General features: G+C 36.8%; 6 protein-coding genes across 7 annotated transcripts; all 6 read right to left on the minus strand.

The window, feature by feature from the left end:
- Positions 1–14,648: 14,648 nt before the first annotated feature.
- Positions 14,649–15,470, minus strand: LOC128128628 (mannose/glucose-specific lectin-like). 2 transcript variants are annotated; one of them, XM_052767508.1, is made up of 3 exons: positions 15,324–15,470; positions 14,998–15,198; positions 14,649–14,897 (listed from the first exon to the last, which is right to left on the minus strand). In XM_052767508.1, exons 1-3 carry the CDS (start codon positions 15,387–15,389, stop codon positions 14,664–14,666), a joined length of 501 nt encoding a protein of 166 aa, XP_052623468.1. In that variant the 5' UTR covers positions 15,390–15,470; the 3' UTR covers positions 14,649–14,663. The 2 variants fall into 2 exon arrangements, with proteins under 2 accessions (XP_052623468.1, XP_052623469.1); XM_052767509.1 differs by lacking the exon at positions 15,324–15,470 and having other exon boundaries at positions 14,998–15,204.
- An 11,404-nt stretch (positions 15,471–26,874) lies between these two features.
- Positions 26,875–27,922, minus strand: LOC128125907 (protein GOS9-like). Its single transcript, XM_052767327.1, has 3 exons — positions 27,792–27,922; positions 27,466–27,666; positions 26,875–27,365 (listed from the first exon to the last, which is right to left on the minus strand). Exons 1-3 carry the CDS (start codon positions 27,855–27,857, stop codon positions 27,129–27,131), a joined length of 504 nt encoding a protein of 167 aa, XP_052623287.1. The 5' UTR covers positions 27,858–27,922; the 3' UTR covers positions 26,875–27,128.
- Positions 27,923–35,809: 7,887 nt separating this feature from the next.
- LOC111882839 (protein GOS9) lies at positions 35,810–36,873 on the minus strand. Its single transcript, XM_023879214.2, has 3 exons — positions 36,727–36,873; positions 36,401–36,601; positions 35,810–36,300 (listed from the first exon to the last, which is right to left on the minus strand). The coding sequence occupies exons 1-3, from the start codon at positions 36,790–36,792 to the stop codon at positions 36,064–36,066; spliced, it is 504 nt and encodes a 167-aa protein (XP_023734982.1). The 5' UTR covers positions 36,793–36,873; the 3' UTR covers positions 35,810–36,063.
- Positions 36,874–44,742: 7,869 nt separating this feature from the next.
- LOC128128822 (protein GOS9-like) lies at positions 44,743–45,806 on the minus strand. Its single transcript, XM_052767601.1, has 3 exons — positions 45,660–45,806; positions 45,334–45,534; positions 44,743–45,233 (listed from the first exon to the last, which is right to left on the minus strand). Exons 1-3 carry the CDS (start codon positions 45,723–45,725, stop codon positions 44,997–44,999), a joined length of 504 nt encoding a protein of 167 aa, XP_052623561.1. The 5' UTR covers positions 45,726–45,806; the 3' UTR covers positions 44,743–44,996.
- Positions 45,807–57,209: 11,403 nt separating this feature from the next.
- On the minus strand, positions 57,210–58,273 carry LOC111882840 (protein GOS9-like). Its single transcript, XM_023879215.2, has 3 exons — positions 58,127–58,273; positions 57,801–58,001; positions 57,210–57,700 (listed from the first exon to the last, which is right to left on the minus strand). The coding sequence occupies exons 1-3, from the start codon at positions 58,190–58,192 to the stop codon at positions 57,464–57,466; spliced, it is 504 nt and encodes a 167-aa protein (XP_023734983.1). The 5' UTR covers positions 58,193–58,273; the 3' UTR covers positions 57,210–57,463.
- Positions 58,274–66,140: 7,867 nt separating this feature from the next.
- Positions 66,141–67,204, minus strand: LOC128128816 (protein GOS9-like). The gene is made up of 3 exons (XM_052767595.1): positions 67,058–67,204; positions 66,732–66,932; positions 66,141–66,631 (listed from the first exon to the last, which is right to left on the minus strand). Exons 1-3 carry the CDS (start codon positions 67,121–67,123, stop codon positions 66,395–66,397), a joined length of 504 nt encoding a protein of 167 aa, XP_052623555.1. The 5' UTR covers positions 67,124–67,204; the 3' UTR covers positions 66,141–66,394.
- Between the last annotated feature and the right edge of the window lie 4,461 nt (positions 67,205–71,665).

Below are 71,665 nucleotides of genomic sequence, written 5' to 3' on the forward strand. Positions count from 1 at the left end.
AGGGGTTTAAGTGTTGAAGGTCCAACCCTTCATATTTGCACGCGGAATTAACAGTGTAACGTAGCCCCAAAACCCCAAATCCTCTTACGGGATGTTCTGGTGAGGATTGGAAGCAAGTAGGGGATCTGCTCATGGAACTCGGCGAGTTGGATCACGAGTCGGTTCCATAGTCCCGAGTAGTGAGTCAGGGGTGACTCAGTGAGTGGAAAGAGAGACTTGGCGAGTAGGACCGGGTTAGTAGGAGAAGGACTCGGCGAGTCTGTGTCACGACTCGGCGAGTCCAGTCAACTTAGAGTTGACCTTGACCAAGGAGTTGACCTTGGACCAGGGATGAGCCAGTCAATTGACCTAAGGATATTTATGAGTGGCTAATCTATGTGTATGGGTTTGTAGCCGGAGGATTACCGGTACAGTAGCCAGACGTCTAGCAGTCGGACTTTCGGTAGCTACTCTTTGAGGTGAGTTTCCTTCCAGTAGTAACGGGTCTAAGGCACCAAGGCCGGCCCGATTAGACGATATGCTAGTGTCGGAGTGTGGGTAGAGCCCGTATCTCATGGTCAAGTTTGATTATGATATATGCCAGTATGATAGATTTGTCTATACTCGTTGTCTGTGTGATTCTTGTATATGGGTTAGCAGCTGAGTGTGGGCGAGGCCCGTATCTCTCTGATAGTGGAGTGTGGGCGAAGCCCGTATCTCTCAGATAACGGAGTGTGGGCGAGGCCCGTATCTCCCAGCTAGCGGAGTGTGGGCGAGGCCCGTATCTCTTAGCTGTTCATTGAATGTTTGTATGGTATGAGGTATTATGGAGGAACTCACTAAGCTTCGTGCTTATAGTTTTCAGTTTTGGTTTCAGGTACCTCTTCTTCGAAGGGGAAGGAGCCGGCGAGGTAGCGGCCCATCACACACATGCCTCGTATTCCGCATTATGAGATCTTCCTGGGGATTTGTACTCTGACATTATTATGTTTATGAAATGTCATGATCGGTGACGCTTTTACTTCTAAATGCTTTACTAAGTATATGTTTTAAAAATGAAATTTTTGGCTCGTATTTTTGGGATGTTACACATTTCAACCTCTTCATCTTGTTGAGGTTCACTTCTACTATCCTACATGACATGATATAATAATGTTAGTGGAAAATCATATGTAAATAAACTTAAATTTGAAATGGTTTTACCTATCCTACATTCTGCTTCACACAAACTTTTTGTTTCTTTTGTTTCTTCACATTTAACTTTTAGGGTATTCTCTCTGGACAAGTGGTCTTTTTGTGACTTATCTCCTTGTATATACTACATCTGATTTTCTTTCTAGCCTTAGAAACCCTGTGTTTACCTTTATTCTCTGTAGTGGATTTCTTCCTGTTAGTAGTTGGCCTACCAGGAATACTTCTACTAATAGGAGGCAATAGTGGAGTATAATTTGTCTCTGGCCACATGTCACTGCCATTCATGGGGTCAATTATGTAACTGTATGCCTTCCTGAATGTGGTGGTGCTATACATGTTGTTTACATACGCTTCTACATCCCTATTAAGATAGGATATGCTAGTTATAAAATGAGCACATCCATATCCATTCAATTACCACAACCTACAGGAACATGTTTTCCTTTCTAAGTCTACTAGATAGTATCTGATAATACCTCTTATTTTTAAGCAAATTCACCTTATCCCTTATCTCTAGACAAATATGATTTCCCCATTGTTGTCCCTTTAATTCCATGTTGTACAATCTGTCCATCATGTACAATCTTAACTCCTCTAACACAGTGACTATGGGCTTCTTCTTGACATCTACTATTACAACATTAAAACTTTCATAGAATCTATTTTCAACTGCATCACAACACCTTCCAGGTTGAAAGAAAGCTCTTGACCAGGTATTTGGATCTTTCTCCATGAGATATTGATGGGCATTTGGGTTCAATGTCTTAATTTCCTTAATCACAACTTTAAAAGCATGCTCAGTTGTAGATTTAGATGCTCTCTAAAACAAGGTATGATATATGACACCAATGAATCTCTTCTGCAAATTTTGGCAAATATGTCTAGCATACTGCCTGTGCTCTACATATGGAAGCAACTATTTAACAGCCTCTATCAAACCCTGTATTAATAACAAGGTTTAAATCAAATTGTTTAAAATAAATATACATGAATTACTATGTAAAATACTAACCTTATGTTGGCCTTCCATTAAATTGAACCCTTTTCCTAAATTCAAGTTTAGATCATCAATGAGAATTTCCAAAAACCACTTCCAATTCTGCTTGTTCTTTACACTAACCACTGCCCAAACAATAGGATATATCTTGTCATTTGCATCCCTCCCAATTGCACAAACCAATCCCCCTTACAAATACCTTTCAAAAAACATCCATCAAGATCTATTATCCTTCTACACCCTTCCATCCAACGTTGTTTAACTCCTTGAAAACAAGCATAGAACTTGCTAAAATATTTATTTCCATTTAGACCTTTCTCCACATCTAGTTTCACAGTTGACCCAAGATTTCTCCTCAAAATCTCATCCCCATATGACCATAACTTACCATAATGTTCAACACAACTACCTTTAATAAGATTCAGTACATACTTCTTTTCTCTCCTACATTGGCCCATACTAACTTGGATACCAAACTTGGTCATTACTTTACCCTAATCTTCCTTACACTTAATTTCTGACTCTGTACAATCTCGTTGGTATAGTGAATCCCAATCCATGCATATGTCATCAGTGATCCAAACTTGAAGTTCCTAGCACAATTATGATTAGTTTTTAGTGACTTGATTTGGAAACTCTCTTCATCACTCATATAGGAAGCCCATAATCTAAATGTGCAAGCACCCTTACTACACCTCACCAAAAGTCTTTTCCTATCATTTTTTAAGAACACAGTAGATATCCATTAGCCACAACATAGTTGCACAACACTAATTTACTTGTCCTGGACCTTTAAATCTCATTCCTAGAATTGATTTTTGTTTTTTCCATTGTAATAACTCATTAGATATGGAATGATTTTGGATGTTAGGTTCAAATTCTCTCCCATGATCATCATCTAGAATATTGTTATCCTCCTCACCATCAACACATAACTTACTCAAGAAAGGATCATTTGATGTCCTATTCATATGCACTACATCCTCACTAATTCAAACTCAACATTCCTAAGTTTATCCATGTTATCCTCATTTTCACCATCAATACAAGACTCACGTCCATCATCATCAAACCATCCACCAACACCAACCCCAATATGATCCACATAAACATAAATTATATCATATGTTCCATAAGCATCAAAAATAAAAGTAGCATATTCCATATCATTTGACAAGTTGATCCAACTTGATGGCGGTAGTTATGGAGAGACAAGGGTTACCATTTGGTCTTCGAGGACGGAGTTAGGGTTGTCAGAGGAGGAGCTTGATTAGCTTTCGGGAGGCATTGAAATGAGAATGAAAGCACCAATTGATAGCACGCCAAATTGAGATGGTGAATCTCCCAAGAGAAAGTAAGAACAAGAAACTTGCATGCTTACTTTAACCAAATGTAGGGTACAATTTACAGAAACATGAAAGATATCGTTCTAGCTAAATTAAGGATATATACATGCAGGAACAATCGTTAGCTCGTAACTTAATGCAATTAGCTTCTACCGGAAAAGTGGAAGTAGGCCAAGTCTTCAATTATGTGGAGTTCCATATCAATCCCTATATACTTGTGCTTCAATCCTTGTAATGAGATGGTGTCATTATTTATCTCTTGGGCCTTTCAAACTTATTTTTTGATGGACTTCAGTTTGCTGACTCTTGTCTAGTGGATGGGCCGCATCACTTCCCCATGGTTGAGTTGACAATACCCTTGTAGCGCCCAATACCCCCATTGTTGCCATGTAAATAACAAAAAAAAAAAAATACTGATGACAACTTCTTGTTACGCCCATTATCACCATTTAATTTTCATACATGGCTACAAAAAATATGGATGAATTTAAATGTATTAGATGTCGGTAGAAGATGTTAGGGTGTAGTAGTTTAAGGATGAATAGTAGTTCACATGTCTCAATGTATGGTATCAATTTTTAGAGCACATGCTTGTTAGGTAGTAATTCAATAAGATGACAATAGACGCTTCTGTCATCAATTTTTCAAAGGTTTCCATCACAGACATTTATTCTAACAACAAAGCTTTTGAACACAAGTTTGGAGGTTTTTGAGCACATGTGTGGGAACTTTCTATTTCACTTTTGCACCAATCGTTTTTTCTGCATTTCTAGTTTGAGCAGCAAATTGTGTCCCTCTTCTTGTACTCTAAAATCTACAAGTAACTTGATCTTAAACCCACCCATTTAATTAGCATATCTTGTTGTGTACACAACATTTATTTTTGTGTCATGTTCGTGTCTGATTTACGGTTTAAGGTTTAGACCTTTAAATATGTCGATAGATTGAAAGAGTAGGAGTTAGAGATGTTGAACATTAAAATCAAAAAAATTGGAAAACTAATAGTTTGGGAGGCATTAGGATGAATATCACAATAAGTTTAGAGGAAGAAAATCACATTGAAAGGGAAATGGGTGAGTAAGATTGTGGATAATATCAATGAAAAAGTGAAAAACTAAAAATAAATATCGATGGGAACACCTAATTAGTATATGCTCTTAATTAAAAAATGAAAAACTAAAAATAAGTATCGACGGGAAAGGAGAATTAGTAGCTTCCACATTATATAGCGATCCAACCCAAATTTTCTTTTATGATTAATTTTGATTCTAGGCATGCTGAGTTTACATAAAAGATTAAAAGAAGTTGCCTATATATAAATGTGTCATTTTTGTGTTAGAAAGTTTGGACTTTAACCTTACCCGTTTAATTGTTGTGACATATCTACTCGTTTAATAAAATAAGTTTAAATCTTTTACCCATACACATTTATTTCATGTCGGGTCGATAATTTTCACCCTTAGTTTTTTATAGATTTCAGCTAAAAAAATGGTTCTAGTCTCTCCTTAGGGTGAGAAATCCAATGATTGTTGCAATGACATGATAGTTTGAAATATTATAGCTTAATTTTTTTTAATAAACTAATAGAAAACATAGTTATACTCAAAGTTTAGCACGCTTTTTATTTTGCGGAATTTGCATGAATGGTCATCTGATTTATAATTTTTTGTGTTTCAGTCCAAAAACGTATGTGCTTACACTAGTGGTCCAAAATGATATATTTTTTTGAACTTGTTTCGTTCTCAAATTAAAAAGACTATTTAACACTTATATATATATATATATATATATATATATATATATATATATGTATGTATGTATGTATGTATGTATGTATGTATGTATGTATTGGTTTTTAGATTTATTCTAATTATTCTAAATTGAAAAAATACAAAAAGCATGTAACAATAATCCCACCACTACTCCCCTCTCTTTAAAGGCGTTGACTAAAACTCCTCTCTGTCTCCCTCGCTCAACTATCTAAGACCTAGCATCCACAACCCCTTCTTGCCGGAAAGTACCTTCGTGTCATTGCCTCCATTCCTATATCCTTCTCTAACTCATGTCCCCTCTTTCATCTTTTGACACCGGTGAAACCACCACCACAACGTTTCCCCTTCCATGGTATTGGTACAACCACGATAAATTGTGTGATTTACAATTATGGATGTTACCGGTTGGCATCAAAACCATGGTTTAAACTAATTACATTGGATTATCCTTCCTAGGTTTAAACAATAAAAATACGGGTGTGTGTTCCTTGTGAAAGTGACATGATTATTTTTACACTTGTGTACCTGGTTTGGCGCAAGAGTTATGATCAGGATAATATCTCCCTATATAGATTATAGATTAGGAGGTTTTGTCATTTTTTTGTGGTAATGAGAACTTATTGGGAATTTCTATTACCATGTGGGACATAGGTAACTAGGAATTACTGAAAAAGAAAGTCACATAGTTTGTCTCTATGATAAAGTTGGAATTCGAATAAAGAAACTTTGAAACTTATGAGAGTCATGTTATTTATGTAGTAAAATTATAGGAGCGGCTCTCAAGGGTGATGCGTTTCATCAAAGGAGTCTGGAAGAATTCTTGTTGTCAAGGAAGAAAGTCGTAACGGCTTACACTTATACCGATTAATTCGCAAACTTATTGGCATTGTTCGACAGCACGTGGTTTACGGAAGAAAGGAAGGCCTAGTGTTATGAGAAAGGCCTACCCTCAGAATATTACACTACATTGGTGAAATGATATCATGTACTATATAAAGCGACAATGGTAGTATTATATATTAGAAGATTTTAAGAAGAATAAAATGGGTGTGAGGAAGAGGTCAATGGTACAACTTGTGTCGTCATAAACACTTGGCGAAAAGTTTAGTTGGAACATGACAGTGTTGCTGACGTGTCTAGAAAGGCATGAAGGTAAGAAATACGAAGAGTACATAGAAGAAAAGGTTACAAATAAGAGTGAAGTTTTAACTCCAAAGTCGAGGTGATGTGTGGAATCATAACGTCTTAATAAATCAATGGATGACTTATATCTGTGTGTGTGTGTGAAAGGTGGTTATTTCCTTTTGTGAATCAGCCGAAAAGGTTGTATTAAACCTTATGATGGTAAGGAGTCGTAAAAAGGGGATTGCAGAGTCATATAGATTTGTGAGAGTATAAAAGTCTCTTGTTGAGAGCTTAAGGCAAGTATTAAATTGAGTAAGGAACTTCATGATCAAGTGACAAATGAAATATGAGATATGAAACTTCAAGGACGCTTGACTCCTTGATGTAAGGGACTAGTATATAATTGCATCTCGTTAATGTACTAGTTATAGACAGGTGCAAGGATATGAAACTTTTAGAAGCTGACTAGGTGATCAACGAATAGATATAATGGTGCACTTCCAAATTCTCATATAGAGAAGGTAATAAGAAGAATAAGCAAATGGGTTTGGTAAAACTTGTGAATCGGGAAATATAATGGTAAAGTCAGAACTACATGATAATCATTTGCATTCAATGTTATGGCATGCGTATCACTACAACACATGTCACTCGTTGTGATCTGACAAAATCATGAGGTTGTTCTAAAATCGAGTTTGAGATAGGATATTCCAGTTGGGTATGTTGGAATACTAAGGGTGTGTGAATAAAGACCTTTAGGTAGCATGTGTTAAGTAACATTAGAACATTTAATGTGTAATGTTTGGTGTACGAACATTATGCAATTATTAGACAAATGATGTATTTGGATGTGATAGTTATGGTTAGTTGTGGAGTGATCATGTTTGATACTTCATTAAAGAAGTTAGAAGGAAGCCTGGTAAGTGGTTGCCCAATTACTGATAAAATTAGAGTACCTTAGTTGAAGCATGATGGGAAAGGGATATGGTAATGGGATGCGTAAAAGATTCCAATGGTGAATGTGATTTGGGGCACAAAAAAATCTGCTAGAATTTGGTCCAATGTTCTTAGTTTAGTTAACAGTAGTATGAATTCAACTTCTTCAACCGGTAGTGTGAAAATTGGAATTCTGAAAGGTGTTTTTGTGTCAAGTGGAACAAAAGGTCTGGGAATAGTCCATCACGTTTTCACCCATAACCATGAGTGGAAATTTCGAAATATGTTTGTGAGGTAGATTGAAGCAGTTGATGAGACAAGGTTGGATGATGTTATAAGTACTACCACAATTGACTAAAACGTTAACGGTTTAGTTTTTAGGAGAGGAAACCCAAAAAACGTTGTTGTGGAAAATGTAAGGAATTGATTTTTGGCCTAGTTGAGGTTCTTAGTAGTCGGTATAGGTTCAAGGAGATGGTCTTCGTTGAAGTGATCTGCATTGTCAATGACGAGCATGAACTATGTCAACTACGAGCATGAACTGTGGGAGGTTACACTTGTCACACAATGTTTTTTTACTGATTCAGGGGATAAGAAGGAGAATCGACGAGGATGTTTTGGTGTGGGTAAGATGGTCAGCATGGGTTGGGATGTGGTAGTTGTTGGTGGTGATGGTGTGATAGTGGTTGCTGGTAAATTCTTAGGATATGTTATAGTAGATGAAGAACATGAGTTTGGAAAGTGTGGTTTTACAAATCCGAGTTTATCTTCCAAGACTTTGACTAACCCATATGATTGATGAAGGGAAGTGGGGGTGATGAAGTGCTAACTCGTTCTGAATGTTAGCAATATAGAATTCAACACAGAGAGCTGAGAGGAAGAAATTTAGAAGGGAATTGGTATTGTGACCTGAGAGGATGGAATTGCTTACTTTTTCGAACTCTAATTGATAGGCCGAAACAACAGTCAGTTGTCGAAGTTTGAAGTGGACGGCTTGGTAGTTCTCTTATGTGGAAGATCCGAGCGGAGTTCCAAGGCTCGAGAGAACTCCGTCTACATGCACAACAGGTGGTTGTTTGCTAGATGCTTGTACCGACTCAAGGCATCTACGGCGAAGTAAAAGATAACAATGGTAACTCGTTGAGCTTGTGTGATGGTATAGTAATCAAAGTAGGTTATTAGGTTGGAAAATGCTATCTAGTTAGATGTTACCATAGAAGTTGGATAGGGAAATTTTGGTGGTCGGAGGTGGTGGTGGTGGTGGTTTTTGTTGTTGTTGTTGTTGTTGTTGTAAGGATGTTGACAAGTTGATCCAACTTGGTGGCGGTAGTAATGGAGAGACGGATAAGGGTTACCATTTGGTCTTGGAGGGCGGAGTTAGGGTTGTCAGAGGTGGAGCTCGATTAGCTTTCGTGAGGCATTGAAATGAGAATGAAAGCACCAATTGATAGCAAGCCAATTTGAGATGGCGAATCTCCCAAGAGAAAGTAAGAAGAAGAAACTTGGGGCACTTTTCTGCTTACTTTAACCAAATGTAGGTTACAATTTACAAAAACATGAAAGATATTGTTCTAGCTAAATTAAGGAAATATACATGCAGGAACAATCGTTAGCTCGTAACTTAATGCAATTAGCTTCTACCGGAAAAGTGGAAGTAGGCCAAGTCTTCAAGTATGTGGAGTTCCATACTTGTGCTTCAATCCTTGTAATGGGATGGTGTCATTATTTATCTCTCGGGCCTTTCAAACTTATTTTTTGATGGACTTCAGTTTGCTGACTCTTGACTAGTGTATGGGCCGCATCACTTCCCCATGGTTGAGTTGACAATACCCTTGTAGCGCCCAATACCCCCATTGTTGCCATGTAAATAACAAAAAAAAAAAAATACTGATGACAGCTTTCCTGTTACGCCCATTATCACCATTTAATTTCCATACATGGCTACAAAAAATATGGATGAATTTAAATGTATTAGAAGAAATTTTTCTTCGTCAAACAAAGCTCATTATATGTACAGATTCTAGAGTCATAAATGCTCTTTTTCCATAACTAGTTCATACGGCTAACTTTAAAACGACAAAAAAAAAATATTTTCGTTATTTACAATTCCATACAACTTGTTTTGAACTATATTTAATTGTCGCAAAATTTATCATTATTTACCATACAATCAATTATCTAGTATTGTGTAAGAACACCTATAAACTTAGTTCTTATTTGGTGTAATGGTTGACTAAAGAAAACATGGGTTTTCATGTCCTGATCTCTGAAGCCTCGTTTGGACAATGCAAAGTGTGACTTATGGTGTGTTGATGCGGCTGGACTATGAAGATGTTTCCTATTATTTAATTTTCTTACATATATAAACAGAAATACGGCCGGCGAGTCAAAATATATACAGTTCATTATGTGTACAAGATTGTAGAGTGATCAACCATGCACAAGAAAACAAAATCCAAATTCATAGTGGACGCGCAAATTAGCAAACAGCCAAACTGAAAATATCCCATTAGAAGTGTTTGAAAGTACATGATCAAGACACCTAGTGCACAAGGGTGCTTATTGTAATTATATTTATGAAACAAGATACGATCTTAAAACATAAAGCAATTATACGAGTTCCACATCAAAACAAGATAACACAACAATTTCACAAACACATCTCTCAGGCTTTTTATTTTGACAAGGTTATGTATGCAGGCTGCAAATACATGATATTTGTCCGCGTTACTAATAGGGATGAAGAATGTGTTGGCTTTTTACAAGCCTGGACTCTGTGATTAACAATAGAATAGTAACAGGGGCAAAGAAGGAAAAAAAAGGAAAAATCACAGCACAATGCTTTAAAGCTGGAAGCCTTTGTATTTACTGAAAATGAAAGGGAAAGGAATACATTCAACGTGCCTACTGCAGAGCTATTTAAACTGAGAATTATGCTAAAAAGACTCCAACTACCCCTACTTGCATAAGACTAGGACTCTACTGCCAACATGGCTTTGAATTATTCAAAACACAAAAAAACATGACATAAAAAGAAATAAGACTAATTCTGAATTATTCCATCATTCTCCTCCTTAATTCAGAAATCATACCTTCACTACTCCAAGGAGACTTCGCATCTCCTCAAACTTCAATCTTCCCAATGATTTGGTCAGGACATCTGCTTTCTGCTCCTTGCTGCAGATATGAGAGACCATAATGTCCCCATTCTCAACACATTCTCGGATGAAGTGGAACCGGATGTCTATGTGCTTGCTCCTCCCGTGGAAGACAGGGTTTTTCATTAAGTCTAGTGCAGATTTGTTGTCAACCTTCAATTCAACAGGTGGCAACTTCTGTCCGGTTATCTCATTGAGTAATCTCCTGAGCCAAATTCCTTGACAGGCTGCCATGGTGGCAGCCATAAATTCTGCTTCACAGGTGGAGAGTGCCACACACCTCTGCTTTTGTGAAGCCCATGTGATCAAGTTCTCATTCATGTAGAATACCATTCCTCCTGTGCTTCTACGATCATTGAGGTCATTTGCCAAATCACTATCTGTGTACCCTTTTAGTGTGACATTCTCCTTCCCTTTTGTGTACTTTAAACCAAAGTTCAGAGTGCCCTTTATGTACCTCAAAATACCCTTCACTGCTTGTAAGTGATTCACAGTTGGCTTTTCCATGAATCGACTCACAATTCCCACAGCAAAAGATCTCAGTCCACCCACTATGCTGCGATACTTTGTGGGATTCACCAATTCAGATTCGTCTTCTTTCCTGAGCCTGAGCTTGTGTTCCATGGGGGTTTTTGTGGGATTACAATCCTTCATACCTGACTTGGCAAGCAGATTATTGGCATAGGACTCCTGTTTTAGTGAAATTCCCTCGTCCTTTTGGCTTACTTCAATTCCCAGATAATGAGTTAGGAATCCCAGATCACTCATTTCGAACTTTGTGTTCATCTCCTTCTTAAACTTCTAAACACTTTTGGGGCAGCTCCCTGTGACAATTAAGTCATCTACATACACTCCTATGATCAGGACATGATTATCATACCTTTTGATGTAGATAGAGTATTCATGGGCACACCTTGTAAATCCAATGTTCTTCAGATATCGATCCAAGCAAGCATTCCAAGCCCTAGGAGCTTGTTTGAGCTCGTAAAGGGCTTTGGATAGCTTGTACACCTTGTGAACTTGTCCTTCCTTCTGATAACCATCGGGTTGGCCAACATAGACTTCTTCTTCTAGGTTTCCATTCAGGAATGCCGATTTGACATCTAGATGGTGAACCTTCCACCCGTTTGAACCTTCTAGGGCTAGAATGAGGTGTATTGTGTCAATTCTGGCTACAGGGGCAAATACCTCATCGTAATCGACCCCGTGCGTCTGGACGTACCCCTTCGCTACAATTCTGGCTTTGTGCTTGACAATTCTTCCACTTGGATCCTTTTTCAACTTGAAGACCCACTTCAAGCCAATAGCCTTACGATTCTTTGGAAGATCGACCAATTTCCAGGTATTATTTTTTTCGATTGAGGCTAATTCAGCATCCATCGCCTCTCGCCACTCCTTCTTCTTACTAGCCTCAAGGTATGATGTGGGTTCTTCACTGTTTCGAATCAGCATCAATTCTTCAGGGGGTATATGAATTTCCTGAGTGCTATCGTTCAAATCGGTAAGAAGCCTGAACCTTTTGGGAGCTCCACCGCCCGTAGAGCTAGAAGCGGTGCTCGGAATCGTTTCCTGAGATGATGATTCGATCGTAATGTGGTCACCATGTGCAACTGGAGTATATGGGGTAGTTGACGATATCGGACTATCCAGTGGGCTTGAGTGTGGGTGACCCGACATATGTGACTGCTCACTATTGGGCCAATTAGAAAATGACCCACTTCCTTGATCCGATCCAGTTGCTTGACCTGGTGTGTCCTGCGCCCATTCTTCCTCATCGTAAGGAACATCACCATCTAAATGAAATCCTTCGACTGTAAAAGATACTCCAGGTGTTGCTTTGATCCTTTGACTTTTCTCCCATACCCAATTTCGTTCTTCTTCGAATACAACATCTCGACTCACGTAGACTTTCCCTGAATCTGGGTCCAGAAGCCTATATGCTTTCGAGCCTTAAGCCTCCCAATTACTTCCTCAACGTAGACTTTCCCTGAATCTTGCTTCTAAAGTTCTTGAACACTTGTAGAGCTTCATCTTTAGACTTCAACAAGTACACCCACAACTTGAGATTCCCAATTACTCGAAAGCATGAAATATCTATTACCGGAAGGTATTGGAGGAGTAACTGGCCCACATAAATCACCATAGATCAACTCCAACTTCTTGTTTGCCCTGAATTTCGTTTGAGCTGGAAATGGATCTCTTGCTTGTTTTCCCACCAAACAGCCTTCACACGGCCGTGAGGGAATCTTTATTTGTGGCACACCTTCGATCATCTTCTTATCAATCATCAGCTTCATTGAATTAAAGTTTACATGCCCCATTCGTCTGTGCCATAACCATGACTGGTCATCAATTTCAGCAGTCAAACATATGCCTTTGGTTTCCTGCAGTTCTATCTTATAAAGGCGATTTGATGACCTTCTAACCTTCATCAACAACTTTCCCTTTGAATCTTTGACCCACAAAAATGGATCTTTGATCCTTATTTCATCTCCACCCTCAGCTAGTTGGCCCAAGCTGATTATATTACTACACAGATCAGGGATGTAGTAAACTTCATTCATCCTACGTTGACCACCATCTTTGCACCTAAATACAACTGAGCCTTTGCCTTCAATTCTTACTTTAGACTCGTTCCCGAATTTCACGAAACCATGAATTGATTCATTCAACGTTCTGAACTTGGTTTTGTCTCCAGTCATATGGTTACTTGCACCTGTGTCCAGGTACCATGTGCAAGATGTGTTCTTTGGATTACCATGGGTTCTCAGTTGTGGACTGAGATTTTCTTCATTTAAGAACACTAGGCTTTCATCTTCGTATGTTGACAGCAACAGGCAGGCTCGTCATCATGGAGTTCTTGGACCAGATTATTCTCATGGCTTCGTTCCTTTCGAGGATTCTTGCATTCAGATGCATAATGCCCATACTCCTGGCAGTTATAGCATTGAACGTCACTCTTGTCATGGCTACTTGATGCACTAGGATTACTTCCCTTCTGGTGATGGGTTCCGCTTCTGCCACCGCGACCACCACGGCCTCCTCCGTTTCTTCCTCTTCCTCTGCCACGACCGCCACGAGAACCACTGAAACCACCTTGACTTACTCTTTGTTTTGAGTCACTTTCCGATTTCTTTTTGTTTCTATCGGACCACTCCTTGTGAGTCAACAAGAGTTTCCGATCATCGCTTTCACATGAGCTCTTCATACGTTCTTCATACGCCTTAAGCCTCCCAATTACTTCCTCAACGGACATCGATTCCAAGTCTCCAAATTGATCGAGTGTCGAGGCAATCTGAAGAAACTTGGATGAAACTGCCCTCAATAGTTTCTTCACAACTTGAGATTCTTCTACCTTGTCCCCCAAGGTTCTTAAAGTGCTGACTGTGTTGACGACTTTTCCGGTGAAATCATCAACACTCTCCGTTTCCTTCATACTCATGGCTTCAAGTTCAGCTTTGAGTGTTTGGATCCTTGCAACCTTCACTCTATCTGCCCCTACAAACATGACTTTTAAGGCTTCCCAGGCTTCTTTAGCAGTCTTCTTTTCTGCCAATGTCAACAGCAAATCCTCAGGTATCCCCTGATAAATGGCCGCCAAAGCCATATTGTCCTTCTTTGCTTCAACGAGGGTGTTAGCAGTTCTGTGTTCTACTGCATCCCAAACACCCTAGGCCAACATAAAGACCCTCATTTTGATTGCCCATGCACTGTAATTGCTCCTTGTCAACATCGGGTAGTGCAGGGTGATTTGCCCGTCTTTGTCACCATTCCCATTGCTGCCACTGCCTGCCATCTCTTCTTCTCTAGGTTGATACTTGGGCATGTACCAGGTATGCTCTGATACCAATTGTTGGCTTTTTACAAGCCTGGACTCTGTGATTAACAACATAATAGTAACAGGGGCAAAGAAGGAAAAAAAGGAAAAATCACAGCACAATGCTTTAAAGCTGGCAGCCTTTGTATTTACTGAAAATGAAAGGGAAAGGAATACATTCAACGTGCTTACTGCAGAGCTATTTAAACTGAGAATTATGCTAAAAAGACTCCAACTACCCCTACTTGCATAAGACTAGGACTCTACTGCCAACATGGCTTTGAATTATTCAAAACACAAAAAAAACATGACATAAAAAGAAATAAGACTAATTCTGAATTATTCCATCAGAATGACACTGAAAGAGTCGAGGTAATCCCCGTAGTTTCCGCTGAATCCACCAAAGCTACCCTTAGCGACTGGCAGCGAGAAACTAGTCCCCTGGGTTGTGCCATATGGCCCATACTTCTTTTTGTTGGTTAGGAAAGACAATGACGTAATCACAGTGTAGCCGGCATATACTCCCACAGTTCCGCTAATCCCGATGAGGTTCTCATCATCAGCAAATGTAAACTGAAGATATACCCAAATAGATGATAAATGATGTATGATAAAACTAGAATATAAGTGCAGTACATGTTTAGGTAACAGATGTAATGAAAGCCCACTATACCGTATGAGGTGAACCACCATCACCACCATATGTTTCAGAATGGTGTTTGACATTATCACGATCCTTGTAAGTGAACCTGATTGAATCTACACACCCTGAGGCACTGATACGGATCTCGCAAATCCTGCCCTCAGGGATGAATGTCCAGGGATTAACTCCACCCTTACCTCCCCACGGTCCAACCTGTACGCCATTGCCTGCCTGCATATAGGGGTGAAATAAAATATATAACTAAGAAGTGGACATATCTTAGCAATCAACAGATGAAATACACCAGGTTAACCATAAACCCAGCATTTCCAAATATATATGGTGAAAGAGTATACCATGTTTGATCTGAATGTATTCTCAAAGGAAAAGATGAAACTCGTGGAAAGTAATAAGTTATACATTTAGCCCCATTAAGAGAAGGACTATTTATAGACCTGATCAGGTAGGGTTTTTAAAGTATAATGGATTCAGATAAGATGTCCGGTCTTCCTGTAATGAAAACATAAAAGTTTATATTGATTTACTATGATTGGGTAAATGTAATTCTTTAGTAAAAGATGTCGGTAGAAGATGTTAGGGTGTAGTAGTTTAAGGATGAATAGTAGTTTCACATGTGTCAATGTACGGTATTAATTTTTAGAGCACATGCATGTTAGGTAGTAATTCAATAAGATGACCATAGTTGCTTCTGTCATCAATTTTTCAAAGGCTTCCATCACAGACATTTATACTAACATCCAAGCTTTTGAACACAAGTTTGGAGGTTTTTGAGCACATGTAGGGGATCTTTCTATTTCAATTTTGTACCAATAGTTTTTTCTGCATTTCTAGTTTGAGCAGCAAATTGTGTCCCTCTTCTTGTACTCTAAAATCTACAAGTAACTTGATCTTAAACCCACCCATTTAATTATTGGAAAATGACATATAGGCCCTATAATGTTTATAGGGTTTACCTATTTAGTCACTTAACTTATTTTTTAGCCTAATAAGGGAACAAACTCGTTTTTGTCGGATCTATTAGGTCATTTTGGTATAATTGATGGGGTAAACCGGTTACCCCTTACCACATAAGCACTTCTTATGACCCCACTTCACTTGCCCCATAACATTTTCCTTATTCTTCCCTCCTTCCCTCCATTTCCACTTTATCGCCTACCATAGAAGACCATCTGAAAGAAATTCTCACGCCTACAAAACCTTCCATCTTCTACGACTTTCATCACTTCAATTTTCAACCCACAAAAGTCAACCCCATATTCCTTTTTTCTCAATACGCCTGCGGAGCCATGTTCAGAGCGATGAGCACGAGGAAAGGTCGTCTGGGATACGATCAAATAATCAGCGAACCCACCACCGATGATCTATTATCAGAGCAGAGCCTCAGATGATCAGATCCACAACGTTGCCTCCGAAATTCTTTGTCAATTTTCCAGTGAAGTTTGTGCCAGAACCGAAAGTCCCAAATTTCATACAAAAGGAGGCGAAGAAACTGAGCAAACTTGATCCCCTTTTCAGCTTATTCGAGAAGAGGAGCCGGAAGAAGAAGGCGACAGCTAAACCACAGTTCGCAAGATACATGTAATACCTCAAGGAAGGAGTTAGTTTGAATCCTAATTCAACTATGCCTGTAATCGCCTACCATAGAAGACCATCTGTAGCATGCCCTACAACTCTTTTCAAAATCATCTTCTTTCCTCATAACCCCGTTGATCATAAATTAAACCCATCAGTATCATACATACAGAAACGAGGTTTTCACACGGGTATGTTGGATAAATTAAAAAAAAATATGGTTTTAGGAGGAAGGGCAATTTGGGAAGTTTTTTTAATTAATTGTTTTTGTTCCAGTTTTATATGAGTCAAATACTTATTGTTTTAGTATAAGTAGAGGACGTATGTAGCTTTGTTAATTAATTCGAGAACAAGTTTTGTATTCTCGTTTCTAAGAAAGCTTGGTAATTAAGCAATTTTCCAAAAAAACTTTTATCCCCTGTTTTTGCTTCTTATCCCCGGTGCACAAGGTGCAGTCTGCTATGATAGTGTGATTATATCACTTGGTATTGGAGAATGGATTTGGAAATTGAAAAGGAGGAAATGATAGATTTTCTGTGATAAAACAAGAGAGGCTGATGGGTTTTTTGTCCGGATCTATGGTAACAAAGAAATGGTCAAAATGTGATATTACTTTCCAATGGCTGTTGTGGCAATTTTTGACTATTTGTCAATAAAACCGGCGAAAAGAGGTGAAGATGGCTAAATAAACAGGTTCCCACTACTTCGTTCCCTTATTAGGCCAAAAAATAAATTAAGTGGCTAAATGGGTAAACCCTAAAAACATTATAGGGCCTATATGTCATTTTCCCTTTAATTATCATATCTTGTCGTGTCAGCAAGTTTATTTTTGTGTTGTGTTTGTGTCGGATTCACGGTTTAATTAGGGTTTAGAACTTTAAATATGTCGATAGATTGAAAGAGTAGGAGTTAGAGAGGTTGAAAAGTAAAAGCGAAAAATAGGAAGACTAGTGGTTTGGGAGGCATTGGGATGAATATCACAATAAGTTCAGAGGAGGAAAGTCACATTGAAATGGAAATGGAAATGGGTGAGTAAGATTGTGGAGTATAACATCTTAATGAAAAAGTGAAAAACTAAAAGTATCGGAGGGAACGGCTAATTAGTATATAATCTTAATTAAAAAGTGAAAAACTAAAAGTAAGTTTTCACGGGAACGGTTAATTAGTAGCTTCCACATTATAAATCGATTCAACCAAAGTTTTCTTTTACCACTAGTTTTGATTCTAGGCATGCTGAGTTTACCTAAAAGATGAATAGAAGTTGCCTATATATAAACGTCTCATTTTTGTGTTAGAAAGTTTAGACTTTAACCTTACCCGTTTAATTTTCGTGACATATCTACTCGTTCAATAAAATAGGTTGAAATCTTTTACCCATACTCGTCTATTTGCATGTCGTGTCGATAATTTCCACCCTTAGTTTTTTTATGGATTTCAGTTAGAGAAAATGGTTCTAGTCTCTCTTTAGGGTGAGTAATCCAATTACTACCGCAACGATATGGTAGTTTAAAATATTAATCTAATTACTCAATCGTTGTAGTTTAGCCCACTTTTAATTTAGCGGAATTTGCAAGAATGGTCATGTGGTTTATAATTTTTTGTGTTTCTGTCCAAAAACATTTGTGCATAAACTAGTACTACAAAATGATATATTTATTTATTTTTGTTCGGTCTCAACTTAAAAAACTACTATAACACTTATAATTGTTTTTTCATTGTTTTTTTTTGGTTTTATTTTAATTGTTCTAAAATGAAAAATACAAAAAGCATGTAACAACAATCCTATCCCTACTCCCCTATCTTTTTAAAGACGTTGACTCAAAATCCTCTCTGAATGCTCTCGCTCAACTATCTAGGACCTAGCATCTGCAACCCCTTCTTGCCGGAAAGTACCTTCGTCTCACTGTCTCCATTCCCATATCATTCTCTATTTCTTGTCCCATTTTTCGTCTTTTAATACCGGTGAAACCACCACCACCATAATGTTTCCTCATCCATGGTATTGGTGCAACCATGGTAAATTATGCGATTTAAAATTATGGATGTTACAAGTTGGTATCAAAGCCATGGTTTACGCTAATTACGTTGGATTATCCTTCCTAGGTTTAAACAATAAAAATAACGGTGTGTGTTCCTTGAGAAAGTGGCGTGATTATTTTTAGATTTGTGTGCCTGGTTTGGTAAGAGTTATGATTCGGATAATATCTCCCTATATAGATTAGGAGGTTATGTTAATTTTTTGTGGCAATGAGAACTGATTGGGAATTTCTATTACCATGTGAGACATAGGTAACTAGGAATTACCGAAAAAGAAAGTCATATAGTTTGTCTCTATGATAAAGTTGGAATTCTAATAGCGAACTAGAACTTTGAAACTTATGAAAGTCGTGTTATTTATGTAGTTAAACTGTAGGAGCGGTTCGCAAGGGTGATGTTTTTTTATCAAAGGAGTCTGGAAAAAGTCTTGGTGTTATGGAAGAAAGTCGTAACGGTTTACATTTACACCGATTAATTCACAAACTTGTTAGCATTGTTCGACCATGCATGGTTTACAGAATAAAGGAAGATCTCGTGTTATTTGAAAGGCATACCCTCAGAATATTATGTTGGTGAAATGATAGCATGTATTATATAATGCGACGGTGGTAGTATTATCTATAAGAGGCTTTTAAGAAGATTAAAACAGGTGTGAAGAAGAGGACAATGGTACAACTAGTGTTGTCATAGGCACTTGGCAAAAAGTTTAACCGGAACATGACAGTGTTGCTGACGTGTATAAAAAGGCATGAAGGTAAGAAATGCAAAGAGTACACAGAAGAAAAAGTTATGAATAAGAGTGAAGTTATAACTCCTAATTCGAGGCAACGTGTGGATCTGTAACGTATTAATAAATCTAGGGATGATTTATGTGTGTGTGAAAGGTGGTTATTTCCTTTTGTGAATCAGTTGAAAAGGTTGTATTAAACCTTATGATGGTAAGGAGTCGTAAAAAAAGGATCGAAGAGTCATATGGATTCGTGAGAGTATAACAATCTCTTGTTGAGAGCTTAAGGCAAGTATTGAATTGAGTAAGGAACTTAATGATCAAGTGACTGTAGAAATATGAGATATGAAACTTCAAGGACGTGTGACTCCTTGATGTGAGGGACTAGTTTATAATTACATCTCGTTAATGTACTAGTTATAGACCTGAGGTGCAAGGATATGAAACTTTTAGAAGCTGACTAGGTGATCAACGAATAGATATAATGGTACACTTCCAAATTCTCATATAGAGAAGGTAATAAGAAGAATTAGGAAATTGGTTTGGTAAAACTTGTGAATCGGTAAATAGAATGGTAAAGTCAAAACCACATGATAATCATTTACATGCAATGTTATGGTACGAATATCACTACACACATATCACTCGTTGTGATTTGAAAAAAACATGATGTTGTTCGAAATTGGAGTATGAGATGGGAAATTCTAATTGGGTATGTTGGAATACTAACGGTGTGTGAATAAAGACCTTTAGGTATCATGTGTTAAGTAACATTAGAACGTGTAATGTGTAATGTCTAGTGTACGAACATTATGCAATTATTAGACAAAGGATGTATTTGGATGTGATAGTTATGGTTAGTTGTGGAGTGATCATGTTTGATACTTCATTAAAGAAGTTAAAAGGAAGCCTGGTAAGTGGTTGCCCGATTACCGATAAAATTAGAGTACCTTAGTTGAAGCATGATGGGAAACGGATATGGTAATGGGATGCATAAAAAATTCCAATGGTGAATGTGATTTGGGGCACAAAAAAATCTGCTAGAATTTGGTCCAATGTTCTTAGTTTAGTTAACACTAGTATGAATTCAACTTCTTCAACTGGTAGTGTGAAAATTGGAATTCTGAAAGGTGTTTGTGTCAAGTGGAACAAAAGGTCTAGGCATAGTCCATCACGTTTTCACCCATAACCATGATTGAAAATTTTGAAATATGTTTGTGAGGTAGATTGAAGCAGTTGATGAGACAAGGTTGGATGATGTTATAAGTACTACCACAATTGACTAAAACGGCAACGGTTTAGTTTTTAGGGAGAGGAAAACCCAAAAAACATTGTTGTGGAAAATGTAAGGAATTGATATTTGGCCTAGTTGAGGTTCTTAGTAGTCGGTATAGGTTCAAGGAGATGGTCTTCGTCGAAGTGATCTGCATTGTAAACGACGAGCATGAACTGTGGGAGGTTACACTTGTCACACAATGTTTTTTTTTTACTGATTCAGGGGATAAGAAGGAGAATCGACGAGGATGTTTTGGTGTGAGAATCGACGATGATGTTTTGGTGTGGGTAAGACGGTCAGCATGGGTTGGGAAGTGGTAGTTGTTGGTGGTGATGGTGTGATAGTGGTTGTTGGTAAATTCTTGGGATATGTTATAGTAGATGAAGAACATGAGTTTGGAAAGTGTGGTTTTGCAAATCGGAGTTTATCTTCCAAGAGTTTGACTAACCCATATGCTTGATGAAGGGAAGTGGGGTGATGAAGTGTGACATCCCCAAAATCTCGGCCAGAAAAGACCAGTTTCATTTATGTTTTTTAAACATTTTCAGAGTAAATCCTTTTGATTTTAAAAGAGATGCGGAATTTGTTCCCAAACACAAAGTATGATAAAATAATATTTACCAAAGCATTTCATAAAGAAATGTATTTTCATTATATAGTCAAAACTCGGGATGTCCTGTTCGGATACAAACCATAAAGCATAAACGATAACATTACAAGTCATTCAACAAATATATACATATACAGACTTGTAAACAAAACAACTTGATGATTATCCATCTTATGCCCTCGCATCACTTCCTGTAATACAAAGAAACTGAGTGGGTCAGGCTTGGGAGCATGGTAAGCATATAGGGTTTTCAACCCACAATAAATAATTAAATTAATATTCATCAACCAACAATAACCCAATTACCCAATCCCGTTATTCTCACTTTATGTCCCTAAAATAACTAACACAAGGAACCTAGTCTAAGAATATTTCATCGGGGCGACAACATATGCTTTCGGGGGTTTCCCGGCAATATATGTCAAATAAGGCAACCATAGGGGGGGGAGGGGAGGGGATGGAGTACAACGAATGAACACCCAAGTTCATTAACACCTACAGGTGGCGAGCCTGCTAGTGTTCCAAAAGACTGTCTAGAAAAGTCTGTGGTCGTCATCTAAACTCCGCTAGATGACTGAATCAAAACAACATCAAGGCCTCTCATCTGTTTATTACACATCAACTATCTACCCATGTTCTACCCAACATATTAGTAGATAAAATATACATTTTTATACATAGTTTAAAACCTGTATAGCATGCTTTAATCAATACATATTCCACATAACAGATGAGGCACACACACATAACACGTATTTCATAGAGAATAAATCAGATCTATGAGATAGAAGAGAGTGAATATACATTTACACATATAACAACAAAATATATACACATAACACGTATTTTATATAAAACACTTCATAATAATGTGTTGGAAGAAAATGACTACACACTCACTTGATCAGAAGATGATCAGACATCACTACGGCTTGCAGAAGTAGTGTTTCCCCGTAGATTTGGAAGATCTTCACAAAAATCGAACTCCTCGCGGCCAGAGCTTCGGCTCGGGAATCGCACTTCTCAGGATCTCGGGAGCGTAAAACTTCCTTCTTAACTTGGATATGAGATCCGGGGTGTCGGGATGGCTTCGGGGGTTTACACGCAGAGCTTCGGCACGAAAAAGAGAAGAAATGAGCAAGAATGCCCGGAACCCTCGCATCCCATTTATAGGAGGCTGAGGCCTCGCAGTACGTTGGGCGTACGAGGTTATGCGGGCCGTACTGCCTCGGTCGTCATGGCTTACGTATCCTAAATCACTCGAGTGCGAGGCGCGTCATGATTTGCTGTACGCGGGGCGTACCGCCTTACGCTTGGCGTAATCCGGATAAGTCCGGTGACTCCTCTTCGGATAATATCGGATATAATAAATAAATTTAAATATTAATTATTTAATAAACTTTGAAAATTCATATCTTCGTCGTACGAACTTTGTTTTCGACGTTCTTCATATCCACACGTAGGTGAGACTACGCTCTACAACTTTTGTTTAGACTCTGTCGGCTAATTTTGACTTTATTTTTTATTATTTATTTTTAGTAGGCCCAGACAGGAAAACTTCGTTATAAATTCATAACTTCTTCGTCCGACGTCCGTTCTCGCCTAACTTTTCATTGTTTCGCTATTAACAACGAGATCTTCGATTCTCATTTAGATTGTTTCGGCTAAAAACCGCTCGATCTCAAATCGAGTATTCGGGCTGCATACCGCTAAGTCGAAACTTCAGAAAATCATAACTTCCTCATACGAAGTCAGATTTGGGCGTTCAATATATATTCGGAAACCTCGTTTCGGACACTACAACTTTATGCAAAGATATTGAGCTTATCTCATACTTTAATTTTTGACGCTTATTATATTCTTAATTAATCAAATCACATAATTAAGCAATTAAGCACGAAACACATAATACACAAATAATACGCTTTTATTATTTCAAAACAGGTTACAAAGGTTAACCTAGACTATTAGATCAACGAAAATGCCTAGCCTGGAAACGCGGGCGTTACATGAAGTGCTAACTCGTTCTGAATGTTAGCAATATGGAATTCAACGCAGAGAGTTGAGAGGAAGCAATTTAGAAGGGAATTGGTATCGTGACCTGAGAGGATGAAATTGCTAACTTTTTCGAACTCTAATTGATAGGCCGAAACAATGGTCAGTTGTTGAAGTTTGAAGTGGACGACTTGGTAGTTCTCTTAAGTGGAAGATCCGAGAGGAGTTCTAAGGCTCGAGAGAACGTCGTCCACGTGCACAACAGGTGGTTGTTTGCTAGATGCTTGTACCGACTCAAGGCATCTACGACGAAGTAAAAGATAGCAATGGTAACTCATTGAGCTTGTGCGATGGTATAGTAATCAAAGTAGGTTACCATAGAAGTTGGATAGGGAAATTTTGGTGGTCGGAGGTGGTTCGGTGGTGGTGGTGGTGGTTTTCTTTTTTTTTTTTTTTTTTTTGTTGTTGTTGTAAGGATGTTGACAAGTTGATCCAACTTGGTGGTGGTAGTGATGGAGAGACGGATAAGGGTTACCATTTGTTCTTGGAGGGTTGAGTTAGGGTTGTCAGAGGAGGAGCACGATTAGCTTTCGGGAGGCATTGAAATGAGAATGGAAGCACCAATTGATAGCAAGCCAATTTGAGATGGTGAATCTCCCAAGAGAAAGTAAGAACAAGAAACTTGGGGCAGTTTTCTTCTTACTTTAACCAAATGTAGGGTACAATTTACAGAAATGTGAAAGATATCGTTCTAGCTAAATTAAGGAAATATACATGCAGGAACAATCGTTAGCTCGTAACTTAATGCAATTAGCTTTTACCTGAAAAGTGGAAGTAGGCCAAGTCTTCAAGTGTTTGTTAATGTGGAGTTCCATACTTGTGCTTCAATCCTTGTAATGGGCCTTTCAAACTTATTTTTTGATGGACTTCAGTTTGAGTTTGCTGACTCTTTTCTAGTGTATGAGCCGTATCACTTCCCCATGGTTGAGTTGACAATACCCTTGTAGCGCCCAATACCCCTATTGTTGCCATGTAAATAACAAAAAAAAAAAAAAAAAACTGATGAGAGCTTCCTGTTACGCCCATTATCACCATCTAATTTTCATACATCGCTACAAAAAATATGGATGAATTTAAATGTATTAGAAGAAATTCTTCTTCGCCAAACAAAAGCTCATTATGTGTGATTGTAGAGTCATAATTGCTCTTTTTCCATAACTAGTTCATATGGCTAACTTCAAAACAAAGAAAAATATAGTTTCATTATATACATGTTACGCCCCGGGATCTAGATCTCGTGACAGGACCTGTACTTGTACTTCCTACATCCGTGAGTATTACTAACACCTAATCTCTATTGAGAGGAGACTAGGTTAAACTATTCTAAGAGATTAAAAGCAGTTGACTTCAAGCATAATTTTATTTCATGAATAACTACCCTTTAAATAGGGATAAACAAAAGACTCTAATAAAGAAACAAAGATCACCCAAATCGACTCAAATACTAAATGATCCTAATTACCAAATGTAAAAACTGAAACAAGATAATTCCCTAAAATAAGATATTTTCCAGAAATTAAAAATACTTATTATCCATATGATTCATAACATTACTCCCCTCCTCCGCATTGAGCTTGTCCTCAAGCTCAATAGTCACCCATTAGCGTCATCTTCCTCATTGTTCATGATGATGCAAAAGAGCTTGGCACATTTATGCCCAATAGAGAATATTTCATCACAGTTGAAGCACAAGCCTTTTGCCCGCCTCTCTGCCATTTCTACAGACGTTAGTTTTTTCCAGGCCGGATTTAGTGTTTCAGCTTTGTATGTTCCAGCTGCTCCTTTTCCTGTCGACTCTCATTTTTGGCTTGCAATCGAGGTTTGGTTTCCTGTAGGCCTGACACCTATTGGTTCTCCTGCTTCTGCCACCCTTAGCTCAATTTGTCTGGCTAGATTCATGGCATAATATAGAGTTATGGGTCTCGCAAATTCAACCTCATGTCTTATCACGTTCATTAGCCCCGCACAAAAGTGCCAAATGCTTTGCTCCGGTGTGACCCCCGTCGTCCTACCCAACATCAATTTGAATCTTTCACAGTAGTCTTCTACTGTCCCAACTTGTCGAAGCCGAGTTAACTCCCCAAAGGGATTCAAGCTCATAGGCGGGCCGAAACGGATTTTGCATTCATCTGAAAACTCGACCCAATTCAAACAATTTTTCATCCTTCTCAAGTTTCGGTACCACCCGCTTGCCCGACTCTGTAAGGCGAAAGTTGCTTGGCGAACCCAAGCCTCCGGCGGTGTTTGTTGTTCTTCGAAGAAGTCCTCACACTTCTGTAACCATTCAAGTGGGTCACCCTTGCCGTCATACACCGGAAACTCCATCTTGGCGAATCTAGGCACCCGATTTCCAGGTACCCGATCGCCACGGTAACCTCCTTCATCAAATTCATCCCAACTTTTATGCACCTGTTCTTGTTCAATATGCCGATTGTGTCCCGATCCTTCGACTTTCTGGATATCCCAGCGGTGTTTGAATGATTGTGGGTCTGCATTGCGCCAAGAATCAGACCCCTTCCCTACTCCCCGTCCTGTTCCCAAGGGGTTTGATCCAAACGACCCCCTGCCTCGACCTAACACCGTGAAGGCACTCGTCATCTTGCCTCCTGGTGCGTTGCTGGTGACGATGCCCTTGCCCCTTCCTCGACCTAGCTCGCTGCTATATTCAAATTGCTGGTCCATCTCTTCTTCTTCCTCGCCTGCTTCAGACCCTTGTTTGTTGACCTTGTTTTGGGATTGTGATAAACTCTCTTCCAGAGCCGCATGCTTGGCCTGCAAGGCTTCGACTGCCCCCTTCAGTACAAGGGTACTCTGAGTTTGCTGGACCATGAATGCTTCTAGCTTCTTCATCAATTCTTCCTGTTGAGTAGACACCACGAGCGGCTCTGATACCAAATTTGTTACGCCCCGGGATCTAGATCTCGTGACAGAACCTGTACTTGTACTTCCTACAGCCGTGAGTATTACTAACACCTAATCTCCTATTGAGAGGAGACTAGGTTAAACTATTCTAAGAGATTAAAAGCAATTGACTTCAAGCATAATTTTATTTCATGAACAACTACCCTTTAAATAGGGATAAACAAAAGACTCTAATAAGGAAACAAAGATCACCCAAATCGACTCAAATACTAAATGATCCTAATTACCAAATGTAAAAACTGAAACAAGATAATTCCCTAAAATAAGATATTTTCCAGAAATTAAAAATACTTATTATCCATATGATTCATAACAATACAATTCCATACAACTTATTTTTAACTATATTTAAGTGTAGCAAAATTTATCATTATTTACCAGATAATCAATTATCTAGTATTGTGAAAGAACACCTACAAACTTAATTCTTATTTGGTGTAATGGTTGACCAAAGAAAACATGGGTTTTGATGTCCTGATCATCTGAAGCCTCGTTTGAACAATGTAAAGTGCGACTTATGTTGTGTTGATGCAGCTGGACTATGAAGATGTTTCCTATTATTTAATTTTCTTACATGTATAAGAAGAAATACGGCGAGTCAAAATATGTACAGTCCGTTATGTCTACAAGATTGTAGAGCGATCAACCATGCAATGAAGAAAACAAAAACGAAATTCAAGGTGGACATATTAGCAAACAGCCAAACTGAAAATATCCCATTAGAAGTGTTTGAGAGTACATGATCAAGACACCTAGTGCACAAGGGTGCTTATTGTAATTATATTTAGGAAACAAGATACGATCTTAAAACATAAAGCAATAATACGAGTTGAACATCAAAACAAGATAACACAACAATTTCACAAACACATCTCTCAGGCTTCTTTATTTTGACAAGGTTATGTATGCAGGCTGCAAATACATGATATTTGTCCGCGTTACTAATAGGGATGAAGAATGACACTGAAAGAGTCGAGGTAATCCCCGTAGTTTCCGCTGAATCCACCAAAGCTACCCTTAGCGACTGGCAGCGAGAAACTAGTCCCCTGGGTTGTGCCATATGGCCCATACTTCTTTTTGTTGGTTAGGAAAGACAATGACGTAATCACAGTGTAGCCGGCATATACTCCCACAGTTCCGCTAATCCCGATGAGGTTCTCATCATCAGCAAATGTAAACTGAAGATATACCCAAATAGATGATAAATGATGTATGATAAAACTAGAATATAAGTGCAGTACATGTTTAGGTAACAGATGTAATGAAAGCCCACTATACCGTATGAGGTGAACCACCATCACCACCATATGTTTCAGAATGGTGTTTGACATTATCACGATCCTTGTAAGTGAACCTGATTGAATCTACACACCCTGAGGCACTGATACGGATCTCGCAAATCCTGCCCTCAGGAATGAATGTCCAGGGATTAACTCCACCCTTACCTCCCCACGGTCCAACCTGTACGCCATTGCCTGCCTGCATATAGGGGTGAAATAAAATATATAACTAAGAAGTGGACATATCTTAGCAATCAACAGATGAAATACACCAGGTTAACCATAAACCCAGCATTTCCAAATATATATGGTGAAAGAGTATACCATGTTTGATCTGAATGTATTCTCAAAGGAAAAGATGAAACTCGTGGAAAGTAATAAGTTATACATTTAGCCCCATTAAGAGAAGGACTATTTATAGACCTGATCAGGTAGGGTTTTTAAAGTATAATGGATTCAGATAAGATGTCCGGTCTTCCTGTAATGAAAACATAAAAGTTTATATTGATTTACTATGATTGGGTAAATGTAATTCTTTAGTAAAAGATGTCGGTAGAAGATGTTAGGGTGTAGTAGTTTAAGGATGAATAGTAGTTTCACATGTGTCAATGTACGGTATTAATTTTTAGAGCACATGCATGTTAGGTAGTAATTCAATAAGATGACCATAGTTGCTTCTGTCATCAATTTTTCAAAGGCTTCCATCACAGACATTTATACTAACATCCAAGCTTTTGAACACAAGTTTGGAGGTTTTTGAGCACATGTAGGGGATCTTTCTATTTCAATTTTGTACCAATCGTTTTTTCTGCATTTCTAGTTTGAGCAGCAAATTGTGTCCCTCTTCTTGTACTTTGAAATCTACAAGTAACTTGTTCTGAAACCCACCCATTTAATTATCATATCTTGTCGTGTCAACAAGTGTATTTTTGTGTTGTGTTCATGTCGGATTTGCAGTTTAGGGTTTAGACGTTTAAATATGTCGATAGATTGAAGGAGTAGGAGTTAGAGACGTTGAAAAGTAAATGTGAAAAATAGGAAGACTAGTAGTTTGGGGGTATTGGAATGAATATCACGATAAGTTTAGAGGAGGAAAGTCACATTGAAATGGAAATGGGTGAGTAAGATTGTGGAGTATAACATGTTAATGAAAAAGTGAAAAACTAAAAGTAAGTTTCAGCGGGACGGCTAATTAGTATATGATGTTAATTAAAAAGTGAAAAACTAAAAGCAGGGGCGGAACACGAGAAGTTAAATTAGGGGGGCCAAAATCAAATTTAAAAAAAAAAAACATATTAATAAGTTTAATTTGATTAAAGGATATGAGATATAGAAATTTTTAAATAAAACAACTAGTATGAAATATATTTATGTCGCTCATAAAAATGGAACCTTTTCGAATAGTGATCTTGATTCGGCTTACAAGTCTACTGTTCCTCAATTTAAATAAAATAAAATAAAATGCTTTATAATATTATTATTGAGGAGGTCTATAATCTCAACTCTAAACCAAAACAAAATTTTGATCATCATTTATCTTGGTGGAATAACCTTACCTTAGCTAAGCAGCTTATTTTTTTTCCAAAATCTCACTAAATGAGAATTTTGTACACGCTTTCAAGTATACGTTTGGTATTAACCAAGTGCTTTCTCTATGTATTACTATTTTTTATTTTTATATATATTACTATATTGAGATTGAGATGTTTAATTAAACATAAAAGAATAACCAAAATATTTATAAAACGTGGAAATAAATGCAAATAAAAGAACTGAAATTATAGTCTTAAAAAAGGAGAATGCACTCGGTAGGCCCACATTGGTTTAATGAAATAAATAAATAATACTCAACTTTGAAATATCTCATCCAATTCAAGTTTGCTAACGAGTTGCAAATAGACTAATAGGTTGGAACTTAGAACCCAAAAAAGCAAGGGGGCCATGGCCCCCCTTGGCTATAACTAAGTTCCGCCACTGACTAAAAGTAAATATTGACTGGAACGGTTAATTAGTAGCTTCTAAATTATAAAACGATTCAACCAAAGTTTTCTTTTACCACTAGTTTTTATTCTAGGCATGCTGAGTTTACCTAAAAGATGAATAGAAGTTGTCTATATATAAACGTCTCATTTTTGTGTTAGAAAGTTTAGACTTTAACATTACCCGTTTAATATTCGTGACATATCTACTCGTTCAATAAAATAGGTGGAAATCTTTTACCCATACTCGTCTATTTGCATGTCGTGTCGATAATTTCCACCCTTCAGTTTTTTATGGATTTCAGTTAGAGAAAATGGTTCTAGTCTCTCTTTAGGGTGAGTAATCCAATTACTACCGCAACGATATGGTAGTTTAAAATATTAATCTAATTACTCAATCGTTGTAGTTCAACCCACTTTTTATTTAGCGGAATTTGCAAGAATGGTCATGTGGTTTATAATTTTTTGTGTTTCGGTCAAAAAAACGTTTGTGCATAAACTAGTACTACAAAATGATATATTTATTTATTTTTGTTCGGTCTCAACTTAAAAAACTACTATAACACTTATAATTGTTTTTTCATTGGTTTTTTTGGTTTTATTTTAATTTTTCTAAAATGAAAAATACAAAAAGCATGTAACAACAATCCCATCCTTACTCCCCTCTCTTTAAAGACGTTGACTCAAAATCTTCTCCGAATGCTCTCGCTCAACTATCTAGGACCTAGCATCTACAACCCCTTCTCGCCGGAAAGTACCTTCGTCTCACTGCCTCCATTCCCCTATCATTCTCTATTTCTTGTCCCATTTTTCGTCTTTTGATAACGGTGAAACCACCACCACCATAATGTTTCCTAATCCATGGTATTGGTGCAACCATGGTAAATTATGCGATTTATAATTATGGGTGTTACAAGTTGGTATCAAAGCCATGGTTTACGCTAATTACGTTGGATTATCCTTCCTAGGTTTAAACAATAAAAATAACGGTGTGTGTTCCTTGTGAAAGTGGTGTGATTATTTTTAGATTTGCGTGCCTGGTTTGGTAAGAGTTATGATTCGGATAATATCTCCCTATATAGATTAGGAGGTTATGTTAATTTTTTGTGGCAATGAGAACTGATTGGGAATTTCTATTACCATGTGAGACATAGGTAACTAGGAATTACCGAAAAAGAAAGCCATATAGTTTGTCTCTATGATAAAGTTGGAATTCTAATAGAGAACTAGAACTTTGAAAGTTATGAGAGTCCTGTTATTTATGTAGTAAAACTGTAGGAGCGGTTCGCAAGGGTGATGTTTTTTATCAAAGGAGTCTGGAAAAAGTCTTGGTGTCATGGAAGAAAGTCGTAACGGTTTACATTTATACCGATTAACTCACAAACTTGTTAGCATTGTTCGTCAATGCGTGGTTTACAGAAGAAAGGAAGATCTAATGTAATTTGAAAGGCATACCCTCAGAATATTAGAATATTATGCAGGTGAAATGATAGTGTGTATTATATAATGCGACGGTGGTAGTATTATTTATGAGAGGCTTTTAAGAAGATTAAAACGGGTGTGAAGAAGAGGACAATGGTACAACTAGTGTTGTCATAGACACTTGGCGAAAAGTTTAACCGGAACATGACTGTGTTGCTGACGTGGATAGAAAGGCATGAAGGTAAGAAATGCAAAGAGTACACAGAAGAAAAAGTTATGAAGAAGAGAGAACTTATAACTCCTAATTTGAGGCAACGTGTGGATCTGTAACGTATTAATAAATCTAGGGATGATTTATGTGTGTGTGAAAGGTTGTTATTTCCTTTTGTGAATCAGTTGAAAAGGTTGTATTAAACCTTATGATGGTAAGGAGTCATAAAAAAGGGATCAAAGAGTCATATGGATTCGTGAGAGTATAACAATCTCTTGTTAAGAGCTTAAGGCAAGTATTGAATTGAGTAAGGAACTTAATGATCAAGTGACTGATGAAATATGAGATATGAAACTTCAAGGACGTGTGACTCCTTGATGTGAGGGACTAGTGTATAATTACATCTCGTTAATGTACTAGTTATAGACCTGAGGTGCAAGGATATGAAACTTTTAGAAGCTGACTAGGTGATCAACGAATAGATATAATGGTACACTTCCAAATTCTCATATAGAGAAGGTAATAAGAAGAATAAGGAAATTGGTTCGGTAAAACTTGTGAATCGGGAAATAGAATGGTAAAGCAGAACTACACGATAATCATTTGCATGCAATTTTATGGCACGCGTATCACTACACACATATCAGTTGTTGTGATTTGAAAAAAACATGATGTTGTTCGTAATTGGAGTATGAGATGGGAAATTCTGGTTGGGTATGTTGGAATACTAACGGTGTGTGAATAAAGACCTTTAGGTATCATGTGTTAAGTAACATTAGAACGTGTAATGTGTAATGTCTAGTGTACGAACATTATGCAATTATTAGACAAAGGATGTATTTGGATTTGATAGTTATGGTTAGTTGTGGAGTGATCATGTTTGATACTTCATTAAAGAAGTTAGAAGGAAGCCTGGTAAGTGGTTGCCCAATTACCGATAAAATTAGAATACCTTAGTTGAAGCATGATGGGAAAGGGATATGGTAATGGGATGCGTAAAAGATTCCAATGGTGAATTTGATTTGGGGCACAAAAAATCTGCTAGAATTTGGTCCAATGTTCTTAGTTTAGTTAACACTAGTATGAATTCAACTTCTTCAGCCGGTTGTGTGAAAATTAGAATTCTTAAAGGTGTTTGTGTCAAGTGGCACAAAAGGTCTGGGCATACTCCATCATGTTTTTACCCATAACCATGACTGAAAATTTCGAAATATGTTTGTGAGGTTGATTGAAGCAATTGATGAGACAAGGTTGGATGATGTTATAAGTACTACCACAATTGACTAAAACGGTAACGGTTTAGTTTTTAGAGAGAGGAAAACCCAAAAAACGTTGTGGTGGAAAATGTAAGGAATTGATTTTTGGCGTAGTTGAGGTTCTCGGTAGTCGGTATGGGTTCAAGGAGATGGTCTTCGTCGAAGTGATCTGCATTGTCAACGACGAGCATGAACTGTGGGAGGTTACACTTGTCACACAATGTTTTTTTTTACTGATTCAGGGGATAAGAAGGAGAATCGACGAGGATGTTTTGGTGTGGGTAAGACGGTCAGCATGGGTTAGGAAGTGGTAGTTGTTGGTGATGATGGTGTGATACTGGTTGCTGGTAAATTCTTGGGATATGTTATAGTAGATGAAGAACATGAGTTTGGAAAGTGTGGTTTTGCAAATCCGAGTTTATCTTCCAAGAGTTTGACTAACCCATATGCTTGATGAAGGGAAGTGGGGTGATGAAGTGCTAACTCGTTCTGAATGTTAGGAATATAGAATTCAACACAGAGAGTTGAGAGGAAGCAATTTAGAAGGGAATTGGTATCGTGACCTGAGAGGATGCAATTGCTGACTTTTTCGAACTCTAATTGATAGGCCGAAACAATGGTCAGTTGTCGAAGTTTGAAGTGGACGACTTGGTAGTTCTCTTATGTGGAAGATCCGAGCGGAGTTCCAAGGCTCGGGAGAACTCCGTCCACGTGCACAATAGGTGGATGTTTGCTAGATGCTTGTACCGACTCTAGGCATCTACGGCGAAGTAAAAGATAACAATGGTAACTCATTGAGCTTGTGCGATGGTATAGTAATCAAAGTAGGTTACCATAGAAGTTGGATAGGGAAATTTTGGTGGTCGGAGGTGGTTCGGTGGTGGTGGTGGTGGTGATTTTTGTTGTTGTTGTTGTAAGGATGTTGACAAGTTGATCCAACTTGGTGGTGGTAGTGATGGAGAGACGGATAAGGGTTACCATTTGGTCTTGGAGGGTTGAGTTAGGGTTGTTAGAGGAGGAGCACGATTAGCTTTCAGGAGGCATTGAAATGAGAATGAAAGCACCAGTTGATAGCAAGCCAATTTGAGATGGTGAATCTCCCAAGAGAAGTAAGAACAAGAAACTTGGGGCAGTTTTCTGCTTACTTTAACCAAATGTAGGGTACAATTTACCGAAATGTGAAAGATATCATTCTAGCTAAATTAAGGAAACATACATGCAGGAACAATCGTTAGCTCGTAACTTAATGCAATTAGCTTTTACCGGAAAAGTGGAAGTAGGCCAAGCCTTCAAGTATGTGGACAGGGGTGGATGCTTTAAGGGGCCAGGAGGGGCCATGGCCCCTCCGTTTTTTAGCTTTCCAACTCCAATACTCAAGGAGTATGAATGTAGAAGCGGATCTCTTAGGGCTGATGCGGTTGTGTCCTCCCTGTTGTGTGGGACATATATGTGATGATTGACGAGACCAAGTAGGGCCTTCGAAGAATACATGCAAAACGTTCCCGTTATCCATTCAATGCCCTTATTCATACTCAAACCTTCTTGCTTCAACGATTCTTCGAGTGACTAATTACCGGTGGCAGAATTGTTGACTCCTACATTGCTAAATTGCTCATGTTTTATGGAAATCTACCCAAATTAATTTGTATGTTTCTTTCTCCGTCTCCATTTTAGTTATTTTCTTTTCCAAAATTGCTATATATTTGTAGTTAGAGTTCAATTATTAGGGTTTTGCAACCCAATTTTGATACAAATTCATTTTCATTTTTCAATGTTAACATCAATTTTGGCTTTGAAATCAGATTTCATACTCATAACATGTAGATTTGAATATGTATATGAATGAGTATTTTGAGATTCAATAATCAAAATTATCAACAATAAAACCAGGGTCATCGCTCCTACTCTTTTCCCGGTTGAAAAGTTGAAAAGGTTGGCTATTGATCTTTTGAGGTAAATGTATTATATTTTTTTTTTTATTTCTCTTAGTTTTTTGGAATCTGATTCATATTGGTATGGCAGCATCATATTTTGTTAGTTTAAGCAAAATATTTGATTAAAGGATTAAAATCCTTTAAGGCTTTTGTAGGATGTAATACTTTGAGCTAAATATCTGATTACATGATTAAAAGATTAGAATCCTTTAAGACCTTTGCAGGCTGTTCTACTTTAAATTAATGACAGTTCATGATCATTGCATTTTTTTTTTTATTACAGGGTTAAATGTGTCTTTTTAGTTACTAGATGAATAATGAGCTCATAAGTCCAATTCAATTAAATAGTTGTGTTTGGTTTATTTAGATCCATCATTTGGGCATTCTATATGCTTTATTTCACATATGAATATCTTGAAAGTAGCTAATAAATAGGTTTGATGCTTGGAGATTCTCACACACAGTAACTGTTGCTTTTACACTATGTACTTGTATGTTTTTGAGGCTCTCTATACTTAATCTCTTATGATCACTTGTTAGCCCTTTTTGGTGCTATTCACAGACGTAACTATGATGATATCAAAGAATATGAGCAAACTCTTACTAAACAGATCATGAATGATCATACTTTCTTTGTTAATGTTTACTTGATACGGTTATAGTTTTTCTTTTTATTGTAATAAATTTTCTTTACTTTTTATATGATTTATTTTGAAAGTTGGATTCGGCCCCCTAGTTCAAATGTCTGTGTTCCGCCCATGTATGTGGAGTTCCATACTTGTGCTTCAATCCTTGTAATGGGCCTTTCAAACTTATTTTTTGATGGACTTCAGTTTGCTGACTCTTTTCTAGTGTATGCGCGGTATCACTTCCCCATGGTTGAGTTGACAATACCCTTATAGCACTTAATACCCCCATTGTTGCCATATAAATAAATAAATAAATAAATAAATAAATAAACTGATGACAGCTTCTTGTTACACCCATTATCACCATTTAATTTTCATACATCGCTACAAAAAATATGGATGAATTTAAATGTATTAGAAGAAATTCTTCTTCGCCAAACAAATGCTCATTATGTGTGATTGTAGAGTCATAATTGCTATTTTTCCATAACTAGTTCATATGGCTAACTTCAAAACAAAGAAAAAAATATTTTCATTATATACAATTCCATACAACTTGTTTTTAACTATATTTAAGTGTAGCAAAATTTATCATTATTTACCAGATAATCAATTATCTAGTATTGTGAAAGAACACCTACAAACTTAATTCTTATTTGGTGTAATGGTTGACCAAAGAAAACATGGGTTTTGATGTCCTGATCATCTGAAGCCTCGTTTGAACAATGTAAAGTGCGACTTATGTTGTGTTGATGCAGCTGGACTATGAAGATGTTTCCTATTATTTAATTTTCTTACATATATAAGAAGAAATACGGCGAGTCAAAATATGTACAGTCCGTTATGTCTACAAGATTGTAGAGCGATCAACCATGCAATGAAGAAAACAAAAACGAAATTCAAGGGGGACATATTAGCAAACAGCCAAACTGAAAATATCCCATTAGAAGTGTTTGAGAGTACATGATCAAGACACCTAGTGCACAAGGGTGCTTATTGTAATTATATTTAGGAAACAAGATACGATCTTAAAACATAAAGCAATAATACGAGTTGAACATCAAAACAAGATAACACAACAATTTCACAAACACATCTCTCAGGCTTCTTTATTTTGACAAGGTTATGTATGCAGGCTGCAAATACATGATATTTGTCCGCGTTACTAATAGGGATGAAGAATGACACTGAAAGAGTCGAGGTAATCCCCGTAGTTTCCGCTGAATCCACCAAAGCTACCCTTAGCGACTGGCAGCGAGAAACTAGTCCCCTGGGTTGTGCCATATGGCCCATACTTCTTTTTGTTGGTTAGGAAAGACAATGACGTAATCACAGTGTAGCCGGCATATACTCCCACAGTTCCGCTAATCCCGATGAGGTTCTCATCATCAGCAAATGTAAACTGAAGATATACCCAAATAGATGATAAATGATGTATGATAAAACTAGAATATAAGTGCAGTACATGTTTAGGTAACAGATGTAATGAAAGCCCACTATACCGTATGAGGTGAACCACCATCACCACCATATGTTTCAGAATGGTGTTTGACATTATCACGATCCTTGTAAGTGAACCTGATTGAATCTACACACCCTGAGGCACTGATACGGATCTCGCAAATCCTGCCCTCAGGGATGAATGTCCAGGGATTAACTCCACCCTTACCTCCCCACGGTCCAACCTGTACGCCATTGCCTGCCTGCATATAGGGGTGAAATAAAATATATAACTAAGAAGTGGACATATCTTAGCAATCAACAGATGAAATACACCAGGTTAACCATAAACCCAGCATTTCCAAATATATATGGTGAAAGAGTATACCATGTTTGATCTGAATGTATTCTCAAAGGAAAAGATGAAACTCGTGGAAAGTAATAAGTTATACATTTAGCCCCATTAAGAGAAGGACTATTTATAGACCTGATCAGGTAGGGTTTTTAAAGTATAATGGATTCAGATAAGATGTCCGGTCTTCCTGTAATGAAAACATAAAAGTTTATATTGATTTACTATGATTGGGTAAATGTAATTCTTTAGTAAAAGATGTCGGTAGAATATGTTAGGGTGTAGTAACTTAAGGATGAATAGTAGTTTCACATGTGTCAATGTACGGTATCAATTTTTAGAGCACATGCTTGTTAGGTAGTAATTCAATAAGATGACAATAGATGCTTCTGTCATCAGTTTTTCAAAGGCTTCCATCACAGACATTTATTCTAACAACCAAGCTTTTGAACACAAGTTTGGAGGTTTTTGAGCACATGTGGGTGATCTTTCTATTTCAATTTTGTACCAATCGTTTTTTCTGCATTTCTAGTTTGAGCAGCAAATTGTGTCCCTCTTCTTGTACTTTGAAATCTACAAGTAACTTGTTCTGAAACCCACCCATTTAATTATCATATCTTGTCGTGTCAACAAGTGTATTTTTGTGTTGTGTTCATGTCGGATTTGCAGTTTAGGGTTTAGACGTTTAAATATGTCGATAGATTGAAGGAGTAGGAGTTAGAGACGTTGAAAAGTAAATGTGAAAAATAGGAAGACTAGTAGTTTGGGGGTATTGGAATGAATATCACGATAAGTTTAGAGGAGGAAAGTCACATTGAAATGGAAATGGGTGAGTAAGATTGTGGAGTATAACATGTTAATGAAAAAGTGAAAAACTAAAAGTAAGTTTCAGCGGGACGGCTAATTAGTATATGATGTTAATTAAAAAGTGAAAAACTAAAAGCAGGGGCGGAACACGAGAAGTTAAATTAGGGGGGCCAAAATCAAATTTAAAAAAAAAAAACATATTAATAAGTTTAATTTGATTAAAGGATATGAGATATAGAAATTTTTAAATAAAACAACTAGTATGAAATATATTTATGTCGCTCATAAAAATGGAACCTTTTCGAATAGTGATCTTGATTCGGCTTACAAGTCTACTGTTCCTCAATTTAAATAAAATAAAATAAAATGCTTTATAATATTATTATTGAGGAGGTCTATAATCTCAACTCTAAACCAAAACAAAATTTTGATCATCATTTATCTTGGTGGAATAACCTTACCTTAGCTAAGCAGCTTATTTTTTTTCCAAAATCTCACTAAATGAGAATTTTGTACACGCTTTCAAGTATACGTTTGGTATTAACCAAGTGCTTTCTCTATGTATTACTATTTTTTATTTTTATATATATTACTATATTGAGATTGAGATGTTTAATTAAACATAAAAGAATAACCAAAATATTTATAAAACGTGGAAATAAATGCAAATAAAAGAACTGAAATTATAGTCTTAAAAAAGGAGAATGCACTCGGTAGGCCCACATTGGTTTAATGAAATAAATAAATAATACTCAACTTTGAAATATCTCATCCAATTCAAGTTTGCTAACGAGTTGCAAATAGACTAATAGGTTGGAACTTAGAACCCAAAAAAGCAAGGGGGCCATGGCCCCCCTTGGCTATAACTAAGTTCCGCCACTGACTAAAAGTAAATATTGACTGGAACGGTTAATTAGTAGCTTCCAAATTATAAAACGATTCAACCAAAGTTTTCTTTTACCACTAGTTTTTATTCTAGGCATGCTGAGTTTACCTAAAAGATGAATAGAAGTTGTCTATATATAAACGTCTCATTTTTGTGTTAGAAAGTTTAGACTTTAACATTACCCGTTTAATATTCGTGACATATCTACTCGTTCAATAAAATAGGTGGAAATCTTTTACCCATACTCGTCTATTTGCATGTCGTGTCGATAATTTCCACCCTTCAGTTTTTTATGGATTTCAGTTAGAGAAAATGGTTCTAGTCTCTCTTTAGGGTGAGTAATCCAATTACTACCGCAACGATATGGTAGTTTAAAATATTAATCTAATTACTCAATCGTTGTAGTTCAACCCACTTTTTATTTAGCGGAATTTGCAAGAATGGTCATGTGGTTTATAATTTTTTGTGTTTCGGTCAAAAAAACGTTTGTGCATAAACTAGTACTACAAAATGATATATTTATTTATTTTTGTTCGGTCTCAACTTAAAAAACTACTATAACACTTATAATTGTTTTTTCATTGGTTTTTTTGGTTTTATTTTAATTTTTCTAAAATGAAAAATACAAAAAGCATGTAACAACAATCCCATCCTTACTCCCCTCTCTTTAAAGACGTTGACTCAAAATCTTCTCCGAATGCTCTCGCTCAACTATCTAGGACCTAGCATCTACAACCCCTTCTCGCCGGAAAGTACCTTCGTCTCACTGCCTCCATTCCCCTATCATTCTCTATTTCTTGTCCCATTTTTCGTCTTTTGATAACGGTGAAACCACCACCACCATAATGTTTCCTAATCCATGGTATTGGTGCAACCATGGTAAATTATGCGATTTAAAATTATGGGTGTTACAAGTTGGTATCAAAGCCATGGTTTACGCTAATTACGTTGGATTATCCTTCCTAGGTTTAAACAATAAAAATAACGGTGTGTGTTCCTTGTGAAAGTGGTGTGATTATTTTTAGATTTGCGTGCCTGGTTTGGTAAGAGTTATGATTCGGATAATATCTCCCTATATAGATTAGGAGGTTATGTTAATTTTTTGTGGCAATGAGAACTGATTGGGAATTTCTATTACCATGTGAGACATAGGTAACTAGGAATTACCGAAAAAGAAAGCCATATAGTTTGTCTCTATGATAAAGTTGGAATTCTAATAGAGAACTAGAACTTTGAAAGTTATGAGAGTCCTGTTATTTATGTAGTAAAACTGTAGGAGCGGTTCGCAAGGGTGATGTTTTTTATCAAAGGAGTCTGGAAAAAGTCTTGGTGTCATGGAAGAAAGTCGTAACGGTTTACATTTATACCGATTAACTCACAAACTTGTTAGCATTGTTCGTCAATGCGTGGTTTACAGAAGAAAGGGAGATCTAATGTAATTTGAAAGGCATACCCTCAGAATATTAGAATATTATGCAGGTGAAATGATAGTGTGTATTATATAATGCGACGGTGGTAGTATTATTTATGAGAGGCTTTTAAGAAGATTAAAACGGGTGTGAAGAAGAGGACAATGGTACAACTAGTGTTGTCATAGACACTTGGCGAAAAGTTTAACCGGAACATGACTGTGTTGCTGACGTGGATAGAAAGGCATGAAGGTAAGAAATGCAAAGAGTACACAGAAGAAAAAGTTATGAAGAAGAGAGAACTTATAACTCCTAATTTGAGGCAACGTGTGGATCTGTAACGTATTAATAAATCTAGGGATGATTTATGTGTGTGTGAAAGGTTGTTATTTCCTTTTGTGAATCAGTTGAAAAGGTTGTATTAAACCTTATGATGGTAAGGAGTCATAAAAAAGGGATCAAAGAGTCATATGGATTCGTGAGAGTATAACAATCTCTTGTTAAGAGCTTAAGGCAAGTATTGAATTGAGTAAGGAACTTAATGATCAAGTGACTGATGAAATATGAGATATGAAACTTCAAGGACGTGTGACTCCTTGATGTGAGGGACTAGTGTATAATTACATCTCGTTAATGTACTAGTTATAGACCTGAGGTGCAAGGATATGAAACTTTTAGAAGCTGACTAGGTGATCAACGAATAGATATAATGGTACACTTCCAAATTCTCATATAGAGAAGGTAATAAGAAGAATAAGGAAATTGGTTCGGTAAAACTTGTGAATCGGGAAATAGAATGGTAAAGCAGAACTACACGACAATCATTTGCATGCAATTTTATGGCACGCGTATCACTACACACATATCAGTCGTTGTGATTTGAAAAAAACATGATGTTGTTCGTAATTGGAGTATGAGATGGGAAATTCTAGTTGGGTATGTTGGAATACTAACGGTGTGTGAATAAAGACATTTAGGTATCATGTGTTAAGTAACATTAGAACGTGTAATGTGTAATGTCTAGTGTACGAACATTATGCAATTATTAGACAAAGGATGTATTTGGATGTGATAGTTATGGTTAGTTGTGGAGTGATCATGTTTGATACTTCATTAAAGAAGTTAGAAGGAAGCCCGTTAAGTGGTTGCCCAATTACCGTTAGAATTAGAGTACCTTAGTTGAAGCATGATGGGAAAGGGATATGGTAATGGGATGCGTAAAAGATTCCAATGGTGAATCTGATTTGGGGCAAAAGAAAATCTGCTACAATTTGGTCCAGTGTTCTTAGTTTAGTTAACACGAGTATGAATTCAACTTCTTCAGCCGGTTGTGTGAAAATTAGAATTCTTAAAGGTGTTTGTGTCAAGTGGCACAAAAGGTCTGGGCATACTCCATCATGTTTTCACCCATAACCATGACTGAAAATTTCGAAATATGTTTGTGAGGTTGATTGAAGCAATTGATGAGACAAGGTTGGATGATGTTATAAGTACTACCACAATTGACTAAAACGGTAACGGTTTAGTTTTTAGAGAGAGGAAAACCCAAAAAAACGTTGTGGTGGAAAATGTAAGGAATTGATTTTTGGCGTAGTTGAGGTTCTCGGTAGTCGGTATGGGTTCAAGGAGATGGTCTTCGTCGAAGTGATCTGCATTGTCAACGACGAGCATGAACTGTGGGAGGTTACACTTGTCGCACAATGTTTTTTTTTACTGATTCAGGGGATAAGAAGGAGAATCGACGAGGATGTTTTGGTGTGGGTAAGACGGTCAGCATGGGTTAGGAAGTGGTAGTTGTTGGTGATGATGGTGTGATACTGGTTGCTGGTAAATTCTTGGGATATGTTATAGTAGATGAAGAACATGAGTTTAGAAAGTGTGGTTTTGCAAATCCGAGTTTATCTTCCAAGAGTTTGACTAACCCATATGCTTGATGAAGGGAAGTGGGGTGATGAAGTGCTAACTCGTTCTGAATGTTAGGAATATAGAATTCAACACAGAGAGTTGAGAGGAAGCAATTTAGAAGGGAATTGGTATCGTGACCTGAGAGGATGCAATTGCTGACTTTTTCGAACTCTAATTGATAGGCCGAAACAATGGTCAGTTGTCGAAGTTTGAAGTGGACGACTTGGTAGTTCTCTTATGTGGAAGATCCGAGCGGAGTTCCAAGGCTCGGGAGAACTCCGTCCACGTTCACAATAGGTGGATGTTTGCTAGATGCTTGTACCGACTCTAGGCATCTACGGCGAAGTAAAAGATAACAATGGTAACTCGTTGAGCTTGTGCGATGGTATAGTAATCAAAGTAGGTTACCATAGAAGTTGGATAGGGAAATTTTGGTGGTCGGAGGTGGTTCGGTGGTGGTGGTGGTGGTGATTTTTGTTGTTGTTGTTGTAAGGATGTTGACAAGTTGATCCAACTTGGTGGCGGTAGTGATGGAGAGACGGATAAGGGTTACCATTTGGTCTTGGAGGGTTGAGTTAGGGTTGTTAGAGGAGGAGCACGATTAGCTTTCAGGAGGCATTGAAATGAGAATGAAAGCACCAGTTGATAGCAAGCCAATTTGAGATGGTGAATCTCCCAAGAGAAGTAAGAACAAGAAACTTGGGGCAGTTTTCTGCTTACTTTAACCAAATGTAGGGTACAATTTACCGAAATGTGAAAGATATCATTCTAGCTAAATTAAGGAAACATACATGCAGGAACAATCGTTAGCTCGTAACTTAATGCAATTAGCTTTTACCGGAAAAGTGGAAGTAGGCCAAGCCTTCAAGTATGTGGACAGGGGTGGATGCTTTAAGGGGCCAGGAGGGGCCATGGCCCCTCCGTTTTTTAGCTTTCCAACTCCAATACTCAAGGAGTATGAATGTAGAAGCGGATCTCTTAGGGCTGACGAGGTTGTGTCCTCCCTGTTGTGTGGGACATATATGTGATGATTGACGAGACCAAGTAGGGCCTTCGAAGAATACATGCAAAACGTTCCCGTGATCCATTCAATGCCCTTATTCATACTCAAACCTTCTTGCTTCAACGATTCTTCGAGTGACTAATTACCGGTGGCAGAATTGTTGACTCCTACATTGCTAAATTGCTCATGTTTTATGGAAATCTACCCAAATTAATCTGTATGTTTCTTTCTCCGTCTCCATTTTAGTTATTTTCTTTTCCAAAATTGCTATATATTTGTAGTTAGAGTTCAATTATTAGGGTTTTGCAACCCAATTTTGATACAAATTCATTTTCATTTTTCAATGTTAACATCAATTTTGGCTTTGAAATCAGATTTCATACTCATAACATGTAGATTTGAATATGTATATGAATGAGTATTTTGAGATTCAATAATAAAAATTATCAACAATAAAACCAGGGTCATCGCTCCTACTCTTTTCCCGGTTGAAAAGTTGAAAAGGTTGGCTATTGATCTTTTGAGGTAAATGTATTATATTTTTTTTTTATTTCTCTTAGTTTTTTGGAATCTGATTCATATTGGTATGGCAGCATCATATTTTGTTAGTTTAAGCAAAATATTTGATTAAAGGATTAAAATCCTTTAAGGCTTTTGTAGGATGTAATACTTTGAGCTAAATATCTGATTACATGATTAAAAGATTAGAATCCTTTAAGACCTTTGCAGGCTGTTCTACTTTAAATTAATGACAGTTCATGATCATTGCATTTTTTTTATTACAGGGTTAAATGTGTCTTTTTAGTTACTAGATGAATAATGAGCTCATAAGTCCAATTCAATTAAATAGTTGTGTTTGGTTTATTTAGATCCATCATTTGGGCATTCTATATGCTTTATTTCACATATGAATATCTTGAAAGTAGCTAATAAATAAGTTTGATGCTTGGAGATTCTCACACACAGTAACTGTTGCTTTTACACTATGTACTTGTATGTTTTTGAGGCTCTCTATACTTAATCTCTTATGATCACTTGTTAGCCCTTTTTGGTGCTATTCACAGACGTAACTATGATGATATCAAAGAATATGAGCAAACTCTTACTAAACAGATCATGAATGATCATACTTTCTTTGTTAATGTTTACTTGATACGGTTATAGTTTTTCTTTTTATTGTAATAAATTTTCTTTACTTTTTATATGATTTATTTTGAAAGTTGGATTCGGCCCCCTAGTTCAAATGTCTGTGTTCCGCCCATGTATGTGGAGTTCCATACTTGTGCTTCAATCCTTGTAATGGGCCTTTCAAACTTATTTTTTGAAGGACTTCAGTTTGCTGACTCTTTTCTAGTGTATGCGCGGTATCACTTCCCCATGGTTGAGTTGACAATACCCTTATAGCACTTAATACCCCCATTGTTGCCATATAAATAAATAAATAAATAAATAAATAAATAAACTGATGACAGCTTCTTGTTACACCCATTATCACCATTTAATTTTCATACATCGCTACAAAAAATATGGATGAATTTAAATGTATTAGAAGAAATTCTTCTTCGCCAAACAAATGCTCATTATGTGTGATTGTAGAGTCATAATTGCTATTTTTCCATAACTAGTTCATATGGCTAACTTCAAAACAAAGAAAAAAATATTTTCATTATATACAATTCCATACAACTTGTTTTTAACTATATTTAAGTGTAGCAAAATTTATCATTATTTACCAGATAATCAATTATCTAGTATTGTGAAAGAACACCTACAAACTTAATTCTTATTTGGTGTAATGGTTGACCAAAGAAAACATGGGTTTTGATGTCCTGATCATCTGAAGCCTCGTTTGAACAATGTAAAGTGCGACTTATGTTGTGTTGATGCAGCTGGACTATGAAGATGTTTCCTATTATTTAATTTTCTTACATATATAAGAAGAAATACGGCGAGTCAAAATATGTACAGTCCGTTATGTCTACAAGATTGTAGAGCGATCAACCATGCAATGAAGAAAACAAAAACGAAATTCAAGGGGGACATATTAGCAAACAGCCAAACTGAAAATATCCCATTAGAAGTGTTTGAGAGTACATGATCAAGACACCTAGTGCACAAGGGTGCTTATTGTAATTATATTTAGGAAACAAGATACGATCTTAAAACATAAAGCAATAATACGAGTTGAACATCAAAACAAGATAACACAACAATTTCACAAACACATCTCTCAGGCTTCTTTATTTTGACAAGGTTATGTATGCAGGCTGCAAATACATGATATTTGTCCGCGTTACTAATAGGGATGAAGAATGACACTGAAAGAGTCGAGGTAATCCCCGTAGTTTCCGCTGAATCCACCAAAGCTACCCTTAGCGACTGGCAGCGAGAAACTAGTCCCCTGGGTTGTGCCATATGGCCCATACTTCTTTTTGTTGGTTAGGAAAGACAATGACGTAATCACAGTGTAGCCGGCATATACTCCCACAGTTCCGCTAATCCCGATGAGGTTCTCATCATCAGCAAATGTAAACTGAAGATATACCCAAATAGATGATAAATGATGTATGATAAAACTAGAATATAAGTGCAGTACATGTTTAGGTAACAGATGTAATGAAAGCCCACTATACCGTATGAGGTGAACCACCATCACCACCATATGTTTCAGAATGGTGTTTGACATTATCACGATCCTTGTAAGTGAACCTGATTGAATCTACACACCCTGAGGCACTGATACGGATCTCGCAAATCCTGCCCTCAGGGATGAATGTCCAGGGATTAACTCCACCCTTACCTCCCCACGGTCCAACCTGTACGCCATTGCCTGCCTGCATATAGGGGTGAAATAAAATATATAACTAAGAAGTGGACATATCTTAGCAATCAACAGATGAAATACACCAGGTTAACCATAAACCCAGCATTTCCAAATATATATGGTGAAAGAGTATACCATGTTTGATCTGAATGTATTCTCAAAGGAAAAGATGAAACTCGTGGAAAGTAATAAGTTATACATTTAGCCCCATTAAGAGAAGGACTATTTATAGACCTGATCAGGTAGGGTTTTTAAAGTATAATGGATTCAGATAAGATGTCCGGTCTTCCTGTAATGAAAACATAAAAGTTTATATTGATTTACTATGATTGGGTAAATGTAATTCTTTAGTAAAAGATGTCGGTAGAATATGTTAGGGTGTAGTAACTTAAGGATGAATAGTAGTTTCACATGTGTCAATGTACGGTATCAATTTTTAGAGCACATGCTTGTTAGGTAGTAATTCAATAAGATGACAATAGATGCTTCTGTCATCAGTTTTTCAAAGGCTTCCATCACAGACATTTATTCTAACAACCAAGCTTTTGAACACAAGTTTGGAGGTTTTTGAGCACATGTGGGTGATCTTTCTATTTCAATTTTGTACCAATCGTTTTTTCTGCATTTCTAGTTTGAGCAGCAAATTGTGTCCCTCTTCTTGTACTTTGAAATCTACAAGTAACTTGTTCTGAAACCCACCCATTTAATTATTGGAAAATGACATATAGGCCCTATAATGTTTATAGGGTTTACCTATTTAGTCACTTAACTTATTTTTTAGCCTAATAAGGGAACAAACTCGTTTTTGTCGGATCTATTAGGTCATTTTGGTATAATTGATGGGGTAAACCGGTTACCCCTTACCACATAAGCACTTCTTATGACCCCACTTCACTTGCCCCATAACATTTTCCTTATTCTTCCCTCCTTCCCTCCATTTCCACTTTATCGCCTACCATAGAAGACCATCTGAAAGAAATTCTCACGCCTACAAAACCTTCCATCTTCTACGACTTTCATCACTTCAATTTTCAACCCACAAAAGTCAACCCCATATTCCTTTTTTCTCAATACGCCTGCGGAGCCATGTTCAGAGCGATGAGCACGAGGAAAGGTCGTCTGGGATACGATCAAATAATCAGCGAACCCACCACCGATGATCTATTATCAGAGCAGAGCCTCAGATGATCAGATCCACAACGTTGCCTCCGAAATTCTTTGTCAATTTTCCAGTGAAGTTTGTGCCAGAACCGAAAGTCCCAAATTTCATACAAAAGGAGGCGAAGAAACTGAGCAAACTTGATCCCCTTTTCAGCTTATTCGAGAAGAGGAGCCGGAAGAAGAAGGCGACAGCTAAACCACAGTTCGCAAGATACATGTAATACCTCAAGGAAGGAGTTAGTTTGAATCCTAATTCAACTATGCCTGTAATCGCCTACCATAGAAGACCATCTGTAGCATGCCCTACAACTCTTTTCAAAATCATCTTCTTTCCTCATAACCCCGTTGATCATAAATTAAACCCATCAGTATCATACATACAGAAACGAGGTTTTCACACGGGTATGTTGGATAAATTAAAAAAAAATATGGTTTTAGGAGGAAGGGCAATTTGGGAAGTTTTTTTAATTAATTGTTTTTGTTCCAGTTTTATATGAGTCAAATACTTATTGTTTTAGTATAAGTAGAGGACGTATGTAGCTTTGTTAATTAATTCGAGAACAAGTTTTGTATTCTCGTTTCTAAGAAAGCTTGGTAATTAAGCAATTTTCCAAAAAAACTTTTATCCCCTGTTTTTGCTTCTTATCCCCGGTGCACAAGGTGCAGTCTGCTATGATAGTGTGATTATATCACTTGGTATTGGAGAATGGATTTGGAAATTGAAAAGGAGGAAATGATAGATTTTCTGTGATAAAACAAGAGAGGCTGATGGGTTTTTTGTCCGGATCTATGGTAACAAAGAAATGGTCAAAATGTGATATTACTTTCCAATGGCTGTTGTGGCAATTTTTGACTATTTGTCAATAAAACCGGCGAAAAGAGGTGAAGATGGCTAAATAAACAGGTTCCCACTACTTCGTTCCCTTATTAGGCCAAAAAATAAATTAAGTGGCTAAATGGGTAAACCCTAAAAACATTATAGGGCCTATATGTCATTTTCCCTTTAATTATCATATCTTGTCGTGTCAGCAAGTTTATTTTTGTGTTGTGTTTGTGTCGGATTCACGGTTTAATTAGGGTTTAGAACTTTAAATATGTCGATAGATTGAAAGAGTAGGAGTTAGAGAGGTTGAAAAGTAAAAGCGAAAAATAGGAAGACTAGTGGTTTGGGAGGCATTGGGATGAATATCACAATAAGTTCAGAGGAGGAAAGTCACATTGAAATGGAAATGGAAATGGGTGAGTAAGATTGTGGAGTATAACATCTTAATGAAAAAGTGAAAAACTAAAAGTATCGGAGGGAATGGCTAATTAGTATATAATCTTAATTAAAAAGTGAAAAACTAAAAGTAAGTTTTCACGGGAACGGTTAATTAGTAGCTTCCACATTATAAATCGATTCAACCAAAGTTTTCTTTTACCACTAGTTTTGATTCTAGGCATGCTGAGTTTACCTAAAAGATGAATAGAAGTTGCCTATATATAAACGTCTCATTTTTGTGTTAGAAAGTTTAGACTTTAACCTTACCCGTTTAATTTTCGTGACATATCTACTCGTTCAATAAAATAGGTTGAAATCTTTTACCCATACTCGTCTATTTGCATGTCGTGTCGATAATTTCCACCCTTAGTTTTTTTATGGATTTCAGTTAGAGAAAATGGTTCTAGTCTCTCTTTAGGGTGAGTAATCCAATTACTACCGCAACGATATGGTAGTTTAAAATATTAATCTAATTACTCAATCGTTGTAGTTTAGCCCACTTTTAATTTAGCGGAATTTGCAAGAATGGTCATGTGGTTTATAATTTTTTGTGTTTCTGTCCAAAAACATTTGTGCATAAACTAGTACTACAAAATGATATATTTATTTATTTTTGTTCGGTCTCAACTTAAAAAACTACTATAACACTTATAATTGTTTTTTCATTGTTTTTTTTTGGTTTTATTTTAATTGTTCTAAAATGAAAAATACAAAAAGCATGTAACAACAATCCTATCCCTACTCCCCTATCTTTTTAAAGACGTTGACTCAAAATCCTCTCTGAATGCTCTCGCTCAACTATCTAGGACCTAGCATCTGCAACCCCTTCTTGCCGGAAAGTACCTTCGTCTCACTGTCTCCATTCCCATATCATTCTCTATTTCTTGTCCCATTTTTCGTCTTTTAATACCGGTGAAACCACCACCACCATAATGTTTCCTCATCCATGGTATTGGTGCAACCATGGTAAATTATGCGATTTAAAATTATGGATGTTACAAGTTGGTATCAAAGCCATGGTTTACGCTAATTACGTTGGATTATCCTTCCTAGGTTTAAACAATAAAAATAACGGTGTGTGTTCCTTGAGAAAGTGGCGTGATTATTTTTAGATTTGTGTGCCTGGTTTGGTAAGAGTTATGATTCGGATAATATCTCCCTATATAGATTAGGAGGTTATGTTAATTTTTTGTGGCAATGAGAACTGATTGGGAATTTCTATTACCATGTGAGACATAGGTAACTAGGAATTACCGAAAAAGAAAGTCATATAGTTTGTCTCTATGATAAAGTTGGAATTCTAATAGCGAACTAGAACTTTGAAACTTATGAAAGTCGTGTTATTTATGTAGTTAAACTGTAGGAGCGGTTCGCAAGGGTGATGTTTTTTTATCAAAGGAGTCTGGAAAAAGTCTTGGTGTTATGGAAGAAAGTCGTAACGGTTTACATTTACACCGATTAATTCACAAACTTGTTAGCATTGTTCGACCATGCATGGTTTACAGAATAAAGGAAGATCTCGTGTTATTTGAAAGGCATACCCTCAGAATATTATGTTGGTGAAATGATAGCATGTATTATATAATGCGACGGTGGTAGTATTATCTATAAGAGGCTTTTAAGAAGATTAAAACAGGTGTGAAGAAGAGGACAATGGTACAACTAGTGTTGTCATAGGCACTTGGCAAAAAGTTTAACCGGAACATGACAGTGTTGCTGACGTGTATAAAAAGGCATGAAGGTAAGAAATGCAAAGAGTACACAGAAGAAAAAGTTATGAATAAGAGTGAAGTTATAACTCCTAATTCGAGGCAACGTGTGGATCTGTAACGTATTAATAAATCTAGGGATGATTTATGTGTGTGTGAAAGGTGGTTATTTCCTTTTGTGAATCAGTTGAAAAGGTTGTATTAAACCTTATGATGGTAAGGAGTCGTAAAAAAAGGATCGAAGAGTCATATGGATTCGTGAGAGTATAACAATCTCTTGTTGAGAGCTTAAGGCAAGTATTGAATTGAGTAAGGAACTTAATGATCAAGTGACTGTAGAAATATGAGATATGAAACTTCAAGGACGTGTGACTCCTTGATGTGAGGGACTAGTTTATAATTACATCTCGTTAATGTACTAGTTATAGACCTGAGGTGCAAGGATATGAAACTTTTAGAAGCTGACTAGGTGATCAACGAATAGATATAATGGTACACTTCCAAATTCTCATATAGAGAAGGTAATAAGAAGAATTAGGAAATTGGTTTGGTAAAACTTGTGAATCGGTAAATAGAATGGTAAAGTCAAAACCACATGATAATCATTTACATGCAATGTTATGGTACGAATATCACTACACACATATCACTCGTTGTGATTTGAAAAACACATGATGTTGTTCGAAATTGGAGTATGAGATGGGAAATTCTAATTGGGTATGTTGGAATACTAACGGTGTGTGAATAAAGACCTTTAGGTATCATGTGTTAAGTAACATTAGAACGTGTAATGTGTAATGTCTAGTGTACGAACATTATGCAATTATTAGACAAAGGATGTATTTGGATGTGATAGTTATGGTTAGTTGTGGAGTGATCATGTTTGATACTTCATTAAAGAAGTTAAAAGGAAGCCTGGTAAGTGGTTGCCCGATTACCGATAAAATTAGAGTACCTTAGTTGAAGCATGATGGGAAACGGATATGGTAATGGGATGCATAAAAAATTCCAATGGTGAATGTGATTTGGGGCACAAAAAAATCTGCTAGAATTTGGTCCAATGTTCTTAGTTTAGTTAACACTAGTATGAATTCAACTTCTTCAACTGGTAGTGTGAAAATTGGAATTCTGAAAGGTGTTTGTGTCAAGTGGAACAAAAGGTCTAGGCATAGTCCATCACGTTTTCACCCATAACCATGATTGAAAATTTTGAAATATGTTTGTGAGGTAGATTGAAGCAGTTGATGAGACAAGGTTGGATGATGTTATAAGTACTACCACAATTGACTAAAACGGCAACGGTTTAGTTTTTAGGGAGAGGAAAACCCAAAAAACATTGTTGTGGAAAATGTAAGGAATTGATATTTGGCCTAGTTGAGGTTCTTAGTAGTCGGTATAGGTTCAAGGAGATGGTCTTCGTCGAAGTGATCTGCATTGTAAACGACGAGCATGAACTGTGGGAGGTTACACTTGTCACACAATGTTTTTTTTTTACTGATTCAGGGGATAAGAAGGAGAATCGACGAGGATGTTTTGGTGTGAGAATCGACGATGATGTTTTGGTGTGGGTAAGACGGTCAGCATGGGTTGGGAAGTGGTAGTTGTTGGTGGTGATGGTGTGATAGTGGTTGTTGGTAAATTCTTGGGATATGTTATAGTAGATGAAGAACATGAGTTTGGAAAGTGTGGTTTTGCAAATCGGAGTTTATCTTCCAAGAGTTTGACTAACCCATATGCTTGATGAAGGGAAGTGGGGTGATGAAGTGTGACATCCCCAAAATCTCGGCCAGAAAAGACCAGTTTCATTTATGTTTTTTAAACATTTTCAGAGTAAATCCTTTTGATTTTAAAAGAGATGCGGAATTTGTTCCCAAACACAAAGTATGATAAAATAATATTTACCAAAGCATTTCATAAAGAAATGTATTTTCATTATATAGTCAAAACTCGGGATGTCCTGTTCGGATACAAACCATAAAGCATAAACGATAACATTACAAGTCATTCAACAAATATATACATATACAGACTTGTAAACAAAACAACTTGATGATTATCCATCTTATGCCCTCTCATCACTTCCTGTAATACAAAGAAACTGAGTGGGTCAGGCTTGGGAGCCTGGTAAGCATATAGGGTTTTCAACCCACAATAAATAATTAAATTAATATTCATCAACCAACAATAACCCAATTACCCAATCCCGTTATTCTCACTTTATGTCCCTAAAATAACTAACACAAGGAACCTAGTCTAAGAATATTTCATCGGGGCGACAACATATGCTTTCGGGGGTTTCCCGGCAATATATGTCAAATAAGGCAACCATAGGGGGGGGGGAGGGGAGGGGATGGAGTACAGCGAATGAACACCCAAGTTCATTAACACCTACAGGTGGCGAGCCTGCTAGTGTTCCAAAAGACTGTCTAGAAAAGTCTGTGGTCGTCATCTAAACTCCGCTAGATGACTGAATCAAAACAACATCAAGGCCTCTCATCTGTTTATTACACATCAACTATCTACCCATGTTCTACCCAACATATTAGTAGATAAAATATACATTTTTATACATAGTTTAAAACCTGTATAGCATGCTTTAATCAATACATATTCCACATAACAGATGAGGCACACACACATAACACGTATTTCATAGAGAATAAATCAGATCTATGAGATAGAAGAGAGTGAATATACATTTACACATATAACAACAAAATATATACACATAACACGTATTTTATATAAAACACTTCATAATAATGTGTTGGAAGAAAATGACTACACACTCACTTGATCAGAAGATGATCAGACATCACTACGGCTTGCAGAAGTAGTGTTTCCCCGTAGATTTGGAAGATCTTCACAAAAATCGAACTCCTCGCGGTCAGAGCTTCGGCTCGGGAATCGCACTTCTCAGGATCTCGGGAGCGTAAAACTTCCTTCTTAACTTGGATATGAGATCCGGGGTGTCGGGATGGCTTCGGGGGTTTACACGCAGAGCTTCGGCACGAAAAAGAGAAGAAATGAGCAAGAATGCCCGGAACCCTCGCATCCCATTTATAGGAGGCTGAGGCCTCGCAGTACGTTGGGCGTACGAGGTTATGCGGGCCGTACTGCCTCGGTCGTCATGGCTTACGTATCCTAAATCACTCGAGTGCGAGGCGCGTCATGATTTGCTGTACGCGGGGCGTACCGCCTTACGCTTGGCGTAATCCGGATAAGTCCGGTGACTCCTCTTCGGATAATATCGGATATAATAAATAAATTTAAATATTAATTATTTAATAAACTTTGAAAATTCATATCTTCGTCGTACGAACTTTGTTTTCGACGTTCTTCATATCCACACGTAGGTGAGACTACGCTCTACAACTTTTGTTTAGACTCTGTCGGCTAATTTTGACTTTATTTTTTATTATTTATTTTTAGTAGGCCCAGACAGGAAAACTTCGTTATAAATTCATAACTTCTTCGTCCGACGTCCGTTCTCGCCTAACTTTTCATTGTTTCGCTATTAACAACGAGATCTTCGATTCTCATTTAGATTGTTTCGGCTAAAAACCGCTCGATCTCAAATCGAGTATTCGGGCTGCATACCGCTAAGTCGAAACTTCAGAAAATCATAACTTCCTCATACGAAGTCAGATTTGGGCGTTCAATATATATTCGGAAACCTCGTTTCGGACACTACAACTTTATGCAAAGATATTGAGCTTATCTCATACTTTAATTTTTGACGCTTATTATATTCTTAATTAATCAAATCACATAATTAAGCAATTAAGCACGAAACACATAATACACAAATAATACGCTTTTATTATTTCAAAACAGGTTACAAAGGTTAACCTAGACTATTAGATCAACGAAAATGCCTAGCCTGGAAACGCGGGCGTTACATGAAGTGCTAACTCGTTCTGAATGTTAGCAATATGGAATTCAACGCAGAGAGTTGAGAGGAAGCAATTTAGAAGGGAATTGGTATCGTGACCTGAGAGGATGAAATTGCTAACTTTTTCGAACTCTAATTGATAGGCCGAAACAATGGTCAGTTGTTGAAGTTTGAAGTGGACGACTTGGTAGTTCTCTTAAGTGGAAGATCCGAGAGGAGTTCTAAGGCTCGAGAGAACGTCGTCCACGTGCACAACAGGTGGTTGTTTGCTAGATGCTTGTACCGACTCAAGGCATCTACGACGAAGTAAAAGATAGCAATGGTAACTCATTGAGCTTGTGCGATGGTATAGTAATCAAAGTAGGTTACCATAGAAGTTGGATAGGGAAATTTTGGTGGTCGGAGGTGGTTCGGTGGTGGTGGTGGTGGTTTTTTTTTTTTTTTTTTTTTGTTGTTGTAAGGATGTTGACAAGTTGATCCAACTTTGTGGTGGTAGTGATGGAGAGACGGATAAGGGTTACCATTTGTTCTTGGAGGGTTGAGTTAGGGTTGTCAGAGGAGGAGCACGATTAGCTTTCGGGAGGCATTGAAATGAGAATGGAAGCACCAATTGATAGCAAGCCAATTTGAGATGGTGAATCTCCCAAGAGAAAGTAAGAACAAGAAACTTGGGGCAGTTTTCTTCTTACTTTAACCAAATGTAGGGTACAATTTACAGAAATGTGAAAGATATCGTTCTAGCTAAATTAAGGAAATATACATGCAGGAACAATCGTTAGCTCGTAACTTAATGCAATTAGCTTTTACCTGAAAAGTGGAAGTAGGCCAAGTCTTCAAGTGTTTGTTAATGTGGAGTTCCATACTTGTGCTTCAATCCTTGTAATGGGCCTTTCAAACTTATTTTTTGATGGACTTCAGTTTGAGTTTGCTGACTCTTTTCTAGTGTATGAGCCGTATCACTTCCCCATGGTTGAGTTGACAATACCCTTGTAGCGCCCAATACCCCTATTGTTGCCATGTAAATAACAACAAAAAAAAAAAAAAAAAAACTGATGAGAGCTTCCTGTTACGCCCATTATCACCATCTAATTTTCATACATCGCTACAAAAAATATGGATGAATTTAAATGTATTAGAAGAAATTCTTCTTCGCCAAACAAAAGCTCATTATGTGTGATTGTAGAGTCATAATTGCTCTTTTTCCATAACTAGTTCATATGGCTAACTTCAAAACAAAGAAAAATATAGTTTCATTATATACATGTTACGCCCCGGGATCTAGATCTCGTGACAGGACCTGTACTTGTACTTCCTACATCCGTGAGTATTACTAACACCTAATCTCTATTGAGAGGAGACTAGGTTAAACTATTCTAAGAGATTAAAAGCAGTTGACTTCAAGCATAATTTTATTTCATGAATAACTACCCTTTAAATAGGGATAAACAAAAGACTCTAATAAAGAAACAAAGATCACCCAAATCGACTCAAATACTAAATGATCCTAATTACCAAATGTAAAAACTGAAACAAGATAATTCCCTAAAATAAGATATTTTCCAGAAATTAAAAATACTTATTATCCATATGATTCATAACATTACTCCCCTCCTCCGCATTGAGCTTGTCCTCAAGCTCAATAGTCACCCATTAGCGTCATCTTCCTCATTGTTCATGATGATGCAAAAGAGCTTGGCACATTTATGCCCAATAGAGAATATTTCATCACAGTTGAAGCACAAGCCTTTTGCCCGCCTCTCTGCCATTTCTACAGACGTTAGTTTTTTCCAGGCCGGATTTAGTGTTTCAGCTTTGTATGTTCCAGCTGCTCCTTTTCCTGTCGACTCTCATTTTTGGCTTGCAATCGAGGTTTGGTTTCCTGTAGGCCTGACACCTATTGGTTCTCCTGCTTCTGCCACCCTTAGCTCAATTTGTCTGGCTAGATTCATGGCATAATATAGAGTTATGGGTCTCGCAAATTCAACCTCATGTCTTATCACGTTCATTAGCCCCGCACAAAAGTGCCAAATGCTTTGCTCCGGTGTGACCCCCGTCGTCCTACCCAACATCAATTTGAATCTTTCACAGTAGTCTTCTACTGTCCCAACTTGTCGAAGCCGAGTTAACTCCCCAAAGGGATTCAAGCTCATAGGCGGGCCGAAACGGATTTTGCATTCATCTGAAAACTCGACCCAATTCAAACAATTTTTCATCCTTCTCAAGTTTCGGTACCACCCGCTTGCCCGACTCTGTAAGGCGAAAGTTGCTTGGCGGACCCAAGCCTCCGGCGGTGTTTGTTGTTCTTCGAAGAAGTCCTCACACTTCTGTAACCATTCAAGTGGGTCACCCTTGCCGTCATACACCGGAAACTCCATCTTGGCGAATCTAGGCACCCGATTTCCAGGTACCCGATCGCCACGGTAACCTCCTTCATCAAATTCATCCCAACTTTTATGCACCTGTTCTTGTTCAATATGCCGATTGTGTCCCGATCCTTCGACTTTCTGGATATCCCAGCGGTGTTTGAATGATTGTGGGTCTGCATTGCGCCAAGAATCAGACCCCTTCCCTACTCCCCGTCCTGTTCCCAAGGGGTTTGATCCAAACGACCCCCTGCCTCGACCTAACACCGTGAAGGCACTCGTCATCTTGCCTCCTGGTGCGTTGCCGGTGACGATGCCCTTGCCCCTTCCTCGACCTAGCTCGCTGCTATATTCAAATTGCTGGTCCATCTCTTCTTCTTCCTCGCCTGCTTCAGACCCTTGTTTGTTGACCTTGTTTTGGGATTGTGATAAACTCTCTTCCAGAGCCGCATGCTTGGCCTGCAAGGCTTCGACTGCCCCCTTCAGTACAAGGGTACTCTGAGTTTGCTGGACCATGAATGCTTCTAGCTTCTTCATCAATTCTTCCTGTTGAGTAGACACCACGAGCGGCTCTGATACCAAATTTGTTACGCCCCGGGATCTAGATCTCGTGACAGGACCTGTACTTGTACTTCCTACAGCCGTGAGTATTACTAACACCTAATCTCCTATTGAGAGGAGACTAGGTTAAACTATTCTAAGAGATTAAAAGCAATTGACTTCAAGCATAATTTTATTTCATGAACAACTACCCTTTAAATAGGGATAAACAAAAGACTCTAATAAGGAAACAAAGATCACCCAAATCGACTCAAATACTAAATGATCCTAATTACCAAATGTAAAAACTGAAACAAGATAATTCCCTAAAATAAGATATTTTCCAGAAATTAAAAATACTTATTATCCATATGATTCATAACAATACAATTCCATACAACTTATTTTTAACTATATTTAAGTGTAGCAAAATTTATCATTATTTACCAGATAATCAATTATCTAGTATTGTGAAAGAACACCTACAAACTTAATTCTTATTTGGTGTAATGGTTGACCAAAGAAAACATGGGTTTTGATGTCCTGATCATCTGAAGCCTCGTTTGAACAATGTAAAGTGCGACTTATGTTGTGTTGATGCAGCTGGACTATGAAGATGTTTCCTATTATTTAATTTTCTTACATGTATAAGAAGAAATACGGCGAGTCAAAATATGTACAGTCCGTTATGTCTACAAGATTGTAGAGCGATCAACCATGCAATGAAGAAAACAAAAACGAAATTCAAGGTGGACATATTAGCAAACAGCCAAACTGAAAATATCCCATTAGAAGTGTTTGAGAGTACATGATCAAGACACCTAGTGCACAAGGGTGCTTATTGTAATTATATTTAGGAAACAAGATACGATCTTAAAACATAAAGCAATAATACGAGTTGAACATCAAAACAAGATAACACAACAATTTCACAAACACATCTCTCAGGCTTCTTTATTTTGACAAGGTTATGTATGCAGGCTGCAAATACATGATATTTGTCCGCGTTACTAATAGGGATGAAGAATGACACTGAAAGAGTCGAGGTAATCCCCGTAGTTTCCGCTGAATCCACCAAAGCTACCCTTAGCGACTGGCAGCGAGAAACTAGTCCCCTGGGTTGTGCCATATGGCCCATACTTCTTTTTGTTGGTTAGGAAAGACAATGACGTAATCACAGTGTAGCCGGCATATACTCCCACAGTTCCGCTAATCCCGATGAGGTTCTCATCATCAGCAAATGTAAACTGAAGATATACCCAAATAGATGATAAATGATGTATGATAAAACTAGAATATAAGTGCAGTACATGTTTAGGTAACAGATGTAATGAAAGCCCACTATACCGTATGAGGTGAACCACCATCACCACCATATGTTTCAGAATGGTGTTTGACATTATCACGATCCTTGTAAGTGAACCTGATTGAATCTACACACCCTGAGGCACTGATACGGATCTCGCAAATCCTGCCCTCAGGGATGAATGTCCAGGGATTAACTCCACCCTTACCTCCCCACGGTCCAACCTGTACGCCATTGCCTGCCTGCATATAGGGGTGAAATAAAATATATAACTAAGAAGTGGACATATCTTAGCAATCAACAGATGAAATACACCAGGTTAACCATAAACCCAGCATTTCCAAATATATATGGTGAAAGAGTATACCATGTTTGATCTGAATGTATTCTCAAAGGAAAAGATGAAACTCGTGGAAAGTAATAAGTTATACATTTAGCCCCATTAAGAGAAGGACTATTTATAGACCTGATCAGGTAGGGTTTTTAAAGTATAATGGATTCAGATAAGATGTCCGGTCTTCCTGTAATGAAAACATAAAAGTTTATATTGATTTACTATGATTGGGTAAATGTAATTCTTTAGTAAAAGATGTCGGTAGAATATGTTAGGGTGTAGTAACTTAAGGATGAATAGTAGTTTCACATGTGTCAATGTACGGTATCAATTTTTAGAGCACATGCTTGTTAGGTAGTAATTCAATAAGATGACAATAGATGCTTCTGTCATCAGTTTTCAAAGGCTTCCATCACAGACATTTATTCTAACAACCAAGCTTTTGAACACAAGTTTGGAGGTTTTTGAGCACATGTGGGTGATCTTTCTATTTCAATTTTGTACCAATCGTTTTTTCTGCATTTCTAGTTTGAGCAGCAAATTGTGTCCCTCTTCTTGTACTTTGAAATCTACAAGTAACTTGTTCTGAAACCCACCCATTTAATTATCATATCTTGTCGTGTCAACAAGTGTATTTTTGTGTTGTGTTCATGTCGGATTTGCAGTTTAGGGTTTAGACGTTTAAATATGTCGATAGATTGAAGGAGTAGGAGTTAGAGACGTTGAAAAGTAAATGTGAAAAATAGGAAGACTAGTAGTTTGGGGGTATTGGAATGAATATCACGATAAGTTTAGAGGAGGAAAGTCACATTGAAATGGAAATGGGTGAGTAAGATTGTGGAGTATAACATGTTAATGAAAAAGTGAAAAACTAAAAGTAAGTTTCAGCGGGACGGCTAATTAGTATATGATGTTAATTAAAAAGTGAAAAACTAAAAGCAGGGGCGGAACACGAGAAGTTAAATTAGGGGGGCCAAAATCAAATTTAAAAAAAAAAACATATTAATAAGTTTAATTTGATTAAAGGATATGAGATATAGAAATTTTTAAATAAAACAACTAGTATGAAATATATTTATGTCGCTCATAAAAATGGAACCTTTTCGAATAGTGATCTTGATTCGGCTTACAAGTCTACTGTTCCTCAATTTAAATAAAATAAAATAAAATGCTTTATAATATTATTATTGAGGAGGTCTATAATCTCAACTCTAAACCAAAACAAAATTTTGATCATCATTTATCTTGGTGGAATAACCTTACCTTAGCTAAGCAGCTTATTTTTTTTCCAAAATCTCACTAAATGAGAATTTTGTACACGCTTTCAAGTATACGTTTGGTATTAACCAAGTGCTTTCTCTATGTATTACTATTTTTTATTTTTATATATATTACTATATTGAGATTGAGATGTTTAATTAAACATAAAAGAATAACCAAAATATTTATAAAACGTGGAAATAAATGCAAATAAAAGAACTGAAATTATAGTCTTAAAAAAGGAGAATGCACTCGGTAGGCCCACATTGGTTTAATGAAATAAATAAATAATACTCAACTTTGAAATATCTCATCCAATTCAAGTTTGCTAACGAGTTGCAAATAGACTAATAGGTTGGAACTTAGAACCCAAAAAAGCAAGGGGGCCATGGCCCCCCTTGGCTATAACTAAGTTCCGCCACTGACTAAAAGTAAATATTGACTGGAACGGTTAATTAGTAGCTTCCAAATTATAAAACGATTCAACCAAAGTTTTCTTTTACCACTAGTTTTTATTCTAGGCATGCTGAGTTTACCTAAAAGATGAATAGAAGTTGTCTATATATAAACGTCTCATTTTTGTGTTAGAAAGTTTAGACTTTAACATTACCCGTTTAATATTCGTGACATATCTACTCGTTCAATAAAATAGGTGGAAATCTTTTACCCATACTCGTCTATTTGCATGTCGTGTCGATAATTTCCACCCTTCAGTTTTTTATGGATTTCAGTTAGAGAAAATGGTTCTAGTCTCTCTTTAGGGTGAGTAATCCAATTACTACCGCAACGATATGGTAGTTTAAAATATTAATCTAATTACTCAATCGTTGTAGTTCAACCCACTTTTTATTTAGCGGAATTTGCAAGAATGGTCATGTGGTTTATAATTTTTTGTGTTTCGGTCAAAAAAACGTTTGTGCATAAACTAGTACTACAAAATGATATATTTATTTATTTTTGTTCGGTCTCAACTTAAAAAACTACTATAACACTTATAATTGTTTTTTCATTGGTTTTTTTGGTTTTATTTTAATTTTTCTAAAATGAAAAATACAAAAAGCATGTAACAACAATCCCATCCTTACTCCCCTCTCTTTAAAGACGTTGACTCAAAATCTTCTCCGAATGCTCTCGCTCAACTATCTAGGACCTAGCATCTACAACCCCTTCTCGCCGGAAAGTACCTTCGTCTCACTGCCTCCATTCCCCTATCATTCTCTATTTCTTGTCCCATTTTTCGTCTTTTGATAACGGTGAAACCACCACCACCATAATGTTTCCTAATCCATGGTATTGGTGCAACCATGGTAAATTATGCGATTTAAAATTATGGGTGTTACAAGTTGGTATCAAAGCCATGGTTTACGCTAATTACGTTGGATTATCCTTCCTAGGTTTAAACAATAAAAATAACGGTGTGTGTTCCTTGTGAAAGTGGTGTGATTATTTTTAGATTTGCGTGCCTGGTTTGGTAAGAGTTATGATTCGGATAATATCTCCCTATATAGATTAGGAGGTTATGTTAATTTTTTGTGGCAATGAGAACTGATTGGGAATTTCTATTACCATGTGAGACATAGGTAACTAGGAATTACCGAAAAAGAAAGCCATATAGTTTGTCTCTATGATAAAGTTGGAATTCTAATAGAGAACTAGAACTTTGAAAGTTATGAGAGTCCTGTTATTTATGTAGTAAAACTGTAGGAGCGGTTCGCAAGGGTGATGTTTTTTATCAAAGGAGTCTGGAAAAAGTCTTGGTGTCATGGAAGAAAGTCGTAACGGTTTACATTTATACCGATTAACTCACAAACTTGTTAGCATTGTTCGTCAATGCGTGGTTTACAGAAGAAAGGAAGATCTAATGTAATTTGAAAGGCATACCCTCAGAATATTAGAATATTATGCAGGTGAAATGATAGTGTGTATTATATAATGCGACGGTGGTAGTATTATTTATGAGAGGCTTTTAAGAAGATTAAAACGGGTGTGAAGAAGAGGACAATGGTACAACTAGTGTTGTCATAGACACTTGGCGAAAAGTTTAACCGGAACATGACTGTGTTGCTGACGTGGATAGAAAGGCATGAAGGTAAGAAATGCAAAGAGTACACAGAAGAAAAAGTTATGAAGAAGAGAGAACTTATAACTCCTAATTTGAGGCAACGTGTGGATCTGTAACGTATTAATAAATCTAGGGATGATTTATGTGTGTGTGAAAGGTTGTTATTTCCTTTTGTGAATCAGTTGAAAAGGTTGTATTAAACCTTATGATGGTAAGGAGTCATAAAAAAGGGATCAAAGAGTCATATGGATTCGTGAGAGTATAACAATCTCTTGTTAAGAGCTTAAGGCAAGTATTGAATTGAGTAAGGAACTTAATGATCAAGTGACTGATGAAATATGAGATATGAAACTTCAAGGACGTGTGACTCCTTGATGTGAGGGACTAGTGTATAATTACATCTCGTTAATGTACTAGTTATAGACCTGAGGTGCAAGGATATGAAACTTTTAGAAGCTGACTAGGTGATCAACGAATAGATATAATGGTACACTTCCAAATTCTCATATAGAGAAGGTAATAAGAAGAATAAGGAAATTGGTTCGGTAAAACTTGTGAATCGGGAAATAGAATGGTAAAGCAGAACTACACGACAATCATTTGCATGCAATTTTATGGCACGCGTATCACTACACACATATCAGTCGTTGTGATTTGAAAAAAACATGATGTTGTTCGTAATTGGAGTATGAGATGGGAAATTCTAGTTGGGTATGTTGGAATACTAACGGTGTGTGAATAAAGACATTTAGGTATCATGTGTTAAGTAACATTAGAACGTGTAATGTGTAATGTCTAGTGTACGAACATTATGCAATTATTAGACAAAGGATGTATTTGGATGTGATAGTTATGGTTAGTTGTGGAGTGATCATGTTTGATACTTCATTAAAGAAGTTAGAAGGAAGCCCGTTAAGTGGTTGCCCAATTACCGTTAGAATTAGAGTACCTTAGTTGAAGCATGATGGGAAAGGGATATGGTAATGGGATGCGTAAAAGATTCCAATGGTGAATCTGATTTGGGGCAAAAGAAAATCTGCTACAATTTGGTCCAGTGTTCTTAGTTTAGTTAACACGAGTATGAATTCAACTTCTTCAGCCGGTTGTGTGAAAATTAGAATTCTTAAAGGTGTTTGTGTCAAGTGGCACAAAAGGTCTGGGCATACTCCATCATGTTTTCACCCATAACCATGACTGAAAATTTCGAAATATGTTTGTGAGGTTGATTGAAGCAATTGATGAGACAAGGTTGGATGATGTTATAAGTACTACCACAATTGACTAAAACGGTAACGGTTTAGTTTTTAGAGAGAGGAAAACCCAAAAAAACGTTGTGGTGGAAAATGTAAGGAATTGATTTTTGGCGTAGTTGAGGTTCTCGGTAGTCGGTATGGGTTCAAGGAGATGGTCTTCGTCGAAGTGATCTGCATTGTCAACGACGAGCATGAACTGTGGGAGGTTACACTTGTCGCACAATGTTTTTTTTTACTGATTCAGGGGATAAGAAGGAGAATCGACGAGGATGTTTTGGTGTGGGTAAGACGGTCAGCATGGGTTAGGAAGTGGTAGTTGTTGGTGATGATGGTGTGATACTGGTTGCTGGTAAATTCTTGGGATATGTTATAGTAGATGAAGAACATGAGTTTGGAAAGTGTGGTTTTGCAAATCCGAGTTTATCTTCCAAGAGTTTGACTAACCCATATGCTTGATGAAGGGAAGTGGGGTGATGAAGTGCTAACTCGTTCTGAATGTTAGGAATATAGAATTCAACACAGAGAGTTGAGAGGAAGCAATTTAGAAGGGAATTGGTATCGTGACCTGAGAGGATGCAATTGCTGACTTTTTCGAACTCTAATTGATAGGCCGAAACAATGGTCAGTTGTCGAAGTTTGAAGTGGACGACTTGGTAGTTCTCTTATGTGGAAGATCCGAGCGGAGTTCCAAGGCTCGGGAGAACTCCGTCCACGTGCACAATAGGTGGATGTTTGCTAGATGCTTGTACCGACTCTAGGCATCTACGGCGAAGTAAAAGATAACAATGGTAACTCGTTGAGCTTGTGCGATGGTATAGTAATCAAAGTAGGTTACCATAGAAGTTGGATAGGGAAATTTTGGTGGTCGGAGGTGGTTCGGTGGTGGTGGTGGTGGTGATTTTTGTTGTTGTTGTTGTAAGGATGTTGACAAGTTGATCCAACTTGGTGGCGGTAGTGATGGAGAGACGGATAAGGGTTACCATTTGGTCTTGGAGGGTTGAGTTAGGGTTGTTAGAGGAGGAGCACGATTAGCTTTCAGGAGGCATTGAAATGAGAATGAAAGCACCAGTTGATAGCAAGCCAATTTGAGATGGTGAATCTCCCAAGAGAAGTAAGAACAAGAAACTTGGGGCAGTTTTCTGCTTACTTTAACCAAATGTAGGGTACAATTTACCGAAATGTGAAAGATATCATTCTAGCTAAATTAAGGAAACATACATGCAGGAACAATCGTTAGCTCGTAACTTAATGCAATTAGCTTTTACCGGAAAAGTGGAAGTAGGCCAAGCCTTCAAGTATGTGGACAGGGGTGGATGCTTTAAGGGGCCAGGAGGGGCCATGGCCCCTCCGTTTTTTAGCTTTCCAACTCCAATACTCAAGGAGTATGAATGTAGAAGCGGATCTCTTAGGGCTGATGCGGTTGTGTCCTCCCTGTTGTGTGGGACATATATGTGATGATTGACGAGACCAAGTAGGGCCTTCAAAGAATACATGCAAAACGTTCCCGTTATCCATTCAATGCCCTTATTCATACTCAAACCTTCTTGCTTCAACGATTCTTCGAGTGACTAATTACCGGTGGCAGAATTGTTGACTCCTACATTGCTAAATTGCTCATGTTTTATGGAAATCTACCCAAATTAATCTGTATGTTTCTTTCTCCGTCTCCATTTTAGTTATTTTCTTTTCCAAAATTGCTATATATTTGTAGTTAGAGTTCAATTATTAGGGTTTTGCAACCCAATTTTGATACAAATTCATTTTCATTTTTCAATGTTAACATCAATTTTGGCTTTGAAATCAGATTTCATACTCATAACATGTAGATTTGAATATGTATATGAATGAGTATTTTGAGATTCAATAATCAAAATTATCAACAATAAAACCAGGGTCATCGCTCCTACTCTTTTCCCGGTTGAAAAGTTGAAAAGGTTGGCTATTGATCTTTTGAGGTAAATGTATTATATTTTTTTTTTATTTCTCTTAGTTTTTTGGAATCTGATTCATATTGGTATGGCAGCATCATATTTTGTTAGTTTAAGCAAAATATTTGATTAAAGGATTAAAATCCTTTAAGGCTTTTGTAGGATGTAATACTTTGAGCTAAATATCTGATTACATGATTAAAAGATTAGAATCCTTTAAGACCTTTGCAGGCTGTTCTACTTTAAATTAATGACAGTTCATGATCATTGCATTTTTTTTATTACAGGGTTAAATGTGTCTTTTTAGTTACTAGATGAATAATGAGCTCATAAGTCCAATTCAATTAAATAGTTGTGTTTGGTTTATTTAGATCCATCATTTGGGCATTCTATATGCTTTATTTCACATATGAATATCTTGAAAGTAGCTAATAAATAGGTTTGATGCTTGGAGATTCTCACACACAGTAACTGTTGCTTTTACACTATGTACTTGTATGTTTTTGAGGCTCTCTATACTTAATCTCTTATGATCACTTGTTAGCCCTTTTTGGTGCTATTCACAGACGTAACTATGATGATATCAAAGAATATGAGCAAACTCTTACTAAACAGATCATGAATGATCATACTTTCTTTGTTAATGTTTACTTGATACGGTTATAGTTTTTCTTTTTATTGTAATAAATTTTCTTTACTTTTTATATGATTTATTTTGAAAGTTGGATTCCGCCCCCTAGTTCAAATGTCTGTGTTCCGCCCATGTATGTGGAGTTCCATACTTGTGCTTCAATCCTTGTAATGGGCCTTTCAAACTTATTTTTTGATGGACTTCAGTTTGCTGACTCTTTTCTAGTGTATGCGCGGTATCACTTCCCCATGGTTGAGTTGACAATACCCTTATAGCACTTAATACCCCCATTGTTGCCATATAAATAAATAAATAAATAAATAAATAAATAAACTGATGACAGCTTCTTGTTACACCCATTATCACCATTTAATTTTCATACATCGCTACAAAAAATATGGATGAATTTAAATGTATTAGAAGAAATTCTTCTTCGCCAAACAAATGCTCATTATGTGTGATTGTAGAGTCATAATTGCTATTTTTCCATAACTAGTTCATATGGCTAACTTCAAAACAAAGAAAAAAATATTTTCATTATATACAATTCCATACAACTTGTTTTTAACTATATTTAAGTGTAGCAAAATTTATCATTATTTACCAGATAATCAATTATCTAGTATTGTGAAAGAACACCTACAAACTTAATTCTTATTTGGTGTAATGGTTGACCAAAGAAAACATGGGTTTTGATGTCCTGATCATCTGAAGCCTCGTTTGAACAATGTAAAGTGCGACTTATGTTGTGTTGATGCAGCTGGACTATGAAGATGTTTCCTATTATTTAATTTTCTTACATATATAAGAAGAAATACGGCGAGTCAAAATATGTACAGTCCGTTATGTCTACAAGATTGTAGAGCGATCAACCATGCAATGAAGAAAACAAAAACGAAATTCAAGGGGGACATATTAGCAAACAGCCAAACTGAAAATATCCCATTAGAAGTGTTTGAGAGTACATGATCAAGACACCTAGTGCACAAGGGTGCTTATTGTAATTATATTTAGGAAACAAGATACGATCTTAAAACATAAAGCAATAATACGAGTTGAACATCAAAACAAGATAACACAACAATTTCACAAACACATCTCTCAGGCTTCTTTATTTTGACAAGGTTATGTATGCAGGCTGCAAATACATGATATTTGTCCGCGTTACTAATAGGGATGAAGAATGACACTGAAAGAGTCGAGGTAATCCCCGTAGTTTCCGCTGAATCCACCAAAGCTACCCTTAGCGACTGGCAGCGAGAAACTAGTCCCCTGGGTTGTGCCATATGGCCCATACTTCTTTTTGTTGGTTAGGAAAGACAATGACGTAATCACAGTGTAGCCGGCATATACTCCCACAGTTCCGCTAATCCCGATGAGGTTCTCATCATCAGCAAATGTAAACTGAAGATATACCCAAATAGATGATAAATGATGTATGATAAAACTAGAATATAAGTGCAGTACATGTTTAGGTAACAGATGTAATGAAAGCCCACTATACCGTATGAGGTGAACCACCATCACCACCATATGTTTCAGAATGGTGTTTGACATTATCACGATCCTTGTAAGTGAACCTGATTGAATCTACACACCCTGAGGCACTGATACGGATCTCGCAAATCCTGCCCTCAGGGATGAATGTCCAGGGATTAACTCCACCCTTACCTCCCCACGGTCCAACCTGTACGCCATTGCCTGCCTGCATATAGGGGTGAAATAAAATATATAACTAAGAAGTGGACATATCTTAGCAATCAACAGATGAAATACACCAGGTTAACCATAAACCCAGCATTTCCAAATATATATGGTGAAAGAGTATACCATGTTTGATCTGAATGTATTCTCAAAGGAAAAGATGAAACTCGTGGAAAGTAATAAGTTATACATTTAGCCCCATTAAGAGAAGGACTATTTATAGACCTGATCAGGTAGGGTTTTTAAAGTATAATGGATTCAGATAAGATGTCCGGTCTTCCTGTAATGAAAACATAAAAGTTTATATTGATTTACTATGATTGGGTAAATGTAATTCTTTAGTAAAAGATGTCGGTAGAATATGTTAGGGTGTAGTAACTTAAGGATGAATAGTAGTTTCACATGTGTCAATGTACGGTATCAATTTTTAGAGCACATGCTTGTTAGGTAGTAATTCAATAAGATGACAATAGATGCTTCTGTCATCAGTTTTCAAAGGCTTCCATCACAGACATTTATTCTAACAACCAAGCTTTTGAACACAAGTTTGGAGGTTTTTGAGCACATGTGGGTGATCTTTCTATTTCAATTTTGTACCAATCGTTTTTTCTGCATTTCTAGTTTGAGCAGCAAATTGTGTCCCTCTTCTTGTACTTTGAAATCTACAAGTAACTTGTTCTGAAACCCACCCATTTAATTATCATATCTTGTCGTGTCAACAAGTGTATTTTTGTGTTGTGTTCATGTCGGATTTGCAGTTTAGGGTTTAGACGTTTAAATATGTCGATAGATTGAAGGAGTAGGAGTTAGAGACGTTGAAAAGTAAATGTGAAAAATAGGAAGACTAGTAGTTTGGGGGTATTGGAATGAATATCACGATAAGTTTAGAGGAGGAAAGTCACATTGAAATGGAAATGGGTGAGTAAGATTGTGGAGTATAACATGTTAATGAAAAAGTGAAAAACTAAAAGTAAGTTTCAGCGGGACGGCTAATTAGTATATGATGTTAATTAAAAAGTGAAAAACTAAAAGCAGGGGCGGAACACGAGAAGTTAAATTAGGGGGGCCAAAATCAAATTTAAAAAAAAAAACATATTAATAAGTTTAATTTGATTAAAGGATATGAGATATAGAAATTTTTAAATAAAACAACTAGTATGAAATATATTTATGTCGCTCATAAAAATGGAACCTTTTCGAATAGTGATCTTGATTCGGCTTACAAGTCTACTGTTCCTCAATTTAAATAAAATAAAATAAAATGCTTTATAATATTATTATTGAGGAGGTCTATAATCTCAACTCTAAACCAAAACAAAATTTTGATCATCATTTATCTTGGTGGAATAACCTTACCTTAGCTAAGCAGCTTATTTTTTTTCCAAAATCTCACTAAATGAGAATTTTGTACACGCTTTCAAGTATACGTTTGGTATTAACCAAGTGCTTTCTCTATGTATTACTATTTTTTATTTTTATATATATTACTATATTGAGATTGAGATGTTTAATTAAACATAAAAGAATAACCAAAATATTTATAAAACGTGGAAATAAATGCAAATAAAAGAACTGAAATTATAGTCTTAAAAAAGGAGAATGCACTCGGTAGGCCCACATTGGTTTAATGAAATAAATAAATAATACTCAACTTTGAAATATCTCATCCAATTCAAGTTTGCTAACGAGTTGCAAATAGACTAATAGGTTGGAACTTAGAACCCAAAAAAGCAAGGGGGCCATGGCCCCCCTTGGCTATAACTAAGTTCCGCCACTGACTAAAAGTAAATATTGACTGGAACGGTTAATTAGTAGCTTCCAAATTATAAAACGATTCAACCAAAGTTTTCTTTTACCACTAGTTTTTATTCTAGGCATGCTGAGTTTACCTAAAAGATGAATAGAAGTTGTCTATATATAAACGTCTCATTTTTGTGTTAGAAAGTTTAGACTTTAACATTACCCGTTTAATATTCGTGACATATCTACTCGTTCAATAAAATAGGTGGAAATCTTTTACCCATACTCGTCTATTTGCATGTCGTGTCGATAATTTCCACCCTTCAGTTTTTTATGGATTTCAGTTAGAGAAAATGGTTCTAGTCTCTCTTTAGGGTGAGTAATCCAATTACTACCGCAACGATATGGTAGTTTAAAATATTAATCTAATTACTCAATCGTTGTAGTTCAACCCACTTTTTATTTAGCGGAATTTGCAAGAATGGTCATGTGGTTTATAATTTTTTGTGTTTCGGTCAAAAAAACGTTTGTGCATAAACTAGTACTACAAAATGATATATTTATTTATTTTTGTTCGGTCTCAACTTAAAAAACTACTATAACACTTATAATTGTTTTTTCATTGGTTTTTTTGGTTTTATTTTAATTTTTCTAAAATGAAAAATACAAAAAGCATGTAACAACAATCCCATCCTTACTCCCCTCTCTTTAAAGACGTTGACTCAAAATCTTCTCCGAATGCTCTCGCTCAACTATCTAGGACCTAGCATCTACAACCCCTTCTCGCCGGAAAGTACCTTCGTCTCACTGCCTCCATTCCCCTATCATTCTCTATTTCTTGTCCCATTTTTCGTCTTTTGATAACGGTGAAACCACCACCACCATAATGTTTCCTAATCCATGGTATTGGTGCAACCATGGTAAATTATGCGATTTAAAATTATGGGTGTTACAAGTTGGTATCAAAGCCATGGTTTACGCTAATTACGTTGGATTATCCTTCCTAGGTTTAAACAATAAAAATAACGGTGTGTGTTCCTTGTGAAAGTGGTGTGATTATTTTTAGATTTGCGTGCCTGGTTTGGTAAGAGTTATGATTCGGATAATATCTCCCTATATAGATTAGGAGGTTATGTTAATTTTTTGTGGCAATGAGAACTGATTGGGAATTTCTATTACCATGTGAGACATAGGTAACTAGGAATTACCGAAAAAGAAAGCCATATAGTTTGTCTCTATGATAAAGTTGGAATTCTAATAGAGAACTAGAACTTTGAAAGTTATGAGAGTCCTGTTATTTATGTAGTAAAACTGTAGGAGCGGTTCGCAAGGGTGATGTTTTTTATCAAAGGAGTCTGGAAAAAGTCTTGGTGTCATGGAAGAAAGTCGTAACGGTTTACATTTATACCGATTAACTCACAAACTTGTTAGCATTGTTCGTCAATGCGTGGTTTACAGAAGAAAGGAAGATCTAATGTAATTTGAAAGGCATACCCTCAGAATATTAGAATATTATGCAGGTGAAATGATAGTGTGTATTATATAATGCGACGGTGGTAGTATTATTTATGAGAGGCTTTTAAGAAGATTAAAACGGGTGTGAAGAAGAGGACAATGGTACAACTAGTGTTGTCATAGACACTTGGCGAAAAGTTTAACCGGAACATGACTGTGTTGCTGACGTGGATAGAAAGGCATGAAGGTAAGAAATGCAAAGAGTACACAGAAGAAAAAGTTATGAAGAAGAGAGAACTTATAACTCCTAATTTGAGGCAACGTGTGGATCTGTAACGTATTAATAAATCTAGGGATGATTTATGTGTGTGTGAAAGGTTGTTATTTCCTTTTGTGAATCAGTTGAAAAGGTTGTATTAAACCTTATGATGGTAAGGAGTCATAAAAAAGGGATCAAAGAGTCATATGGATTCGTGAGAGTATAACAATCTCTTGTTAAGAGCTTAAGGCAAGTATTGAATTGAGTAAGGAACTTAATGATCAAGTGACTGATGAAATATGAGATATGAAACTTCAAGGACGTGTGACTCCTTGATGTGAGGGACTAGTGTATAATTACATCTCGTTAATGTACTAGTTATAGACCTGAGGTGCAAGGATATGAAACTTTTAGAAGCTGACTAGGTGATCAACGAATAGATATAATGGTACACTTCCAAATTCTCATATAGAGAAGGTAATAAGAAGAATAAGGAAATTGGTTCGGTAAAACTTGTGAATCGGGAAATAGAATGGTAAAGCAGAACTACACGACAATCATTTGCATGCAATTTTATGGCACGCGTATCACTACACACATATCAGTCGTTGTGATTTGAAAAAAACATGATGTTGTTCGTAATTGGAGTATGAGATGGGAAATTCTAGTTGGGTATGTTGGAATACTAACGGTGTGTGAATAAAGACATTTAGGTATCATGTGTTAAGTAACATTAGAACGTGTAATGTGTAATGTCTAGTGTACGAACATTATGCAATTATTAGACAAAGGATGTATTTGGATGTGATAGTTATGGTTAGTTGTGGAGTGATCATGTTTGATACTTCATTAAAGAAGTTAGAAGGAAGCCCGTTAAGTGGTTGCCCAATTACCGTTAGAATTAGAGTACCTTAGTTGAAGCATGATGGGAAAGGGATATGGTAATGGGATGCGTAAAAGATTCCAATGGTGAATCTGATTTGGGGCAAAAGAAAATCTGCTACAATTTGGTCCAGTGTTCTTAGTTTAGTTAACACGAGTATGAATTCAACTTCTTCAGCCGGTTGTGTGAAAATTAGAATTCTTAAAGGTGTTTGTGTCAAGTGGCACAAAAGGTCTGGGCATACTCCATCATGTTTTCACCCATAACCATGACTGAAAATTTCGAAATATGTTTGTGAGGTTGATTGAAGCAATTGATGAGACAAGGTTGGATGATGTTATAAGTACTACCACAATTGACTAAAACGGTAACGGTTTAGTTTTTAGAGAGAGGAAAA

This window comes from Lactuca sativa, chromosome 9 (genome assembly GCF_002870075.4).
Source record: "Lactuca sativa cultivar Salinas chromosome 9, Lsat_Salinas_v11, whole genome shotgun sequence".
NCBI lineage: Eukaryota > Viridiplantae > Streptophyta > Magnoliopsida > Asterales > Asteraceae > Lactuca > Lactuca sativa.

Bases quoted from the DNA above. Each gene is read 5' to 3' on its own strand.
- LOC111882840 (XM_023879215.2), bottom strand. From the start codon at position 58,192: ATGTATAACTTATTACTTTCCACGAGTTTCATCTTTTCCTTTGAGAAT. The intron at 58,002-58,126 runs GTATACTCTTTC...CCCTATATGCAG, and splicing joins ATACATTCAGATCAAACATG to GCAGGCAATGGCGTACAGGT. The intron at 57,701-57,800 runs GTATAGTGGGCT...GTATATCTTCAG, and splicing joins ATGGTGGTTCACCTCATACG to TTTACATTTGCTGATGATGA.
- LOC128128822 (XM_052767601.1), bottom strand. From the start codon at position 45,725: ATGTATAACTTATTACTTTCCACGAGTTTCATCTTTTCCTTTGAGAAT. The intron at 45,535-45,659 runs GTATACTCTTTC...CCCTATATGCAG, and splicing joins ATACATTCAGATCAAACATG to GCAGGCAATGGCGTACAGGT. The intron at 45,234-45,333 runs GTATAGTGGGCT...GTATATCTTCAG, and splicing joins ATGGTGGTTCACCTCATACG to TTTACATTTGCTGATGATGA.
- LOC128128816 (XM_052767595.1), bottom strand. From the start codon at position 67,123: ATGTATAACTTATTACTTTCCACGAGTTTCATCTTTTCCTTTGAGAAT. The intron at 66,933-67,057 runs GTATACTCTTTC...CCCTATATGCAG, and splicing joins ATACATTCAGATCAAACATG to GCAGGCAATGGCGTACAGGT. The intron at 66,632-66,731 runs GTATAGTGGGCT...GTATATCTTCAG, and splicing joins ATGGTGGTTCACCTCATACG to TTTACATTTGCTGATGATGA.
- LOC128128628 (XM_052767508.1), bottom strand. From the start codon at position 15,389: ATGTATAACTTATTACTTTCCACGAGTTTCATCTTTTCCTTTGAGAAT. The intron at 15,199-15,323 runs GTATACTCTTTC...CCCTATATGCAG, and splicing joins ATACATTCAGATCAAACATG to GCAGGCAATGGCGTACAGGT. The intron at 14,898-14,997 runs GTATAGTGGGCT...GTATATCTTCAG, and splicing joins ATGGTGGTTCACCTCATACG to TTTACATTTGCTGATGATGA.
- LOC111882839 (XM_023879214.2), bottom strand. From the start codon at position 36,792: ATGTATAACTTATTACTTTCCACGAGTTTCATCTTTTCCTTTGAGAAT. The intron at 36,602-36,726 runs GTATACTCTTTC...CCCTATATGCAG, and splicing joins ATACATTCAGATCAAACATG to GCAGGCAATGGCGTACAGGT. The intron at 36,301-36,400 runs GTATAGTGGGCT...GTATATCTTCAG, and splicing joins ATGGTGGTTCACCTCATACG to TTTACATTTGCTGATGATGA.
- LOC128125907 (XM_052767327.1), bottom strand. From the start codon at position 27,857: ATGTATAACTTATTACTTTCCACGAGTTTCATCTTTTCCTTTGAGAAT. The intron at 27,667-27,791 runs GTATACTCTTTC...CCCTATATGCAG, and splicing joins ATACATTCAGATCAAACATG to GCAGGCAATGGCGTACAGGT. The intron at 27,366-27,465 runs GTATAGTGGGCT...GTATATCTTCAG, and splicing joins ATGGTGGTTCACCTCATACG to TTTACATTTGCTGATGATGA.